General features: G+C 47.1%; 2 protein-coding genes across 2 annotated transcripts in view; both read right to left on the bottom strand.

Moving 5' to 3' along the window:
* The window catches only part of LOC132571784 (zinc finger protein 397-like), a 17,860-nt gene extending 6,835 nt beyond the window's left edge, over positions 1–11,025 (bottom strand). Inside the window, exons 1-2 of the mRNA XM_060238576.1 lie at positions 10,824–11,025; positions 1,117–2,126 (exon numbers count right to left, since the gene is read on the bottom strand). Coding sequence (XP_060094559.1) covers positions 1,117–1,923 — 807 coding nt within the window. The 5' untranslated portion in view covers positions 1,924–2,126; positions 10,824–11,025. The remainder of the gene's footprint in view (positions 1–1,116; positions 2,127–10,823) is intronic.
* A 31,256-nt stretch (positions 11,026–42,281) lies between these two features.
* On the bottom strand, positions 42,282–71,129 carry LOC132571065 (zinc finger protein ZFP2-like). The gene is made up of 9 exons (XM_060237720.1): positions 71,008–71,129; positions 67,883–68,361; positions 67,566–67,680; positions 64,735–64,857; positions 55,700–55,825; positions 51,975–52,097; positions 50,086–50,211; positions 46,543–46,632; positions 42,282–44,751 (listed from the first exon to the last, which is right to left on the bottom strand). Exons 2-9 carry the CDS (start codon positions 68,303–68,305, stop codon positions 43,421–43,423), a joined length of 2,457 nt encoding a protein of 818 aa, XP_060093703.1. The 5' UTR covers positions 68,306–68,361; positions 71,008–71,129; the 3' UTR covers positions 42,282–43,420.
* Between the last annotated feature and the right edge of the window lie 395 nt (positions 71,130–71,524).

Below are 71,524 nucleotides of genomic sequence, written 5' to 3'. Positions count from 1 at the left end.
TTGAGAAATTGATAGCTGAAAACACCAGCAGCATCTGTCAAATACAATAACTGTCCTTTTAGGTATGTTTCATAAGAGAGGTGGAGGGGAATGGATTCTCAATTGCCCTCAACAATCCGAGACTCCATTTATTTATTTAAAGCATTTGCATCCCATCTCAAAACCTCACTCTCCCCAGTTTAGGGCTGTCAAATCCTACCTTGGTCTCGGGGGAGGGAAACTCTGTTCATGTGTGCAAAGCATGCCTGGTGTTATGATGTCACCTGGAAGTGACATCATTGCACTGGGCACGTCACACCAGGGATGCTCTAGGATTTCGTACCCCAGTTTTTATCCGAATGCTAGAGCGTCCCCAGCACGTCATGCCCAGCACAATGATGTCATTTCTAGGTGACATCATTGCATTGGGCATGCTGCACGCCAACGGAACTCTTTGGAGGGCGGGCATTCCCCTGCTGGCTAGCTCTGTGCCAGTGGGATGGGGTAGGGCTGCCAAGTTCCTGGAACAGGCAGGGGTTCTCCCACTTGGGAGGTCCCCAACCCACCAGCCTGCATTGGGCCGGCAGGGGGATCCCCTCCCGACGTTGCCGGCACGATGACGTCACTCGTACATGACGTCATCACACTGGTGACGTCGTGCACCAGCCACTCTAGGAGGTTCTGGGAAAACTGGTTTTCCCAGACGCTCTAGCAATCTGGGACACTCCAGCAATGGTACCATAGAGTTTCCCTCCCAAATTGCTAGAGGGTCTGGGAAAACCAGAGTTTTCCCAGAAACTCCTAGAGCGGTCGGTGTGTGCAGTCGCTGGTGCGATGATGTCACTTGCAAGTGACATCATTGTGCTGTGCGTGATACGCGTGTGTCAAAAAGTCCTCTGCTGGAGGCTGCAAGGGACTTGGCAAACTTAAATGGGGCCCCCCAAACTGGAGGAAACTCTGCCCCCAGCAGGAGCTTGGCAGCTCCACGCCAGTTCCCACGGTGGGTAACTACATAGGAAGAACAATTACAATCACAATATTAAAACACTGGATGGGAAACAACATTCAAGATTTTCAAATACTGTACACGAAGCATTCAAGGTGGACCTTTTTTTTCAAGATGAAAAAGGGACGTGCCTGTTTCTCCTTTCTTTCTGCCTCTCGCCGCCTCATCAGGAAGTCTTCTGCCAGGGGCACCGCTTGAGCACAGGTCTCTGGATCATGCTCCCTGACCCAGCTCTGGATCTCTTTGGGCAGGACAGTCAGGAACTGCTCAAGGACCAGTAAGTCAAGGATCTGCTCTTTGGTGTGCTTCTCTGGCTTCAGCCATCCGTGGCAGAGTTTGTGGAGTTGGCTGCATGCATCCCGAGGCCCCTTCATCTCATGGTAGCGGAACTGTCTGAAGCGTAGACGCTGCGTCTCCATCTTGACGGCATCCACTCGCAAGATGGCTGCTTTGACCTTGGCGTATTCCCCTCGGTCTTGGAGGCTGAGGTTGCTGTAGGCCTCTCTGGCCTCCCGACTCAGGACGGGCAGCAAGCGAGCCAGCCATTCCCGACGGGGCAACTGGCAGGTGGCAGCCAGTCGCTCAAAGGAGGCGAAGAAGGCCTTGTTATCTCCCCACAATGCAGCATCCTCCATCAGTTGAGGGCTTCCCCATCCCAACTGGGGAGACTGCATGGCCCTGAGGAACTCCTGCCACTGGGCTTCCCATCGTTGTGATAACCCTTCATCTGGTTCTTCTTTCACCTCCCGTGGTGCGGCCCAGTTGAGAAGCTCCCGGATGGTTCCAACCTGAAGGACACGAGGTGATTTTCCAGATCTTTCCCCACCTTCTGTTAGTTCAGGACGTGTTGGGTCATACTCCACTTTTACTTCCAGACGTTTTTGTGCAGCCCGGTTTTGGAGGCAGACTGCTGTTCCAGACCTTTCCCCGTCAGCCATTTCAAATAGACACAGCTAGGCCTTGGTCCCGAACTGTCCTCCTTCAAACCAACCTTTCATAGAAGTGTCCAGGAGATTTTCTTGTCCGTGTTGTGGTCAATAAATAGGCTATTTTCCACAGGTTTTTCCCCCCTTAGGACGTAGGGTTTGCTAAACAACAAGGTGGTTACATGAGACACTTAAGCAACATGGAGGGCCTCTTCCTGAAGGAAAGGGAAAAAAACAGTGTGTGAGAAATGAAATATACATTTTCAGAGGCTTTTTCGCCATCTGAAGTGCAAGCACTGCATCTCCATCTTGAAGTGCAAGCACTGCATCTCCATCCACTTGCAAGATGGTCGCTTTGGCTTTTTGGGGAACTTTTTCAAAACACCTTCAGGCAAAGCCAAGACCACAGGAAAACATTCCAAAGTGCTAGTTATGGTCCTGGGAGGCAGCAATGGGGGCCGTTCACAAAATAGGCTCAGGGAATTAGGTGACTTCTGTGGGTCACAGGAGGTACTGTCAAAATGTGACAATAAAGCTTGGAAGCGGGAATGGAAGGGCAAATACTGAGGTAATGCTGGCCACTATTTTTTACAGAATATGAATTGCTGCCATTGGGACTGGACACAGAAGGGTATATAGTTATCAGCCAATCACATGGCTGCATTTAACCAGCCAATCACCACCTTATGAGGTAGAATTTGCTCCAACTTTCAGGACAACGGGCCTCATCCTCCAAACCCAATTATCCTGAGATTCTTGCACCCACAGACCCATATCTAGGTCCAGTTATCTCTTTTGTGATGGAACTTTGTCACTAACTAGCGGGGAATTTATTTGTCATGCATTTTTATTTTACCTTTCAGTGCAAAAACCATTACGGAAGTCTGACAATTCAGCATCGCAATTTGGCAATCAAACCATAAAATACAACTCCCCCAACCAAAACAGAGCCTTCCAGGAACCAGCTAACATGCAGTATCATCAAGACAGGATAAAAATCTGAATTACTTATTCTAATTCTTTGTTGATGAGATTTGGGCAATTTCTTACCAGATTGTTGAAGTTTTTTTGTGCATGTGCAGTTACCATGAGAAGTTACCCATGGCCTACTCCATAAAATTTCAGCAACCATATAGCATATGAGAAAGCAACATCCGGCTTCATTTATATATATTTGCTTCAAGATGTGTGCGTGTGTTTTTATCATAGTGTTACTGACCACTTAGTAAGGCCCTAGAGGCTGAAAGGAGTATGGCCCTCCTAACTGTGTATGTGAAATCATCAACACTGTCTGTAAAGTGACTAAAGCTTATTTCAAGTTCATGTCGATATCTTTTGAAGTCTGATCTTCAGGCTGCTTGTTTTTAATCTTTTATGCTGTGCTCACCATAAATAAAAATATATTTTGATAAGACCTATCTTTAAGTTAGCTTGACCCTGCAAACAGTGCTGACCTAGAAAGGAAGACACAATAGGAATGCTGTGACGTTTCAAGGCAAGTTTCCTACTCCCCATTTTGTTTTGTCCTTTGTTTGAATTCGGAATGCTACAACTAATGAAGGGGAAAATCAAATGGCTGGATAACACAAATTCATCTCTTCCCCATCACCCATATAAAGGTTCTATAGTAACACTGTTCAGTGAATACATCTGCAATCCATGTACCCTTGTTTTTCCTTTATGCGCTCATTGAATAATTCTCATGTTACATTCAATGCATGTACAGGAGAATGGGTGATTAAAACACCACATATATACAGGTTCTGGTCCCGCGTTTCATTTCTAAAGTGAACACATACCGGCTCTTTCTTACAATGGATGTGTACACACAGGAGTAGAATTCTAGCAGGAGCTCCTTTGCATATTAGGCCGCACCCCCCTGACGTAGCCAATCCTCCAAGAGCTTACAAGGCTCTTTTTTTGTAAGCTGCGGGTACATGCAGATTATACATGCATTCACTATACCATGTGAACGAGGCTAGGATCTGTATCTAGGCAACGTATCTAGGCACATGAAATGCAAGTCCAGTGGGGAGCACCTTGGTTTGCTCATTGACTACACATTTTAGGATCCTGCCCTGGATTGCCCAGACTAGCCTGATTTGATCAGATCTTGGAAGCTAAGCAGGGTCAGCCTTGAGCCATATGTAGATGGGAGACCTCCAAGGAATACCAGGGGCGTCACACAGAGGCAGGCAATGAACACACAAAGCTTCCATATATTGAATCAGACCACTGGTCCATCAAGGTCAGTATTATCTGCTCAGATGGCTCTCCAGGTCTCAAGCTGAGGTCTTTCACATCCCCGGTTGCTTCAGTCTTTTAACGAGAGATGCCGGGGATTGAACCTGGGACCTTCTGCATGCCAAGAAGGTGTTCTTCCACTGAGCCATGGATCCTTCCCATGGCAAACCACCTCTTGCCTTGAAATCCGCATGAAATCACACCATAAATCAGCTGCGACTTCACAGCACAGGGCCCTGCCCTGCGTGACTCAGGCTAGCCCAATCTTGTCAGTTCTCTGAAGCTACACAGGGTCTTTCTTGGTCAGTACTGCACAGGAGACCTGCCCATGGTCACTACGCAGAGGCAGGTAATGGTGAACCACTTCTGCTTGTCTCTTGCCTTGAAAACCCTACAAGGTCACCAAAAGTCAGCACTTTCGTTAAAAGTAGCCAAGCAGTATCTAAACTCAGAGCCAGTTTGGCATAGTGGTTAAGAGTGGTGGACTGTAATCTGGGAGAACCAGGTTGATTCCTCACTCCTCCATATGCAACTGCTGGGTGACCTTGGCCCAGCCCAGGGCTTTTTTTGAGCTGGAACACACAGGAATGCAGTTCCGGCTGGCTTGGTGCCAGGGGGTGTGGCCTAATATGCAAATGAGTTCCTGCTGGATTTTTTTCAACAAGAAAAGCCCTGGGTCAGTCACAAGTACTGTCAGAGCTGTTCTCTCAAGAGCATTTCTCTCAGAGCTCTCTCAGCCCCCACCTACCTCACGGGGTGTCTGTTGTGGGGAGGGGAAGGAGATTGTAAGCCGCCTTGAGACTCCAAGTGAAGGGCAGGGTATAAATCCGATCTTTTTCTTTTTCTTCTACTCCCCCCCCCCCATGAATTCTAGAATGTTCTGGGACATCACTTGAAGTCAATGTGTGCATAAACTCTGTTCACTAGCTTGTACTACCTTCTCCTGTCCCCTCCCCCCCATCCCTGCTCACGCTGAGAATCCCGGTTTAAAAAAAAACCTCCAGTTGCCAACCTCCAAGTGGGACTTGGACGTCTCTTGAACTACAGCTGATCTCTGGGCTACAAAGACCAGTTGCCCCAGAGAAAATGGCAAATTCAGAAAGCTAATTCTATGGTATGCTGTAAATTCTAGACAAAAAATCCTCACCAGATTCCCCCTTTCAGAGGCACCCCCCCCCCCAAGCTCCAGGCATTTCTCAGGGCAGCAAAAGAGCTTTCTCCACTGTCAAGGCATTGTGCTGGATACTCTGTAAAAAAAATTCTTTTTGAAGCCTTGGTGGACTGCCCACGCATCCCTCCTCAATGAAGATGTGGCCTCATTGAAACGTGAAGAATACACTGGCTATCCACGTTGAGGGTCTTCCAGAACTTCTACACTTGGGATATATTGGAGGACTTTTCAAGTATTACACTAGCACTTTGTCTATGTAAAACTTACCTTTAAGCGCTCATGTGTATTGTGAATACAAGAACTCGTGGGCATTCGATGAAATTGCTGAGCAGACAGGTTAAAACGGATAAAAGGAAGTACTTCTTCACCCAAAGGGTGATTAACATGTGGAATTCACTGCCACAGGAGGTGGTGGCGGCCACAAGCATAGCCACCTTCAAGAGGGGTTTAGATAAAAATATGGAGCAGAGGTCCATCAGTGGCTATTAGCCACAGTGTGTATATATATAAATTTTTTGCCACTGCATGACACAGAGCGTTGGACTGGATGGGCCATTGGCCTGATCTAACATGGCTTCTCTCATGTTCTTATGTACTGTTGTGGTCTATAAAACCTTTCATTAATTTCATGAATTACTGAAATTATATGAACTGTATATGATCTGTGGTTTTAACTTGTATTAGTAATTTTTCACAGATCATTTCTATTACCTGCCATTTCTCAGGGCAGAGCTGGCAACCCTCCTGAGTTATCCATGACGTGCAGAAACGAGAGTCAGTTTCCCTCCTACAAGCACTTTCACATACACTAAACAGAATACTTTCAATGTACTTTGCAACTGGATTTTGCTATGTGAAATGGCACAATCCACTGGCAAACAGTTGCTGAAGTGGATAGAAGCTGCATTATTTAGCATGATAGAAAAGGCATTATTTAGAATTCGGCAGATCATGAGAAGGAGGGCGGAAAGGGTTGCATCAGTGTTTAGTCCTTGTGGCCCTTTCTTACATGCCCAGGGAAATGCTGATTGACACTTTGGGGTCAGTCAGCAATTTTGCTCCAAGCCAGTTTGGCAAGGGATCCCGGAGGTTTTTGCCATCTTCTGAGCTTGGAGCAGGCATCACTGGGAATGTGTGTGCGGGGAGGGGAGGTATTTGTGAGGTTCCTGCATTGTGCAAGGGGTTGGATTAGAATACCCTGGAGGTTCCTTTCAACTAAATGATTCTATGTTCAAAAGTGCCCCAGAGATGCTAAATCCAAATTGAACCCAGGAAGGTCTTTCTAACTAGGGGAAATAAGATCCTTTTGACCAGCCCCATTTAAGCTAACTATTGTATTGGATCAAGTGAAGTTTTCATTCCTCAAAGGCAGCCTCATGTAAAGCGCTTTATAGAAATCAGGGTGGATTCAGATGGGTAGCCATGTTCGTGTGAAGCAGCGGAACAAAGTTTGAGTCTACCTTTAAGACCAACAAAGTTTTACTCAAGTATAATCTTTTATGTGCGTGCACACTTCTTCAGATACAATGAAATGGAAGTTACCAGTCCATACATATAAGGTAGAGGTTGAGAAGTAAATTGCCATGCAGCATAATGAAGATGTTTAACAGATTCAAGCACCAAAGAGGAACAACAAATACAGACTGAAATTTCCTTTCTTAGAAAATGCAAACACCTGGACATTACACCTAGGGGACTGAAAATTAAAAATCCTCTACAATCCACTTATCCTACAAACTTTGCAGAAAATCACATGGACTTTCATTGGATAAACGTATGGAGCAGAGGTCCATCAGTGGCTATTCGCCACTGTGTATTGTTGGAACTCTGTCTGGGGCAAGTGGTGCTCTAATTCCTGGTGCTTGGGAGGGGCAACAGTCGGAGGGCTTCTAGCATCCTGGCCCCACTGATGGACCTCTTGATGGCACCTAGGCTTTTGGCCACTGTGTGACACAGAGTGTTGGACTGGATGGGCCATTGGCCTGATCAAACATGGCTTCTCTTATGTTCTCATGTGTCTCACATTCTCCAAGAAACTACTCAAACATCTGGTCAGTGTTCTATACTACAATAAACAGAAGCTGATCAAGGAGTAACTCTCTGAACTGGCCATTTCTATAAGGAATCAACCTGCTTGGCAAAATTTCCACAAGAATAGACACAAAAAACAAAAACAAAAAACTCTCTAACCTGCAGGCTGCTAATCTTAATAACAAGAACTCCTCCAACAAGACTGTCAACCTGTCACAGCACAGACTCAGCCCCGCAGAGGAATCAGTTCTTTCACATGGACTTTCATTCTGCCCCACCAAATCCACACAAGATGATTCAGTTCTGTGGAGACTGGGAAGCCTTTTCCCACCATCTGTGCCTGAAGGAGTACTTTCAACATATACAAGAATAGAACAAGAAAAAACAGGAGCAGCTTCACAACAGACCATCACACCATCTACTGGAGAACAATTACCATCCTCCAACCCCCCAACCAACAGGATACTTACCACCACATACCATTAAAAAAAAAAGGTAAAGGTAGTCCCTTGTGCAAACACCAGTCGTTTCCAACTCTGGGGTGACATCGCATCACAACATTTTCACAGCAGATTTTTTATGGGGTGGTTTGCCATTGCCTTCTATACTTTACCCCCAGCAAGCTGGGTACTCATTTTACCAACCTCAGAAGGATACAGGGCTGAGTCAACCTTGAGCCAGCTACCTGAACCCAGCTTCTGCTGGGATCGAACTCAGGTCGTGAGCAGAGATTGGACTACTGTACTGCAGTACTCCGCACCATGGGGCTGCATAGTACCATCAAAACAACACTACAAAAAAAGAGCTCCACATGGACCCCTCCTGATGGATGCAATGCCACACTGGATCTCTACATAGAAAGCTTTTGCCATAGGGTCCAAACCGATGTGATCAACAAACATCACATATAGCAGAATCTCAACCATGCTGAAAGACAGGCCACAGATGATCTCAGGAATAATTCAGATTATAATTAAAGGGGCAGACAAAGGTGGAGCCATTGTCACCATGAATAAATCATATTATATCCAGAAAGCTCAAAGGCAATTCTCAAATACTGCTTTTTACAAACAACTGGACTCAGATCCCACAGAGGAATACAAGATTATAGAGGAATTACCCCTGCACTTCCAGGAACAAATTCTTTCAGGGACACCACAGAAATCTTGGCCGGGTATCTTTTCTCTCCTATCCAAGATACACACACCCAGCAACCCAGGATGTCCCACTGGCTCATGCAAAGGCACTATCACCATGGGGATATCTGGGTATATAGACTCTGTTCTAAGTCCCAGCGTTATCAATAGTCCTCGTTATGGTTGTGACACCAAAGACTTTCTGAGGAAAATACAATCTTTGAACAACCTTCCAGAGAATACCATTTTAGCCACCATGAGAGTGGAATACAACATTTAATTTGAACATGGACACTGGTACCAAAGCTTGCAACAAATGCCAACTTTGCTTCCACAAACACCCAGACAAGACAATCACTGGACCTAACAACATCAACTACATCATCTCAGGCGTATTCACATGCTCATCTTCTAACACTGTATATGCCATTAAATGCTAATAATGCCCGGTTCTCTACTTAGGGCAAACAGGTCAAATTCTGCTCCAAAGGATAAATGGACACAAATCTGACATCAAGAATCACAAGACTGAGAAATCTGTAGGAGAACACTTCAGCCTTTCAGGACATTCAATGGGTGACCTCAAAGTAGCTGTTTTATTGCAAACAAACTTCAGAAACAGACTAGAAAGGGAAATTGCTGAGATGCAAGTTATTACAACACTTAGAACAATGGAATCCCCAGGGCTTAATAGGGATATTGGTTTCTTGTCTCGCTATGTATGCTAACCTCATTCAGCCTTACATCAGTATTCTCTCCAATCCCCCAGAAGGGCCATACATCCTGCTTATTTTTTTATTTGGACTAGCAGAATGTAATGTAATTTGGAATGGTTGATTGTAATATATTTCTCTGGACTGGGGAATGGGGAGATAACTCTACACAGCCATTGGCTCCACTTCAAAGAGGACGCTGCTGCAAGGTCACTTCCATGCTTGAGAGGTGACAGATGAAGCTTAAGGGCAGGGCCTCAGTCAATTACTTTCAACATTCCACAATTAAGGATACAGATTTGCTCACAGATCTCCAATTATGACATATTTATCTCCTTCACTATGGTAACCATATAAACTAAGCTTGTTGTTCAAAGATCAAATTTTATTCAAAATTCCTGTTTGGTGCCTGAATCTGCGAAACATCTTTATTATGCTGTGTGTTAGTTTACTGCTCAGCCTCTACCTATCTGTAAGGACTGGTAACTTCCAATCCATTGTATCCAAAGAAGTGGGCATGCACACAAAATCTTATACCTTGAATAAAACTTTGTTGGTCTTAAAGGTATGTGTCATGAATCAGCCAGGGCTCTGCGATAGTGAGGACTTCTCAGGAGAAGGGGAGCCTCGTGTAGCCAGCTTTGAGTCAGCAGAAGCCAGCAAGCAGGAAAATGAACTGCAGGTGTGTCTGGAGTCACAGCCTACAGCTGGTACAGGGCCATGACACCCTCCAACCCTGATCCAGCAGGGGAAACTCAGTTGGTCACTCCAGCACTCCAGTATTAGCAACATCCTTAGAGTGCCGCAGACAAAGACTAAGAACAGAGCTACAAGCAGGGCTTTTTTGAGCAGGAACGCAGTTCCAGCTGGCTTGGTGTCAGGGGGTGTGGCCTAATATGCAAATAGATTCTTGCTGGGCCTTTTCTACAAAATGCCCCCTATGTTAAACAATGGTGACATCAGGGAGTGTGGCCTAATATGCAAATACGTTCCAGCTGGGCTTTTTCTACCAAAAAAGCTGGGTGGCTATAAAAATCAGCCAAGGGAGGCTGTTAGGTGTGAAAGCAACATGCATGATAGATGCTAAGCTACTGAGTCTGCCTTGCCTGATTCTTGGAGTGGATAACTATCTAGCCCGACTTCTGGGACCCTAACCTCTGGACTGAATGACTTTGCCTTTGGAAAGCCCTCTTGCCCGACACCTTTAAGGAAGAGATGCTGCAATCTGAGACCAGAAGCCTGTGGGTCAATACAGCGCCACTGGACTCAAACTTCATTCAGAAATCAGGGTGGTTACCAATAATTCCATGCTACAACCCTGCAGATCAAATCCACCATCAAGAAGCATAGCTACAAAAGGGCAGTTGAAACCAAGTGGGAAGTTCTGGAGTTAGGAAGTGTTTATCTCTGGGTGCCGTTTGCCAAGTACAGAGCTGCACTGAGGACCAGGCCAATAATAGCCACAAATAAACATCGATCAGATACACAGACAATATGCATTTACCCGCGGAAACTAAAAACTGAACCTGATTGGTGCTTCTCTTGACATGCACCATTCACTCCGCCACCCTTCCACACAACTTTTCTTTAAAATCTCCCTAATCGCAAAGAACTCACCTGAGCATTTCTTTTCCTAGGAAATCTATCGGTCCCTGCCTCGCAACAACACTACTCCTGAGAAATTCAAAAGCCCAGAATAGACAGAACAGGAAGGTGCATCTAGTATTTAAATCCGCCCGTAAAAATCCCTGGGCTTTTCTAGCAACCAGATATCTATGGCTTTAACCCCTTAGAGAGAAACAAGGAGGTTCTCGCTCTCGGCTTGAGAACAGGCGAGTCCCTCTTTATCCCTGGCGGAGCGACTTTACCAACTTCATGACTTGCAGAATTGTCCAGCGAAGAGGCTCAGTGATGCAGGGTGGAGAGTAACAATGATAAAGCTTCTTCTGTTGGATTCCTGCCTGTCACTCAAATACTAAACCTGCCGTTTACGGGAGGACAAGTGGTAATGCTGTTAGAACTTGAGAAAGCAGGATTTCTATGCAGACGTGAAATCTGGGAATCCTAACAGACATACATCTAGCCCAGTAGATCCCGCTTTGGGTTTGAAAGGAACAAAAAGAGTTAAAGCAGTTCGAGCTGCGCTCCTAGAGAAGTCCTGAAATGGTGGGAAAATAGATTTCTCTGTGTGTGTGTTTAGTCGCACCGTTTCCTTTTCCTGCTCCTTCATCTTCATCTTTGCATGGTCTTCTCAGCTTGGGCAACTGGGGTGCAAATTTCCAGGGGGGAGCTGCAAAGAGAAGACAGAAATTTGGAAAAAGTGAGTATCATGGAAAGGAATTAAATAGCAGGACAGGCAAGGAAGGAATTTGGTATTTGGAGTGATGCAGCAGAATTCTGTAGAGTAGAATTCCTAACCCTTTGGGAAGACTGATCGGAAAGAGGTCAGGTTAAGAAGCCTAAATCACTTGTTATTGATTTGTTTACTACATTTATAACTCCCCAGTGGAGACTTGTACTGGTTTACAAGCTTTCTCCTCATTTGTGTTTTGTCCTCACAACAACCCTGTAAAGTAGCTTGGAGCATGACTGGCTGAAGGTCACTGAGTGAACGTCCATGGCTGATGATATTTGAGTCTGGGTCTCCCAGATCGTAGGCTGAAACCATACTGCCTGTGTTGCTGCATCTCAGTGCAATATATAAAACACATGTAAAAATAAAGCCACCTCCAGAAAACTGAGGGATAAATAAGAAAGGGAGGACATCAAAGAAGAAGAAAGGAAAGGAAGGTGCAATATCAGGTCCACATTGAACAAGGCTAAAGATCCAGACTTATCACTGGGGCTATGAGATGAAGTGTCTTCTTTGTATGCAGGAGAGCTTTGGATTCAATCCTGGGCGTCTCTAGTTAAGGCATGTTGGGGAAGATTTTCCACCACCTCAGACTCCAAATAGCTGCTGCTGATAGATTGCTCTGAGGCAATTTCATATCAGGATGTGATCCCTGCTTCTCCAAGTGGCAAGAAGTTTCAAGGGTGGTTCTTCCCTGAGTTGGCTCCTTGGGAGGAGAGAACTCCCCAGAGTCTGGTGGCGGTCTTGTCATCATCGGCTTTATTTTCAAATGCAGCAAGAGAGCATGGACAGAGAGCAAAGTAATGTTCTAACAGGACAGCGGTGGCAGAGCATCTGCTTGGCATGCAGGAAGTCCCAGGTTCAATCCTTGGCATCTCCAGTTAAAAGGGCCAGGCAATAAGTTAGGGGAAAGACGTCCACCTGAGACCCTGGACGACTGCTGCCGCTGGTCTGAGTAGGCAATACTGACATTTTATTCTATTTTATTCAATTTCTATCTCACCTTTCCCATGAACGGGTTTTGATGGACCGAGGGTCTGATTCAGTATAGGGCAGCTTCATGCTTTCAAGGTGCTTTGGCCTACCAGCATCCCTCCATCCTTCCATCTCTTCCAGACTCTAAGGAATTCCTTCTTTGCACACATAGATACAATGACTGCCCCATCAAGATGGGAGGTCACTTAGCTGGGGGAGGGGTCAACAAGTTTTAATTTAATTTTAATTTAATTTTTCCATTTATATCCTGCCCTATCCCGCAGGCAGGCTCAGGGCAGCTTACAACAATAAAACAACATATTAAAAACATATTAAGATTAAAATCTACATATCAAGATTAAAGCATCATCATAAAAACCGGTGCTACCAAATCAAAGGCAACACAGTATACAATAGCTCAGACATTGGCAGAAAAAACAAAGTTCCAGTGGGTGCTTTAACAGAGTCTTCCCCACAATTAAGGCCCTATAAGAGAAGCCATGCTGGAACAGGCCAATGGCCCATCCAGTCCAATACTCTGTGTCACACAGAGACCAAAAAAACCCCAGGAGCCATCAGTGGGGCCAGGACACTAGAAGCCCTCCCACTGTGCTCCCCCCCACAGGCACTAAGAATACAGAGCATCACTGCCCCATATAGAAGTCCATCTGTACCTTTGGCTAATAACCACTGATGAACCTCTGCTCCATATGTTTATTCAATCCCCTCTTGAAACCGTCTATGCTTGTAGCCACCATCATCTCCTGTGGCAGTGAATTCCATGTGTTAATCACTCTTTGGGTGAAGAAGTACTTCCTTTTATCAAGGAACTAGGTATGAGAAACATGACAGGCCCTTCTGCCGTAAGTTCTAGCTCCGCTCTACGCATAGGTTCTAGCTCCATGTCACTTTGAGCCAAGCCCCACAGGGCAAAAACACTCAGAGTAACCAGAGTCTAAAATCACATAATGTTGTTCTTGGGATGCTGTTAAGGTGGGTAGCGGGTTGGGATAAAGGATTATAAAACTGCACTTGATGGAGAAAGTGAGGAATGAGAACTCCCCTCCCGGGAGGGGGCATAGAGGCCAAGACCTTCATAAGACTATAAGAAGAGTCCTGCTGGATCAGACCAGTGACTCATCTAATCCAGCATCCTGTCTCACTCAGTGGCCAACCAGTAGAATATGTAATGAAATGGCGGAACTCACAGCCACTGGTTGTAGCAAATGGCTGGGAGCACTGATGGATTTGACAGGGGATTAGGTTAGATGGAATCATGAACAATAGATCAATCAGTGGCTACTACTAGCCGTGATGACTCCACAAACGGAGTCAACCTGTGATGGAAATGCTGTCCTATATGAACACCTCTCTGCTCTCAGGCAGGTAGCTGTGTTGGTCTGAAGCAGCAGAACAAAGTTGGTGTCCAGGGGCGCCTTTAAGACCAACAAAGTTTTATTCCTAGTATATGTTTTTGCGTGCATGCACAAGAAAGCTTATACCAAGAACTGGATTCAAACTTTGTTGTACCCTTTTGCTCCCTTGGTGTATTTGTAAATAAAACTAATTGTTACAAAAATGCTACGAAGCAATATCAGTGGAAGGCCTTGGCCTCTATACCTGTTATCTTGGCCCTCTTCAGTAACTGGCTGGCCACTGTATGAAACAGGAGGCTGAAGAAGATGGACTGCTGGTCTAATCTGACATGGCACCTCTGATGTTTTTACCACAGTATTATTTAGAGAACATTTTTGTGGATCTTTTCTCTAACAAAAATGGGCTTTCATGAGAACCTAAGAGACACCATGTGAAATCAGGCCAATGGCCCATCTGGTCCAAAACTGTGTCACCCAGTGGCCAAAAAAACCAGGTGCCATCAGAAGGTCCACAGTGAGGCCAGAGCTCCAGAAGTCCTCCCACTGTTGCCTCCTAAACATACAGAGCATCACTTGCCTCAGACAGAGTGCTCCATCTATATCAGGGCTGTCAAACTCATTTGTTATGAGGGCCGGATCTGACATAAATGAGACCTTGTTGGGCCGGGCCATGTTGGTTGGGCCAAGCCATGTTGGGCCGGGCCATGTATGTACCTATTTAAGATTAGGTAGCAGAGATATAAATGTTATAAAGGACAAGGACAAAAACAATTAAATATATATATATATATTAAAAACTTAAAACATGCTTAAAATGTTAGCACTCGTTGGGCTTAAAAGTGCTTTCTTTGTATTTCTCCCATGGGATTCAGTGAACCAGCCAAAGGAAACTATGGTTCTTTTCTTCCTTCCTCAGGGGACTGGAGGAGGGGGGAGGAGCATAAGCTAATAGAAGGAAGAGAGGCTTGGCTCAGTAGCTCTGCTATGTGATTGAAAGAGCCTGGAAAAACTAGTGCTGCCTCCCCCCCTTCCTCCCCAAGGGAGGAACCTCAGCCAATGGAGAAAATAGAGGTTTTGCTCTGTAGCTCCTGTGTGATTGAGCAAACCTGGCAAAGCAAGCTGTGATACAGAAGGAAGCAAGAGAGAGGGAGAAGGAAGCAGATGACAGCCAGTTGCTCGGGGGCCTGATAGGAGTCCTCCAGGGGCCTGATTCGGCCCCCAAACTGCATGTTTGACACCCCTGATCTATACCTTGTGGCTAATAGCAAGGGATGGACCTCTGCTTCATGTGTTCATCCAGTCCCCTCTTGAAGCTGTCTATGCTTTTCTTCCCAGATCGGTGAGTGCAGGTGGAAACAAACATGGAAGATCAGGACCCACCAGGGCCTGATGCAAAAGGAAGATTGGAGGCCAAGGGAAGAGATCCTTGTGGGACAGCCCAGGGGTTCCTGACAACAACAGCACCACAGCCAATTAAAAAGGAGCCTGAGGATGGTCTACCTCAGTGCTGGGAAACCCAATGGCAGGAGTTCCTAAAGATGGTGCAGTCCCCTCAGTCAGGATGGGAGAATTCACAAGTGCCTCAAGGCCCCAGGTCAGAGGATGATAACAAGGAGTTTAAGGACTACTTGAAAGGAGTTACCGATGGTAGCAAGCAGCCCAGGGGGGACTGTATGACCCAAATCCTGCCAGGCCTCCATGGAGAAGGCCAGGAGACTTATGAAGGCCTGGATTCTTCTATGAAAGTGAAGGAAGAGATGGCGAACGAGGATGCCCTCTGCCTGGAGATGTGGCGCCAGCGCTTCAGGCAGTTCTGCTACCAGGAAGCCAAAGGGCCGTGGAAAGTGTTGACCCATCTCTGGGAGCTTTGTCGTCAGTGGCTGAGGCCAGAGAGATGCTCCAAGGAACAGATCCTGGAGCTGGTGATCCTGGAGCAGTTCTTGGCCATCCTTCCTCAGGAAATGCAAAAATGGGTCAGGAAACGCCTCCCGGTGACCAGCGCCAAAGCGGCGGCCCTGGCAGAGGATTTCTTGCTGGGGCTGCAAGAAGCTGAGAAAACAGAATGGAAGGTGAGAAAGCTTTGCCCCACTTAACAGCTGGCAGTGTAGAGGAGCAAAATAAGGTTGGTTAGAAGATTCCTGGATCGTTGAGGGGAGGAAACTTGAGGGTTTTGTGAAAAGGAGGGATGTCAAGTCCTAGAGTCCACCCTTCACAGTTGCTGTGTTCTCCAGAGGAAACTGATCTCTGTAGCCTGGCGATCAGTCATAATTCAAGGAGATCTCCAGGCCCGCCTGGAGTTTAGTAACACTTAGCAGGGAATATCCACAGTGGACTTTGCCTGGCCAATAAATGACTTGGTGTTTTGAAACATTCTTTGCCTCTTACCTGCTTTCTTGAAACTTCTGTTTGGTTTTTTTAATGTAATGGCTGCTGGAGATTTTAAGTTCATTTTTTTTAAAACTTTGTTTTTTGTAAGGTCACCTTGAGCTGCATAGAAGGGCAATGTGTAAATTTTGTAATCGATAAATCTTACTTAATAAGGTTCTTATCAGGGCTTTTTTTGAACAGGAATGCAGTTCCGGCTGGCTTGGTGTCACGGGGTGTGGCCTAATATGCAAATAAGTTTTAAACAATGGTGATGTCAGGAGGTGTGGCCTAATATGCAAATGAATACCTGCTGGGCTTTTTCTACAAAAAAAAAGGCCTGGTTCTTATGAAGATAAAAAGAGGAGGTGAGTGTCATATGTGCTGCCCTGGTCTCTTTGGAGGAAGAATGGGATAAAAATGTGATAGATACTTTATTAGTAACAACAATGGCTAGCACTTCGTAGAGCTAGGATTTCAAACTCTGGGTTTAGGGTTGCCAAGTCCCCCACAGCCTCCTGCAGCCTCCCTCGCAAGTGACATCATCGCATCGGCGACGTCGCACGCTGGCCATTCTTGGAGCTTCCGGGGAAACTCTATGGTTTTCCCAGACGCTCTAGCAATTTGGGAGTGAAAACTCTACCATAGAGAGTTTTCCCTCTCAAATTGCTGGAGCTTCCGGGAAACCATAGAGTTTTCCCAGAAGCTCCTAGAGTGGCTGGTGCACAACGTCACAGGCATGATGACTTCACTGCGAGTGATGTCATCACTCCAGCAATGTCAGGGGAGGATCCCCTCCGCTGGTCCAATGCAGGCCAACGGGTTGGGAACCTCTGGGGCGGGGGAACCCTCGCCTGGCCCGGGAACTTGGAAACCCTACCTAGGTTGGGAAATTCTTGGAGATTTGGGGGGTTGCAGAGGGGAGGTACCCCAGAACACTATAATGCCATAGAGTTTACCCTCTGCAGCTGCCATTTTCTCTAGGGGAACCAATTTCCCTAACCTGGAGGTCAGTTAACAATATAAGAACAGAAGGAGAGCCCTGCTGGATCAGAGCAGTGGTCCATCTAGTCCAGCATCCCATCTTGCACCGTGGACAACTATTTACTCTGGAGAGCCCACAAGAGGGCACAGAGACTGAGGCCTTCCCCTGGTGTTGCCTCCTGGCTCTAGGATTCAGAGGATTATTGCTTCTGAGTGTGGAGGTTCCCCTCAGTCTTACCAGGGCTAGTAGCCACTGATAGACTTTTCTTCCATGAATCTATCAAATTCCCTTTTATAAGGACAAAAGAACGTAAGATGGCCCTGTTGGATCAGACCAGTGGTCCATCTAGTCTCACACAGTGGCCAGCCAGTCCCTCTGATTGGCCAACAACAAGGCAACAAAAGCGGAGGCCTTCCCATGATGCTGCCTCCTGGCTCTGGGATTCAGAGGCTTAGTTGTAATTCCAGGATATCTCCAGGCTTGGCAAGCCTAAGTAGAGCTGTTGTGAGTGTTCAGAGTGCTTTGTAAGTTATTCCAACAGACCTTTAAGGAAGGACAGTATTATTATTCCCAACCATGGTGAACTGTCAGGTGAACTGACAGAAACCATTTTGCTTTAGGGCCAGATTCATTGTGGCAGAGGCAAAGAGCAGTGGTTCATCTAGTCAAACATCCCATCTTGCACAGTGGGCAACCATTTACTCTGGAGGGCCCACAACAGGCCACAGAGGCTGAGGCCTCTGAGGTTAACTGATAGAAACCATTTTGCGTAGGGCAGAGGCAAAGTGTGAGCTTCAGGTTTCCTGATTGGTAGCTTGGCTCCTTTGTCCAGGTCTCAAGATAAGAATGCAAATTCTGGGTTGTAATTCACACTTCTTAGATATGTTCATGTCCTGTCTTTCCCTGAAGGAGTTTGTATACACATATTTTCTTTCCCCGCCACTCAACCTCTGGCTAGTCCTGAGCTGTAAATTAGGATGGGTGATAGTGACTAGAACAGGGTCATCCAGTGACCAGGAATTGGAACCTGGGTTCCTACAGCCCTTGGAAGATTCCCAGCTCTGAGCTGGGAAGTGCCTGGAGATTCTGGGGGTGGCGCATGAGGAGGGCAGAGTTTGTGGAGGCGAAGGACTTCAGTGGAATACAATGCCACACAGGCCATCTCTCCAAGCGGACATTTTCTCCAGCTGAACTGATCTCTGTTGCCTAGGATTGCCAAGTCCAGTTCAAGAAATATCTGGGGACTTTGGGGGTGGAGCCAGGAAACATTGGGAGCGGAGCCAGGAGCAAGGGTGTGACAAGCATAATTGAACTATAAGGGAGTTCTGGCCATCACATTCAAAGGGACCACACACCTTTTAAAATGCCTTCCTTCCATAGGAAATAATGAAGGATAGGGGCACCTTCTTTTGGGGATCATAGAATTGGACCCCTTGGTCCAGTCGTTTTGAAACTTGGGGGGTATTTTGGGGAGAGGCACTAGATGCTATAAGGAAAATTTGGTGCCTCTACCTCAAAAAACAGCCCCCCCAGAGCCCCCAATACCTCCAGATCAATTTCCCATTATACCCTATGAGAATCGATCTCCACATAGGGAATAATGAAGTGCTCTGCAGACATTTCCTTCCCTCCCACCCCCCGGCCCATTTCTGGCGACTCTGAAGCGAGGGATTGGCATCTCTACTCACAAGTTGCAGCCAACTTCTTCAAAGTAACACAGACACACCAACCCAAGAGGAAGCCTTTCCAATCGGAGACTGAAGTCTCTGGAGGTGGAAAGTGTAAGCCGAAATGCCCTCCAAAGGAGGTTGGGGAATTAGTTAGGTGGGCACCTGGCTTATTAGGAATCTTTTTACCAAATGTATACCAGGCTCAACCATCCAGAGAGTGAATGCTCAATAAAATGGACTCTAATTTAATAAAACCCATTGTAATTTATTTAGAATAATAGTTCTCTCATACAAGATAAAAATACAAAACAATCGCACATTCACACAGGTCTAAGAAATACAGATAGATTGATAGGGGAACATATAAGGGTAGACAGACAGGGTAATATTTACCTCTCGCAGACTCCAAGGAAGGCTCCGATGGCGACAGTTGAGGGAATGGGGGAGGACCCGAAACTGATCAGGAATCGGGGATGGATCTATACAGCGGGGAGTGGGTTGCTGAATAGAAGCACACCTGTGGGTAGCTAGTCCACAGGTTATAAAGAGTCACCTGAGTCCCGAGGGGATGGGAGGTGACGGGGAGGAGAGATGGGAGGTTCTGTGATGACCACGAAGGCTGGACATCAGCAGAACCAATAGTGAGTTCTTTGGCGACACCCGATTGGGTGTTTGCTTTGACCAATGAACTTCACCTTCGTCCTGGGCATCCTGGAAACTTCCAGGTTGCGACAGGGCCTGAGGCGGCTCCAAAGGTATCAGTATGGAAATAGCTGGGTACTTGGGATGAGATGGGATTATCTGGGAAGGTGACAATAGGGAATCAAATATTGACCTAGGTATCCCCAGTGTATACAAAAAACTTGGATGTGACAGGAGATGTCCTTCCTCTTTTCTCATCATCTTCTGGGCAAGAGTTATTGTTCAGGGTATTGCTAAGCAATTAGGATTAACAGTTGAGCTGTTAATCCATTCATGGGACGAATGGGTTGCTTGCGGGCTAGGAGTGACTCAGGGTGTGTACGTGAGATTCCCACTATGAAGGAATGAAGTCCAGCCTGGCGGGAAGATGGCTACGAGTGGTGTTAGAGAAACACAGTGGATTCCATGCTTAGCGCTTCAACACCGGTCGCCTGGACAGCTCCGTGGCGGCGCAGCTTCTTCCCCACCATGGCGGGCCCGCGCAGTGACGGGGAAACGTCCGTGCATGTTGGCAAGCACTCTGTATCTGTTTAGAATGCCTGCACACTTAGGCGGTTTACACACATCCCTTTTAGTCCCTGGATGGCTTTGCTCGCACTCTCTGGCCAGATGGGTGCAAGCTCACTTCTCCAGGCGCCCTGGCAACCATGCTTGTGACTATAATATTGGGGAAAGAGGGGTCTTTTCCTCACAAAAGTCACATGGTGGCTTTGAGGGCAGGGCTTCCCCCCGCCGTCCAGCTGACTGGGGGTGGGAAGGATCCTGGGAAAGCGGAAGAACCCCCGCTGGGACCTGGGAATTGGCAAGCCTACTGTTGCCTCAAGATCATTTGTAATACCAGGAGATTTCCATCCACCACCTGGAGGCTGGCAACCCTAAGATGTAGTTTAGGGGTGCCAGCCTCCAGGTGAGACTGGGGGTCCCCTGGAATTACAGTTCATCTCCAGAATACAGAGATTAGTTCCCTTGAAGAAAATGGATGCTTTGGAGGGTGGACTCTATCTCCATCCCCAAATCTCCAGGAGTTTCCCAGCCTAGAGCTGGCAACCCTACCCCTGCATTGTCCACCGGTGGCCAGGAGGGACCTGGGCTGGCAAGCCTAAGCCCTAGTCCAACACCCTAACCACTGCACTAGAAGGAAATACTCCCACAGTTTTGATGTCCAAGTCTGTATGGATGAAGATTCAGTCATTTCGCATTTTAGTGTGACGGCATATTTCGCAGCTGTAAACATTAGAGGGAGGAGTTCCATGTGGAGTAGAGACTTTATATTCACCCCAGATATTTAAGAGAATTAATTGGGGAGAGAGTGGTACTACCTGTCCGGTGAGCCTTGTGATTCAAGACAGAACATATGAACACATGAAGCTGCCTTATACTGAATCAGACCCTTGGTCCATCAAAGTCAGTATTGTCTTCTCAGACTGGCAGCGGCTCTCCAGGGTCTTAAGCTGAGGTTTTTCACATCTATTTGCCTGGACCCTTTTTTGGAGATGCCAGGGATTGAACCTGGGACCTTCTGCTTCCCAAGCAGATGCTCTACCACTGAGCCACTGTCCCTCCCCTTCACCAGTTCACCAGAATGTGGTAGTAATTGAGCAGAGCCACCAACTGTGAAAGTAAGATCCCACCAAAGTAGCAGGTTCGCGTAGTCCTTCCCTACAACTCGGGAGAAGAAAATCGATACTAAGAAAATGAGAGCCCTTCCTGAATTGGAAATTTAGTCCCTCCTGTGCCTCATCCTCATTAACCCATGAAGAATACCTCTCATATTTAGCTTTATGCTAAGTTGTCTAAGGCTAAAATGTATAAAAAGAAACCTATTGCTTAAATGGTTTTATCCGTTTAGTTTGATTTATTATTTATTTTGTAATGCCCCCTATTTATGTATAGAGTAGGCAGGGGGGGTTTTGGCTGTGCTTTGGCTTTATTATGTATTTGATGTATTTAATTATTAACCAATAAACTGATTTATACCCTTAAAAAAAACCCCGCTGCACTAGACCAGCTTTCAACACTTTTGATTTTTAAAGAATTAATATACAGGCTCCCAGTAGAGAAATGCATTTTCACTGGTCCCTTACTTTATTTATATCCCATATTTCTCCTCAAGAGGGTCCTGAAGCAGCTTACATTGTTCAGGATGCCTAGCCTTTAGGTGGGACCTGGGGATCCCCAGGAATTATAGCTCATCTCCAGACTACAGAGATCAGTTCCTTTGGAGAAAATGGATGCTTTATGGCATTGTATTCCACTGAGTTCCCTGTCCTCTCCACCTCCATCCTCAAATCTCCAGTTTCCCAGTCAGGATCCGGTAACACCACCTCCCATCCCCCACCAGTGGCCAGGGGGACCTGGTAGCTCTATTTGTTCTCTCCTCTGTTCTGTCCTCAGGACAGCGCTGTGAAGTAGATCGACCTGGGCAGCTGTGTTAGTCAGTCTGTAGCAGGAGAAAAGAGCCAGAGTCCAGTAGCACCTTAAAGACTAACAAAATCTGTAGCAGGGTAGGAGATTTCTTGAGTCACTGTTCAGTTCTTCACACCGAAAAAGACTGAAGAAATGAGCAGTGACTCACAAAAGCTCATACCCTGCCACAAATGTTTTTAGTCTTGGACTCTTGCTCTTTTCAGTTGTAAAAGCAGGTAGGTGGTACAGCATCTTCTCTCTGTACGTGGGATACAACATGTGTCTTTTGGTTCCTGAGGTAATTGACAATTCATGCTGGGGTTTTTTTTTAAATCTTTTTCCTCCAGAAGCCAAAGACTTCAGAAGAGGTGCTCATTAATCCCCACAAGTCAGAGAAGGATCCTTCCGATGCTACAGAGCTGTTGCTCCCCATGGAGGTCAAGCTGGAGGGGGATGGGGAGGCCAGCTTGCTGGGTAAGGTTTAGCCTGGCACACTCATGTAACCGAACAAAATAAATGAAATGATTGAATGCTCCTTTAAGACAAAAATACTTTATCTTGGATGGGGGGGCTGCCTATTGCATCTTTGCATGATTTACTGTTCTAGCTTGGCTTCTTTTCTAGCTGGAGAGCCAGTTTGGTGTAGTGGTTAAGTGTGTGGACTCTTATCTGGGAGAACCGGGTTTGATTCCCCACTTCTTTACTTGCACCTGCTGGAATGGCCTTGGGTTAGCCATAGCTATTACAAGAGTTGTCCTTGAAAGGGCAGCTGCTGTGAGAGCACTCTCAGCCCCATCCACCTCACAGGGTGTCTGTTGTGGGGGGAGAAGACATAGGAGATTGTAAGCCACTCTGAGTCCCTGATTCAGGGAGAAGGGCGGGGTATAAATCTGCAATTCTTCTTCTTCTTCTTCTTCTTCTTCTTCTTCTTCTTCTTCTTCTTCTTCTTCTTCTTCTTCTTCGCTACAGGTGTCTCTTTGTTATTCCTGATCCAGAAGTATTGCAGGATTATCTACTTGCTGTAGAGGTTGCCTGTTGCATCTCTGCATGAGTTGCAGCTCCACGCTTGCCATCTTCAGATATGAAGGCATATTTAGGATGTATATGGCATACAGGAACCAGTCTGAGTTTTCATGCTTTCCCCTCCCCATCATTTAATATTTCTATATACTTCCCTTCCAGGTAAGCTTTAAAAAAATCAAGTTCCTGGAATGTAAATACAGTTAAATATTCATTCAAAGCCTTTAAAACAAACATAGCACCAGCCAATTGGCCGTCTTTGAAAGCTTAAACTGCTTGGAGACAAGAGGAAAGGCAGGGTGCCATTATTTTAATTGAATAATAGAGAGCAGAGTAGAAGATGATGATGATGATAATGGATTTATACCCCACCCTATACCCGGAATCTCAGAGTCTCAGACCAGCTTACAATCTCCTTTACCTTCTTCCCCATCCCTCTGCACAACAGACACCCTGTGAGGTACATGGAGTTGAGAGAGCTTTCCCAGAAGCTGCCGTTTCAAGGATAGATCTGCAAGAGCTATGGCTGACCCAAGGCCATTCCAGCAGCTGCAAGTGGAGGAGTGGGGAATCAAACCCAGTTCTCCCAGATAAGAGTCTGCACACTTAACCACTACACCAAACTGGCTGTGATTGCATAAGTGCCAGTCAGCCAGCATTCTGCACTGCCAGCTTGTGCTAAAATTGGAGGTGAGGAAGAGAGAGACGGTTGCTGTACATTTGCCCCAGAAGAGGGCAACTTTGGATCTGAGCTCTCTACCTAGCAGAAAGGATCTAGCCATGGGTTGTGTGCATTAACTTTCAGACTAAAAGTGTATTAATTCTGCAACTGTTTGGAAGCTACAGTTGGTGTATAGCAGGAGTCCCTAACATGGCACCAGCTGATACCTTTCTTGGCACCTACGTCATGTTTTTGGGAAGTGAGTGGGCCAGGTGGTGCTTTTGCCCAGCAAGGCTTCTGATTGGCCCCTGGAGGTTGGATTGGCTGTCGGCATGTTTAAAAACATTGCTGTGGCAGCAGCTGCCACCACAGCAAAGGATTGTCTTTTCCAGTGACTCTTGTCATCATGTGACCAAAGTACATTAGGCAACCATTTTGTGGCTGGCTTCACCTCTTGCAGCTGACATTTTGTGGCAGCCATATTGCAGCTGCATCCACCACACTGCATCAGAATTTCAAAGCTGCCCACAGGTTCAAAAGGGCTGAAGGTGCAAAGACCCATGCTCCTCTCACATTGAGATAGAGCGGGGGCGTTTTTAGGTGGCCCCAAAACTTACAAAATACTGGAGTGTGCAAAACTCACACACTAGCCAGACAAGGTAGGACTGCCACCAGACTTGTCTTACCTAACACTGGAAGTCCAAGTCAAACTTCCACCTTACCGGGTCTAAAACTGGGATATCTTAACCACACTACTTACAGCCCAAAGTTCCCAGAATATAACAGGGAAGGTAGTGTTTCCCTTCAGAGACAATTAAGTTCAGTGGTCTATTGGGGCAGGCAAGACAATAAAAAGAAACAATAATTGAATAATAATCACAATTTTATTTAATGAGGCAAGCAATTTAAAGATTAGCTAATAAGCCAGAAAATAAAAACGTAATATAATATAGCTAGGTAACATAATTACAGCAAATGGTTTCCAAAGAAGAAGACTGCAGATTTATACCCCGCCCTTCTCTCTGAATCAGAGACTCAGAGCAGCTTACAGTCTCCTATATCTTCTCCCCCCACAACAGACACCCTGTGAGGTAGGTGGGCCGAGAGGGCTCTCACAGCAGCTGCCCTTTCAAGGACAACCTCTGCAATAGCTATGGCTAACCCGAGGCCATTCCAGCAGTTGTAAGTGGAGGAGTGGGGAATCAAACCCAGTTCTCCCAGATAAGAGTCTGCACACTTAACCACTACACCAAACTGGCTCTCCCTACACCAAACTGGCTCTCAGTTTACCAGTCAACAACAGGTTCAGAGTCCAAGGAGACCGCACACCAGCATAGATCTCTTTCAGGAAGGCCTCAGAGCACAGAATAGAATGAAGATGAGTCTCATTTTAAAAGCCCAAACTGACACCTTCTGCCAGCCCAATAAGCCCTAAGGAAAAAATACCAAGGCTTTTTTTTAGCAGGAATGAACAGGAACACAGTTCCAGTCAACTTGGCACCAGGTGTGTGTGACCTAATATGCAAATGAGTTCCTGCTGGGCTTTTTCTACAAAAAAGCCCGGTGTAAAACAATGGTGATGTCAGGGGTGTGTGGCCTATTCAAATGAGTTCCTGCTGGGCTTGTTATACAAAAAAAGCCCTGGAAAACTTTTATGCTAGTAAGACCCTCATGGGTTATCCAAGAGAAAATCAATTAGAGTTTAGAAGAATAACATAAATTAATCTCAGCTGGCCAACGATAGCTAACAAAAAGGCATCCAGGAAGAACCAATCAGTGACTAGCCTGCAGTTACTAGCCAAGACTTATTCTTGTGGTGCAGCTGTAGTGAAGGTTTGTGTTAACTAGAAGGAGAGATAAAAAATTGAATTAACTCCCCTCAAGGTCAGAATGAGCTCCCACACACAAATGTCAACCTACCAGCTCTTCAAGGTTAGAGTATGTTTTACTCAGCACAGCTGGAGAAAACAGGTTTTCGCAAGCAGGCCCAAAAATCTGGCCATTGTCAAACACATTTTTTTTAAAAAGGGAAAAAAAGAAATCATTTTGAAAGCCCTATTCATTACAGAAAGCCTCTGGTTTAGTGTGTCTGCTATGCTGTTATTAGCCAGTATGTTGGAGCTCCAGAGTAGGAATGTTGAAGCATGCCTTCAAATCCTTCCTCAGTCCTGAAGCTCATTGGCTGACTCTGGACTAGCCATTTTTTCAACCTAGCCAGCCTCACAGCATTGTTGTGTGGTTAAAATGAAGGAGGAGAGAAATTTGTATGCTGCCCTGAGCACCTTGGAGGATGTGATGTAATAGATGATAGGGGAGGGGCTGTGGCTCAGTGGTAGAGTATCTGCTGGGCATGTAGAAGATCCCAGGTTCAATCCCCAGCATCTCCAGTTAAATGAACTGGCAATAGCTGATGTTTAAAGACAGAGGTGATCCTGCCAGGTAGAGTAGATGATTCTGACCTTGATGGACCTAGGGTCTGATTCTGTGTAAGGCAGCTTCATGTGTTCATGATGGGGGGATCAGTTTGACTGAGCTGTATAACCCCAATCCTGAAACAATAACATTGGTCATGGTGGTAATTGATGGGTTCCCAGGCCAAATTCAAAGTGCGTTTTTTGACCTTTTTCAAAGCCCTAATCCGGGGGTGTCAGACGCGTTTGTATGAGGTGATGGACTACTGGGACCACGGAAGAACTGCTGTTAACAAAACATCCAAGCTCTCTCTGTGCAAAAATATATAACAACTAGTAATAATTTAAAACAAATGTCTGTGTTCTGTAACAAATCCAATTCTCAATATTATTTGCGATACAAAATATTCAAAATATACAAACTACTAGAGACCATACAATAAGTTCTCCAACCACAGTACACTCTTATTCCTACTGTCTCTTCTATGACCAATCTCCACATCAATTAGTAATCATGAAAAAAGTACGACGATCATAAAAACCGGCCCAAAAATTGTTTCGAGCCTCAGAGCTCTTCTTCCAGGGGCTGTCTTCTCCAATGTAATATGTAGTAGGTAAGTGGTGCCAGAAAACAACATATATATCTCAGTATGTCTCATTCATTTTGCCTTGCTATCACTGCTTTGTTAATGTATCATCACGGAACGTTTCTGCAAATTTCATTCATGTCTGGTCTCTAAAACGCGTTGTTATATATATTTTTGCACAGAGAGAGGTTGGATGTTTTGTTAGCATTTGTATGAGGGCCAGATCTGAAATAAACTTGTCGGGCCAGGACACGTGTGTCATAAAATTGAATGGCAGGTAGCCAAGATATAAACTTTATAAAAGACACAAACACAATTAAAAATGTTTTTTAAAAACCCTAAAATAAAACTGCTTAAAGTATTTGCACTCTTGTGATATTGTGGTCAGTATCAAAGCAAGCTCTCCCTCCTCCCCCCTCCCCCGCCATTCCTCCTCAAGAGAAGAGACTCAGCCAATGAGGGAAACAGAGGCTTTGCTCTGTAGCTCTTGTGCGACTGAGAAATCCTGGCAAAACAAGCGGTGACACAGAAAGAAGCAAGAGAGGTGGAGAAGGAAGCAGACTTGCTTGCAGGCCTGATAGGAGCCTTCTGGGGGCCTCATCCGGCCCACGGGCTGCATGTTTGACGCCCCTGCTGTACAGCTTAGAGGGAGCATTGGAGGCGGGAGCAGCAGTCCTCAAGAAATAACAGAAGAGTTCCACTTTTCCATTTCTAAAATATTGTTCTCGAGTGTCTGTGATGCATCTTTTTGGGATGTGTGTCAAAAGTTTCTGCTTGCTTCATCTTTGTTCGGGTAGGATAAATGAAACATACTTAAATCTCTAGCGGGGAGTCACAGGAACGTTGAGGAAGGGTGACACAAGAGAACCTTTTGTTTGGACTTTGGAGAAGTTCACCATTTATGTCTTTGCAGGTGTGGGTGGGGGGTGGCATAGGGATGCCAGCTTCCACATGGGGCCTAGAGATCCCCTGGAATTATAGACCCTCTCCAGACTACAGAGATCAGTTCCCCTGGAGACAACAGAAGCTTTGGAGAGTGGACTCTGTAGCATTGTAGCTTCCCATCCCAGGTGCCATTCCTAAATCTGCAGAAGTTTCCTAACCTTTAGCAACCCTAGCCTCCTACCCCCCACTGGTGGCTAGAGGAGGCATAACAACCGTATGGGCAGGACATATGAGTAGCAGATATGGATCCCTTCTTTAGGGTACGCCATTCTGCTGGATCGATGTACCTGCTTCCCAAAGGAAGTGTGGAATTCTTTATGGCCACTAAAGCTAAGATGTCTAACCAGCAGCAAGAACAGGGCATGGATACAGGAGGGTTCACAGAATTCAAACTATGGTTAGTTGTAACATGTAGATTCCCATAGGCCCCGTTGATTTTCTGTCCCCATCATTTTTCTCCTCTGTTGTTTTTAGGGGAGGGGCGGCTGACTCCTGCCCCTTGGGTTTTGGTTGGCCTAGAAGGAAGGACGTGGGACCCAACAACAAGGTCTTCTGTGTCTTCCTGCACCTCACCTTTGGTAGGAAAAAGGCATCTCTTCTTTCCATTCCCACTTTGTGGGTTTTCTTGTTTCTCATATTTAGCAATGAGACGTTGCTACTGTTCTATGGTACATCTATGAAGAAATGAAGTTGCCCAATACTGAGTTAGACCACTAGTCCGTATAGCTCAGCGTTATCCTCTACTGTGACTTGTGGTAGCTTTAGAGGGTCTTAGTCAGAGAGGAGATATCACTGGCACTTTCTGCTGACGTTGGTACCTTCTGTATGCAAAGCAAGTGTTCTACCACTAAGTTATAGGATTGCCAAGTGCCTCCACTGCTACAATGGGGAACTTGTTCCTTGCACGCAGCGCGATGACATCACCCAGAAGTGAAATCATTATGCTGGGGATGCTCTAAGACTTGTGATAAAATTGTGTGGTACCGTAGAGCAGGGGTCCCCAACCCCCGGGCTGTGGACTAGCACCGGTCCGTGGCCTGTTAGCAACAGGGCTGTGGAGTGAGACAGAGACCATTGCCTACTCCTTATTTAAAGACCCCCATGGGGGGTCTGGGACTGGGTGTGGGAATGGGGGCAGCCTGGGGCAGCAAAATCTCCAGCACCCCCACTCCCACCAGTCCATGGAAAAACTGTCTTCCACAAAACCGGTCCCTGGTGCCAAAAAGGTTGGGGGCCACTGCTGTAGAGTTTTACTGAGATTCCTAGAGTGTCACACTGGAAACACTCTGATTTGTAGTTTTACCACAAATCATAGTGTTTCCAGTGTGACTCTATGAGTTTTACCACAAATCATAGAGTGCTTCCAGTGTGACACTCTTTGAGTTTTACCACAAATCATAGAGTGTTTCCAGTGTGACACTCTTGGAATCTCAGTAAAACTCTACGGCAGTGGCCCCCAACCTTTTTGGCACCAGGGACCGGTTTTGTGGAAGACAGTTTTTCCATGGACTGGTGGGAGTGGGGGTGCTGGGGTTTTTGCTGCCCCAGGCTGTCCCCATGCCCACACCCAGTCCCAGTCCCCCCCATGGGGGTCTTTAAATAAGGAGTAGGCAATGGTCTCTGGTACCATGGAGTTTTGGTGTGAGTCCTAGATGGTACCATAGAGTTTTAGCATGAGTCCTAGAGCATCCCTGATGTGACATCAGCGGCATGGTGATATCACTTCTGGGTGACATCATTGTGCCAAGGACAAGGCATGCTGACGAGGCTCTTTGGGGGCAGATGGCGACTAATGAGCTAATGTGTATGAGAGCAGTTGCCTTAGCACAGGTTCCTAGTTAATCACTGTGGCCAGTGGAAGTCGCAAATGAAACACGAGAATAGTCAGAATCGTGTCAATACACTGGTTGAATTAAGGACTGCTGCCTAAAGAAAAACAAGAAGTGCTTCTACGATACTACCTGCGTCTGGAAATTGTAGATACAGCAGGAATTGGTATCTTTTTGATTTCAAGCATCCAGGAGCGGATTTCACTTTAAATGGATTTATGAACTTTGTGTTGGCGTATTCACTGGTATGCTCTGCGTTCAAGAGGCTTAAGAATATACAGCACATTGGCTTGTGCTAATTATATACATTTATTTACAGAAATACAAGTTATAGTTGTCATGGTATACACTGGACCAAAGTGCTTCGCCAGACAATACATATGATAGCAGAGGATATACTGTACAAGCTCTCCTCAGTTATACACATATGGCTATATACAAGCACCAATCAGCACACAGTGCTGAGTCATTCTGCTTAAGCACAAGTCCTCTGGACAGAATCGGTTTGCACCTGCTAAGTAAAGAAGATATTGGATTTATATCCCGCCCTCCACTCCGAAGAGTCTCAGAGCGGCTCACAATCTCCTTTACCTTCCTCCCCACAACAGACACCCGGGGAGGTGGGTGGGGCTGGAGAGGGCTTTCACAGCAGCTGCCTTTTCAAGGACAGAGGCTCAGAGCAGCCTACAATCTCCTTTCCCTTCCTCCCCCACAACAGACACCCTGTGAGGTGAGTGGGGCTGGAGAGCGCTCTCACAGCAGCTGCCCTTTCAAGGACAGAGGCTCAGAGCGGCCTACAATCTCCTTTCCCTTCCTCCCCCACAACAGACAGACTGTGAGGTGGGTGGGGCTGGAGAGCGCTCTCACAGCAGCTGCCCTTTCAAGGACAACCTCTGCCAGAGCTATGGCTGACCCAAGGCCATTCCAGCAGGTGCAGGTGGAAGAGTGGGGAATCAAACCCAGTCCGCACAATTAACCACTACACCAAAATGGCTCTCCAGTGAAGCTGTCAGGAGCTGTCATAGATCAGGAACTGTTAGTTGCATTAGACTCCAGCCTGAAGTCTTACTAGCAAGCATATGCTGACACTTTGGACTATGATTTTGACTGAAATGTTATGTTACGGATATATAAATTATTCTGATTACAAGCTGAAAAAGAATAGCTTGAATGAATATAGCATGATTATTTGAAATGCATTTTGTACAGCATTTTGTTAGTTTCTAATCATCTGTACGTTGTGGTTTCCCATTGTGTTTTATCCCCAGGTGGGGGGAGGGGATCCCCCAGCTTAGAGGTCCTTCCCCCTCTTCAGGGTCATCAGAAACCGGGAGATGGGAGGGAAATGTCTGCTGGGCACTCCATTATTCCCTATGAGATCAATTCCCATAGGGTATAATGGAGAATTGATTTGAGAATATCTGGGGCTCTGGGGAGGCTGTTTTTTGAGGTGGAGGCACCAAATTTTCAGCATAGCATCCAGTGCCTCTCCTCAAAATACCCTCCAAGTTTCAAAATAATTGGACCAGGCAGTCCAATTCTATGAGCCCCCCAAAAAAGGTTCCCCTATCCATTATTTCCAGTGGGGAGAAGGCATTTAAAAGGTGTGCAATCCCTTTAAATGTGATGGCCAGAACTCCCTTTGGAGTTCAATTTTGTTTGTCACACCCTTGCTCCTGGCTCCATCCCCAATGTCTCCTGGCTCCACCCCCAAAGTCCCCAGATATTTCTTGAATTGGACTTGGCAACCCTATGTGTAAAGGACAAAGGTCCCACCCTACCGCAACTTCTTCCACATGCACTGGCCTCTCCAGTCTCCTTCTGACATCTTGGGTGCAGTCTCCCTTGTGGTAGATGATGGAGCCAAGGAATAGAAAATCTTGACCAATTTCAGTTTCTCCATCATCAACCTCAAAGTTGTATGATTCCCCAGTAGTGTCATTTTCAGTTACGAAATGGAAATGTATAAAATTGTGACATGATACTTGGCTGCCGCTTTTCGCAACTTCCTTACAATGCCCTTCTTTTTTCACTACAGCAACAAAAAATTCAGGATGCGTTCGTGGGCGAACCTCCCAGCAAAGAGCTTCGTGGTCAGCAATCAAACGGTCACACCACAGCCAAGGCACCCAGTGCCACTTCACCAGCGACTCCCAAGTCCTGGATATCCTGATGCAGTTTTCATCCCCTGACTTGGAACACCCTGCTTCCAGCACTGATTCGTCAGGGGAAGAAGCCCAAGAAGAACAGCTTGGCCAGTTGATGGAGACGGTGTTGGTGGGGGACGATGAGGAGGAAGAGGAGGAGGTGGTTGAGGTTGTTGTCCCGGGCACCCCACCTTGGACAGTATCCCAGCCCCAGCCATCAACTGTGGCACACGACACCCCCAGCACATCAGCCGGGCACTCCTTCCTACTGTCCTCAATAAGGAGCACCAGCGGTATTACAGACAGCACAACTACCTGCTTCCCCACCTCCACCGCAACACGCACTGCGCCTGCAATGGCAAAGCGCCTGTCCGGTGCAATGGCTGCTGGGGTTTCAAGTCCTGCAAAGCGTGGCCGGAAAGTATCATCCTATGTGTGGGGCCATTTCACCCACACCAAGGACAAATTTACTGTGATGTGCAACCACTGCAGGCAGCACGTCCGGCTGGGAAAAGAAGGAGGATGTGCCAGGGTGGGAACCACATCCATGCATCGGCATATGTCTGTTCACCACCCCCTCCTCCTTCCCAAAAAGATGCCATCAAAGTCCTCTGCAGACTTGCCGTCTGCCTTGACTCTGCCTACTGTGCCCCCGGAGAACTCACTCACTGTGCCCCCTCCTACCCCTCCCGGTACCGGAGTTTCCTTGTCATCTCAGCTGTCCCCGCCCGAGACTGTAGCAAAGGAGCAAACCTGGACCCCCAGTGACCCCTTGGCAATGGAACGTAACCAGTGGCTGGCTGAGTTCCTTGCCAAGAGCATGCAGCCCTTCTCCCTTGTCGACGAACCGGCATTCCGGGAGTTCCTGCACCGCTGTGTTCCACAATGGAGGGTGCCCAGGAGGAGCTATTTCTCTGCCTCTGCCATTCCTGCTCTGTCAGGAAGCATCAAGGAAACTCTCAAGAAGGAACTGAAAGAGTGCATTGGTGGGACAGTACATTTGACTGCTGACATCTGGACCAGCTGTCGGCTCCAAGATTACATGTCAGTGACTGGACACTGGATGGCCCATGACCAAGCCGGTGGTCTTGTCCGCCATAAAGCTGTGCTGGACATGTCTGGCTTTGGTTACATACACACAGCTGGGACCATTGGCCAGAAACTACAGTCGGTGCTGGAGGACTGGTTCACCCCCCTTGGCATCAAACTCAGCAACATCGCTTCGGACAACGCTGCTGATCTTGTACAGGCACTCAAAGACAGGGGTCTGAAACACATACCCTGCGCCGCCCACTGCCTGAATCTCATTGTCAAGACGGGACTCGCAAAATGCAACAAGGAACTGAGCACCACCTTGGAAACGGTGCGAGCGATTTGTAATCACATCCGACACTCTGCTACTGCACAGACTCACCTCCGGGACATCCAGCAGCGCAACAATCTACCGCAACGCAAGCTCGTCCGGGATGTGGCCACACGTTGGAATACCACGCTCCGGATGCTGGAGAGGCTGCACGAACAGAGACGGGCTATCACTGAGTATTTTAAGGGCCGCAGTGAGCGTCACTTAAACCCTGGCCAATGGGAACTGGTCAGGGATGTGATTTCTGTGCTGGGGCCCTTTGAGGAAGCGACGCAGATGCTCAGCCTGGACAGCGCCACTCTGGGCCAGGTGCTGCCAGTGCTGCGGCTTGTAGAAGTGTTGCTACAGGACATTAGCCATGCTGTGCGGTACGGAACGCCATCCTACGTGGTGTCCACAGACCTTCTGTTCCACTTCCAGACAAGCAGACACGTGAAAGCGGTCAGGGCAAACATCATCTACTTGACCGCCAGCTTCCTCGACCCCCGGTTCAGAGACACCTTCCACACTTACATGGTGGGGGGTGAGGGGCAGTTGCAAAGAAAGATGGAGGAGGTAGAAGATCATGTCCTGGGGGAGATAGCCGAGGTGTACGCCAAGGAATTCGGGGCCAGCGAGGGAGCTGCTGAGGAGGAACCATATTCCCTTTTGTCTGAAGCCCAGCCTGGACCCAACACATCCCTCCCGTCCACAGCCTCCACACACTCCGTTAAAGACTGGTGGCTCCGGCACGCGAATCGCATTGGCGTCACGCGACCAGCTGTGCAGCAGCAGCGAGCCCAATGCCAGCGTTCTAGGGCTGCCACCATCGCAAAGCAGGAGCTGGAGGCCTATCGGAGGGACAAAGTGGGTGAGTTTTGCGAGCCTGGCAGTGACCCCTGCAAGTACTGGGAGAGGAAGCAGCACGTCTGGCCCTCCCTCTACATTGTAGCCGTCAGGTATCTGGCCTGCCCTCCGACCAGTGTATTTTCAGAAAGGCTCTTCCGCGCGGCAGGTGATGTTGGCAGCGAGGGACGCAGCCGACTCACCATTCAGAACGCGAACGTTCTTTGTTTTATCCGAATGAACGGAGACTGGTTGCCTAAGGACCCCATTTCCGGGCCTGCTGACATTTTTGAGAAACTTTGCAAGGACTTGGAGGGACACTGTGGACAAGAGTTGGGAGAGGCTGAGTTTTCAGATGATGAGGCAGACGAAGTGCCGCTGCTCCAGAAAGCAGTCTTTGATGAGGAATACTGCACCTGACTGTGGGATCAGTCGCCGCTGTTGCTGTGTTGAATGGAAAGACAACATAGTGGGATTGCCAACCTCCAGGCGGTTGAGAACCAGGAAAAATGGCATTTTTTCCTGGTTGTCAACCTCCAGGTGGTGGCTGGAGATCTCTCACTATTACTACTGATCTCCAGGTGACAGATATCACTTCACCTGGAGAAAGTGTCTGCCTTGGAAGGTGGACCCTATGGCATTGTACCCCACTGAGGTCCCTCCCCTCCCTGAACCTTGCCCTCCTCAGACTCCCCCCCCCAAAAAAAAACCCCTCCAGGTATTCCCAAACCCAGAGCTGGCAACCCTACAACATAGCTATTCTTACTCTGTGTGTTTAAAGTGCCATCAAGTTGCGGCTGACTTATGGTGACCTCCCCTCCCCCGTCCCTGGGGTTCTGAAGGCAAGAGACTGCAGAGGTCAGTTGGCATTGCCTGCCTCTACGTCATGACCCTGGGCTTCCTTAGTGGTCTCCCATCCAAGTACCAGGGGCATCCCTGCTTAGCTTCCAAGATGAGACTAGCCCAGGCCAGGATACTCTCACTACTCCCTGACGAAGCTGCCCATGAAGATCCACCATAGACTAGACCAGGGGTGGCCAAATTGTGGCTCAGGAGCCACATGTGGCTTTTTCACAAATATTGTGTGGCTCTCGAAGCCCTCAGTGCCCCATCGGCTGGCTTGGAGAAGGCATTTGAAGTTAAAGTTGTTTTCTTTCTAGCTCTCTCTCCCCTATCTATCCATCTATCCATCCATCCATCCATCCATCCATCCATCATCTATCTCCTTCCTTCCATCTTTCCTCTGATGTTCATGTCTTGCAGCTCTCAAATATCTGATTTTTATTCTATGTGGCTCTTATGTTAAGCCAGTTTGGCCACCCCTGGACTAGGAACATAATCTGAACAGTCAACCATATTTTAAAATGTGATTGATCCCTATCATAGAGTTTTTGTTCAGCAACGTAATGAATGAAATCCTAGGTGCCTCTGTGCTGCATCTGTCTGTGCCTGTGGCTACAACAGATTTCTAATTTTGGTTATCCTGTGGTTACTTAACTCAGATGTGGCTCTGTGTGATAAGGTATACCTATATATGTGAATGTCACAAATATATAGTTCATTATAAATATGTACAACAGTCCAGGGGAGAAATAGGAGGTGTTTTACTCAGTGGAGTACAACTTGCATTGACATCTTTTTCCTCCCTTTTGTATTGCTAAAGTGCAATAACTTCTGTTTTGTTTGTTTTTTAAATTAATACAGCATATTTATTGTGCAATATTTGAAGTAAGAAAAAGTTGTGTTTCTTTTTTTACTTTCCAGTACTGCTCATTGATACAAATTAATAGAGGATCCTGGGACCCGTTTTGTTTAATATCTTTATATATTATTTGGATGAAGGAATAGGAAAAGGAAAGGTCCCCTGTGCAAGCACCAGTCGTTTCCGACTCTGGGGTGATGTTGCTTTCACAACGTTTTCACGGCAGACTTTTTACAAGGTGGTTTGCCATTGCCTTCCCCAGTCACCTACACTTTCCCCGCAGCAAACTGGGTGCTCATTTTACCAACCTCGGAAGGATGGAAGGCTGAGTCAACCTCGAGCCAGCTACCTGAAAATCCAGCTACCGCCGGGGATGGAACTCAGGTCGTGAGCAGAATTTAGGACTGCAGTACTGCAGCTTTAACACTACGCCACGGGGCTTGTTTTATGAAGGAATAGAGGGAAGGGTTATTAAATCTGCAGATGATACTGAACTGGGAGGGGTCACAAATATAGTAGAAGACAGAGTCAGGATGATCTTGACAGGCTGGAAAATGGGCTAAAGCAAATAAAATGAATTTTAACTGGGATAAATATAAAGTTATGCATTTAGGAAGGAAAAATCCAATGCATCATTATAGGATGTGGGAGACTTGTCTTGGCAGCAGTTTATGCAAAAAGGATCTAGGGGTCTTAGCAGACCATACACTGAACATGAGGCAGCAGTGTGATGCAGTAGCTAAAAAGGCAAATGTGATTTTGGGCTGTATCAACAGAAGTATAGTATCTAGATCAAACAAAGTGATGGTATTGCTGTATTCTGCTCTGGTAAGACCTCACCTGGAGTATTGTGTTCAGTTTTCAGCAGCACAGTTTAAAAAGCATATAGACAAACTGGAATGTGTCCAGAAGAGGGCAACAAACACGATGAGGGGTCTGGAGACCAAGTCCTATGAAGAAAGGTTAAAGGAGCTGGGTATGTTTAACTCGGAAAGGAGATGGCTGAGAGGTGATATGATCACCATCTTTAAGTACTCGAAGGGCTGTTGTATAGAGGGTTGTGCAGAATTGTTTTTGTTGCCCTAGAAGGTCAGATCAGATCCAACAGGTTGAAATTAAACCAGAAGAGTTTTGGATTAAACATTAGGAAGAACTTCCCGACAGAACGGTTCCTCAGTGGAACAGGCTTCCTTGGGAGGTGGTGGTCTCTCCTTTGGAGGCTTTTAAACAGAGGCTAGAGGGCCATCTGACAGCAATGCTGATTCTGTGAACTTAGGCAGTTCATGAGGAGGGGAGTACATCAGTGCTTAGTTCTTGTGTCCCCTTACACCCCCAGGGAAATGTTCACCACTTTGGGGTCAGGTAGCGATTTCTCTCCAGGCAAGTTTTGCCAGGGATTCTGGATTGCCAGGGATTTCCCACTCCCCCCCCCCCCCGCCATCTTCTGGGCTTAGAGCAGGGGTCACTGCATATGTGTGTGTGTAGGGGGAGGTATTTACGAGTTTCCTGCATTGTGCAGGGGATTGGACTAGATGAAGAAGAAAATGAAGATATTGGATTTATATCCGCCCTCCACTCCGAAGAGTCTCACAATCTCCTTTACCTTCCTCCCCCGCAACAGACACCCTGTGAGGTGGGTGGGGCTGAGAGGGCTCTCACAGCAGCTGCCCTTTCAAGGACAGAGGCTCAGAGCGGCCTACAATCTCCTTTCCCTTCCTCCCCCACAACAGACAGCTGTGAGGTGGGTGGGGCCAGAGAGGGCTCTCACAGCAGCTGCCCTTTCAAGGACAACCTCTGCCAGAGCTATGGCTGACCCAAGGCCATTCCAGCAGGTGCAAGTGGAGGAGTGGGGAATCAAACCCGGTTCTCCCAGATAAGAGTCTGCACACTTAACCACTACACCAAACTGGCTCTCCCTGGAGATCCCTTCCAACTCTTATGATTCTATGAATTTAAGCCCTGCCCGCCTCTTCAATGGCACTTTTCGACCATGAAACTTAAAAAGTATATACAATTACAATACAAATACAATACAATTTTACAAGGACATCTAGAACATATAAAGACCAGGTCATCAGGGTGGGGGATCAGGGGACAAAATTGCTGGGGCACTGTTCATCATGGATTTGGGTAAGTCCTGCAATGTTCTCTTCCCCTCCCCTCCATTTTATCCTCACAAGAACCTTGTAAGGTAGGTCTGGCTGAGAGTGTATGACTGGACCAAAGTCCGCCAGCCACATTCTATGGCAGAGTGGGGACTGGATTTTAGATCTCCTTGATTTTACGCCACCATTCTAACCGCTATACCCAAATGATTCTGATGAGTCAAGGAAGGGGTTAAGCCCCATCTGCTATGCTGCCAGCATTTTCATGGTTTCTCATGAGTAAACCTTTGCTTCTGTTGCAAAAAAGAAAGGAACATTGTGGAGCTAATCTGGGCCAGGGTAAGAGTCCAGGAGCACATTAAAGACGAACAAAATTTGTGGCAGGGACCAGGATATGAGCTTTCGTGAGTCACTGCTCCCTTCAAGTGCCAGGGTGTTCTTCACCTTGAGCACATCAACCTTTCCTTCTGAAGCAGATGGCTGATTTTGGGACTCCTAGCTTTAAGTTCTGATATGCCTGCCACAGACAACCAGAGCTTCCAATGCGAAAAGGAGGGGTAGGAAATTCTGGGGATTACATGGGTCGATTCCCTTTGTTACGGGCCCAGCAACTCCTATGCTGATGCTGGTGGCCAACTTTTGTGACTCCTGACTTAATGTTCCAATGGGTGGAACATGCATGCCCCAGACAACCATAGCTTCCAAAAAAAGAAAAAAGGGAGAGGGGCTGTGGGGAATTGGATGGCAACAGCCAGCCAGCTCCTATTCCTGTCATATTTGGCACTGTAACTCCCATGATTATCCTGAAGCCCATGTTCAATTTGGAAGCATCCACCTTCGTTTTCAGATGAATGAACCTTTTATTAGTCTAGTTTTATTTACAAAATTCATACCCCACCTTCCTGCCCTCACCAGGCTTAAAAACATACACAATGGAAACATGTCTTTAAACCCATTAAAACCAAGTTAAGTTACACATACCATACAATAAGTACACATACATAAAAATAACAATACAAAAACAGGGCAGGAAGGAGGGATCACTGAGGGAACACCAGATGAAACAAAAAGGCTTGACCCGTTTACAGAAGACAGCAACAGAAGGAGACAGGCAAGACAGAAGTCCAGCATTTTAATACCGCAACCAGATAGGCCCTCTCCCGGGCTGCCACCTGCCTAGTCTTAGAATTTGTTTTATCATGGAATTTGTTTAAAATAGAAGAGCAGGCAAGCAGCTACCATCAGTTTCCTGGTGCTAGATCTGATATCTCTGCTTGGTTCCGATGTAATGGTGAACTGTAGTTTGTGCCAATCACGGTTTGAATTCAAACATTATTCATACCAGTTTGCGTTCAAGGAAGACAGGCAAGCCAGGGTTGGTGTTTCTCCCCTTGTCACTAATCCATCCAAAATCTCTGGATGCTGTCTGAAATGCCTCAGTCCTGCCTGCTAAATGGCAAAGCATCACATTAGGTTTCCAGTTATATTGGTCAAGCTACAACAGTTGCAAAACCAACCTAATGTTACGGAGTCACGCTAGATATGTTCCATCTGCATCCGAAGAAGCCTTTCCTCTCAGTTGCGTCTTTTCCCATAATCTTTGCTCTGGGGGATATTTTTCAACTTGATGGATGAAACATGATTTTGGCAGTCACAGATCGGATTGCCAGATGGTCATTTATAACTCATAACCGGGCACAGCGATCCTGAAGGGGAGGGCGAAAGTGCTCTAGGAGCAAATTTAATGTTATGTCGACATAAGTCCCAGTTTTGTCAGCATCTCAGTTATGTCAGTGTAACTGGCACTTACATCAGTGTAGGCCCACTGAAGTGCCCCATTGCTCATGGGCACTGGGCCGTCAGCGCAACTGAGGCTTGTGCCCCTGCACTGACATAGCTGTGGGCAGTGTAGGAGGTACAGCCAGAGTTAGCTCCCTGAGTCCTTTCAGCCTGGGAATACCCCACCAGAGGCAGAAAGTTACGGCAACAAACAAACCATGGCATAGCCCGTAGGCGCCCATGGATTGTGAAAATAAAATCTTCCTTCGCTGCTATATCCCCGCCCATTAGGGATCATGCCATGCCGGGGATCCTCAGAGTGGAAATGGATGGTCATCAACCATTGCCATGGATTCCAGAGCAATAAAGTCTGTTTTGCCCCAATGTTGTCTCTGCTGCTTGGTTTCTGCTACATGCCAGGAGCTCCACACCCTTCCCTGCCCCATCCGCCACTCCCCCTGTGGGTTTACCAAGGGAATGTCTAAGAGGGAGGGTTCAATCACCTTGGAGGCTTTTGTGTGAAGGGGAAGGGGCTAGAGGGTAAGCTGGGTGAATAAACCAGCTTATTGCACCAGTTACCGAGCATGAGGCTGGACCTGTAACACGGAAGCTAGGTGGATGGCCTTGGGCCAGGTGCAGAATGCACTCTCTCAGCCTGACCAACTTCACGGGGTTGTTGTGAGCTTGGAACAGAGAAGAGGGGAAACCTACTGGGGGGGGGGGGATTGCTAATGCAAGGAGAGCATGGATGAGGCTCCTAATTGTGTGTCCGCTCCAGGAAGGGGTTCCTCTGGCACCCATGGGGGAAGGCATCTGTGCAAGTAGCACTGGAGGAGCCACCAGGTCACAGGGGTTCTCTGAGTCAGTGGGGGGTCTTGCTAGGGTTGCCAATCCCCAGGTGAGGGCAGGGGATCCCCCAGTTTGGAGGCCCTCCCCCTGCTTCAGGGTCATCAGAAAGGGGGGGAGGGGAGGGGAGGGAAATGTTTGCTGGGCACTCCATTATTCCCTTATTCCATAAGGCATAACGGAAAATTGATCCATGGGTATCTGGAGCTCTGGGGGGGATATTTTTTTAGGTAGGGGCACCACATTTTCAGCATAGCATCTGGTGCCTCTCAACAAATCCCACAAGATTCAAAAAGATTGGATCAGGGGTTCCAATTCTATGACCCCCAGAATAAGGTGCCCCTGTCCTTCATTATTCCAAATGGAGGGAAGGCGTTTAAAAGGAGCGTGGTCCCTTTAAATGTGATGGCTGGAACCCCCTTTGGAGTTCAATTATGCTTGTCATAACCTTGTTCCTGGCTCCACCCCCAAAGTCCAGATATTTCTTGAAATGGACTTGGAAACCGTAGGGCTTGCCCATGGAACATGCTGTCATGTAGGGAAAACAAATGATGGTGACCACACGCCTGTCATCAGCACAGGTCTCTGTCAGAGGGTGGGGTGGGAGAGGAGAATGCGACCCTTCCAAGCTACTTTTCCCCTGCCCCCAACTGTCACATGTGATGGCATCTGCCCCCAGGACTGGTTGCTCCTGTCAACTCAAAGTTCCCCTCCCCTCCTGAGGTCCCCGTCTGGACGAGGCCATGCTGCAGCTGAATCGCCATGGGGATGGCCTCACAAGCAGCCAGCTACACTTTTCCCTCTATCCACAGCAGCGTAACTTGGCCCTTAGGGAGCCAACTAGAGGCACCAACGTTGCAATGGCTGGCTGCCAGGCCTCATTTTGGGCAGGAGCACACAGGAGCGGAGCTCCAGAACCTCTAAATGTTACTGTGCTCTTTCTTTCTTAACTCCCCCCCCCCCCAATACTCACTTTTGGGCTCCATTGTTCAAACCCCCTGTGAGAATTTTGCTGAATTCTAGGATTAGACAAACCTTCTAATATTTTTCCCCTCAAAAATGGGAAAATAACCAAAACATATCAAGCAGACAGATGGAAATCTTCCTCATGCCACTGTGGCCACATAGGAGAAAGTAATTTTAAAAGTATGATGGGAGTAAGGTTTTATTCTGACAATTAGAATTCAAGAAGCATGTCAAGGTACATGCTGAGCTGATATAATTTAGTACCTCTTCCAGTGATGTCAGAAGTGTGTGACATACGCAAATGAGTTGTGCTAATGAACTCTGGCACCTCTTCTTCTACAAAATGACCCCTGCCGGCAGCTACTGTGCTGCCAGAGTAGGGATGCAGACATGACTGCTGAAGACAAGCAGAGGCAGGACCAACATATCCACGAGGCACAGTACCGAGAGCGCACAATACTTTTAGGGGCCCACGAAAATGTTTTAATTTCTTTTAAAATCAGAAGGGGGGAAATGAACATTTAGTGTTGAATAAAAGAAAAAAAAACGCAGATTTATACCCCGCCCTTCTCTCTGAATCAGAGTCTCAGAGCGGCTTACAACCTCCTTTACCTCCTTCCCCCGCAACAGACACCCTGTGAGGTGGGTGGGGCTGAGAGAGCTCTCACAGCAGCTGCCCTTTCAAGGACAACTCCTACGAGAGCAATGGCTGTCCCAAGGCCATTCCAGCAGCTGCAAGCAGAGGAGTGGGGAATCAAACCTGGTTCTCCCAGATAAGAATCCATGCACTTAACCACTACACTAAACTGGCTCTTTTAATTTTTTAATTTAATGTTTTAATTTTTTTCCCCCTCCGATCAGAAAAAAAATGTTCAGAGCTCACAAAAATCTATTAATTTTTTTCCTAAAACAGATTTTTTTGACGTATTTAAAGTTATATCAAAACAATTTTTATTATTATTATTATGGTGGGAACAGCCCACAAAGGCTTAAGTACTTTGTGCCCACAAAACTTTTAGGGTCCACACAAATGTTGTAAAAAAGAAAAAAATAACATGTAGTAGTAATAATTTATTTAACAACTTTGTTATATGCAGTATTTTTTTGTATTATAGCGAGCAGCTTAGTGACTGTAAAACTGTATGGCCGATATGGCCTCACTCATAGGTGCCAACTGAATGATATGCAGCCAAAAGAGAAATACAAATGAAGTAGCAAAGATAGAACCAAAGGTTTCCATGATAAACCAGCCTCTGAACAACTCTAAATGATAACACTTCTTATTAGAGACAGTAAAAATATTTCCAACCTACACCCAAGATAATTACAACAATATACAAACAGGAACAGCTTAGTGGCTATAAACTGTATGACCAATATGGCCTCCGCCATAGGTGCCAACTGAAGGATGGCACATTGGAGGCTTATTTAGCTTCAGCGCAGTTTACTTCTCTGGTATTTGAGCAAAAACCCTATGGTAGACACATTGGTCCAGGGTCAGCTGGGCGTGGGTCATTTTCTGGCCAGCTGATTGGTGGCGGGTCTACCTCTACCAGGGTCTGGCAGCCCTAAAAAATATTTTAACTGTATTTGTAGAAAGATGAATAATAGATTAATATAATCCAACCTGGATTATATTTGACTTTATACCAATGCAGTGGTAAAATATAATGTTTAATATTTTTATGGAGGAAGGCAGCAGGCTCGTGAAGGTAAAAGTACCTAGGGCCCATGAAAGTCATAATGCTGCCCTGGACAGAAGAACTTTGGGAAACTGACAGTGAGATCTTTCCATCTTGATTTGGTTTTCTATTTCCAGGTGAGCCAGGCTGCATAGTGGTTACAGTTTAGAGACAGACAGGAACCTAAAAATTCTGGTTCAGCTCAGGGTTTGGGGTGGTCCTGAGCCAGCCATGCTTGAGCTGGCCAGTTCAGATGCCTCCTTCTCCTGGCCATGGCAAAAAAAGGGAGGGATTGCCAAGAAAAGGTTAAATGTCTGGCAGCCATCTTTAATGATCCATTTTGGTTCCCACCACTGGAAGCAGAGGAAAGTGAAACCCACTGGTGAAATGGCTGAAAGCCACTTCAGGAATCTGTTTTATTTTGACGGCTTGGTTTCTTCCCTGTGTGGGCTACTGTCACTACCCATACTATGAGCATTCAAAGAGCTTTCCCCTTGTGCGGGCTCTTTGATGCTCTAGAAATCTACTGTAACTGAATCTCTTTCCACCTCTAAGCAATCAGAAGGCTTCTCGCCTGTGTGGGTTCGTTGATGCTGCTGAAGTGTGCTACTGTGGCGGAATCTCTTCCCACATTCTGAGCATTCAAATGGTTTCTCGCCTGTGTGGGTTCGTTGATGCTGTTGAAGAGTGCTACTGTGACGGAATTTCTTCCCACACTCTGAGCACTCAAAAGGCTTCTCCCCTGTGTGGGTTCGTTGATGCTGTTGAAGAGTGCTATTGTGCCTGAATCTCTTCCCACACTCTGAGCATTCAAAGGGCTTCTCCCCTGAGTGGATTTGTTGATGCTCTTGAAGATCACAACTGCGATTGAATATCTTTTTACACTCTGAGCATTCAAAAGTTTCTTCTTTTATGTGGGTTCGTTGATGCCGCTGAAGATGGCCATTCCGACTGAATTTCTTCCCACACTCTGAGCATTCAAAAGGCTTCTCCCCTGTGTGGGTTCTTTGATGCTGCTGAAGATGGCCACTCCGACTGAATCTCTTCCCACACTCTGAGCATTCAAAAGGCTTCTCCTCTGTGTGGGTTCGTTGATGCTGTTGAAGAGTGCCACTCCGACTGAATCTCTTCCCACACTCTGAGCATTCAAAAGGCTTCTCCCCTGTGTGAGTTCTTTCATGCAGCTGCAAATGGATACTCTGCTGGAATCTCTTCCCACACTCTAAGCATTCAAAGGGCTTCTCCCCTCTGTGGACCTTTTGGTGCACAGTGAGATCTGATCTGTATCTGAAGTACTTTCCAAACTGAAAGCGTTTATGTATCTTCATTATACCAGGTTTTGGGAAGCGTACTATGCGCATTCTTTCATCAGAGAACACCATTCCAGTCTCTGAGCAGATAAATTGTGTCTCTCCTGAGTGAACAAGGTCTGAATGCTGAACAAGGTCTGAATTCTCTGAAAAGCTCTTGCCACAGTCTGAGCAGCTATGAGGTTTCTCTCCTGTATGTGTTCTTTGATGTCTACAAAACTCTGAACTGCCAATCATGGTCTCTCCACTCTCCAGGAATTGTTGGGTCTTCTTTCCACTGTGCATTTCTAAATGGATGTTATATTGGCTTGGATCTGAGATGTTCCTTACACACTCCAAGCCCTTGTCTGTTTCCTCCACCATGGGAATGACTTCTTGGAAATCCCCCCCTTGGCAAGGAATGCGTTTATCCACTTGACTACCTTTCTGTCTCCTAGGTGTTCCTTGATCCCTGAAGTTTTCCCTCAAGCCTTCATTCTGAATTTCATCTGGTGATAGAGGATGCAGTTCCTCATCCTCATTCCACTGATCATCCTCTGTTGGAATAAAGAGAGAGATTCTGTTAGAATCCACACAAGGAGGTCTCATCCGCACCTGAAGTTCCATCCACACTCCAAATATTTCAGTGACTTCTTCCTGCTGTACACTGAAGTGTGCACTAGTTATACACTTCCAAAGTACAGTAAGCCCCTCACATCACAGATGTTTGTTTGAGACTCTCACCATTTATATGGCTCCCCACGTGTGTCTTCTTGTATGTGAAGTGTGAAGAAATGCATCTTGGGATGGAGGTTTGAAGTGTTTTATTTTTATTTTTGCTGATTTCTATTCCGCCCTATCCCGTGAACAGACTCAGAGCAGGTTACAACACGTTAACGATCACAATAAGACCAAAGCAATTAAACCGTTCAAACTATTAAAATAATAAAACAATAAGCAGTTAAAATTGCTCGATTTCAGGTGGAAGAAAAGTCATAATATAAACAGAAGCTGAATCAATGCTGCATCAATAGGCCCAATGAAAGACGGAATACTGTGGCAAGGAAGGCAGGACTAGATATACTATGGACACCCGCTGCCTCATCTAAAGGCCTGGAAGAACAAACCACTGTGCTAGAAAATGAAAGAATCTCCTTATTCATTCAATTGTAAGGCATAAGTCCATTCATCAGTGGAGTAAAAGGAGTCCATATGATCAAGGTCAGCTATGAAGGGTATAGTATTCTTATTTTCTATATCAGAAATTCACTTCAATTCGCCAGTATCTGAAAAGTTCTCTTTCCAAGGTTATGGTCGGAGATTCTTGGAGCCATATATCTTATTTTTCTTTGGTGCTGTGCTGATTATTGTCATTTTTTTATATATGAACTGTTATTGTTTATACTTATTTTTGAGTAAGAGTTTCATTTTCTAGCACAGAGGTTTGTCCTTCCTGTCTTTGGTTTCTTGTCACCCAAAGGCCTGGTGGAACTGTGTATTCTTCCCCAGCTGCTGCAGAGGTTTGGGCTGGGTTGCCATCAGGACACTGATACAAAATGGTTGAATTTGTATAAACACATTAATAGACGCCTTGTTGTCTGTTGTAAGTACACGTTATTGAATGACTACTTTTGTACTTTGTTGAATGACTACTTTTGCACATTGTATGTTTATGGTTTCAGTACTATACAGTCTGCTCCCAGTTTTTGTATCAGTACGTTGATGGCATCTAGCTATATCTGTTAACGCACAGCCTATCAAACACTGTCCCATCTAATTTGGCCAAAGGTTTAGGGGCCATGGTTGGATGGCTAAAACAGAGCAGATTGAAACTGAATCCTCAAAAGACTGAGGTTCTCTGGCTGGGGAGGGGTGATTCAGGGCTGGGGTGACATCACCTGGCTCTTGATGAGGCACCTTTAAAACTTGTGCCAACCACCAAGAGCCCAGGTGTGGTCTCGGATACGTTCTTACCAATGGAGGCCCAAGACACGGATGTTGCCATGCTGGAGTTTTTACAGTTGCACCAGATCGGGCAACTGGCCCCCTTCCTGTCTCCCTCCAACCTTGCCACAGAAATCCATGCAACAGTCACCTCCAGGTTGGGTTACTGTAATGCCCTCTATGTTGGCTTACCCTTGAGACTGATCGAGAAGCTGCCACTGGTCCAGAACACAGATACCTCTCCCTCTGCTTTGAAAAAATCTGGGACCACGTAATCATGGAAAAATGCAGATCACCTCTCCTCAACTGAAATCCATCCCAGAGCTACCTCTTTTGAGGAGAAATGACTTCCATTTTTTGAATGCACTGCAATCAATGATATAATGCCAATCAACACGACTTACCAGGAATTTCTTTCTCTATAATTCTTTCTTCATTTGCTTTTTCTAGCTTTCCTGGGTTTCGGATGATGCCAGATGCTGCTATTGATACATCTGTAAGTTAGGGAAATGGATGAGTACTTTCAATGTGCCATTATACTGATTCTAATGTATCACCTTTTTAATGAAAAAATAACACTTGCATAATCCTGGAGTTTGTTTAGATCATTAGACTGCTGATAATTTCACTGCATTCTGTCTCAATCTCATGTATAATTTATGTTCCTCATATTTACTTTGTATATGCTTTGCTACATAAAAACATAAGAGAAGCCATGTTGGATCAGACCAATGCCCCCCCAAGTCCAACACTGTGTCACACAGTGCCATCAGGAGGTCCATCAGTGGGGCCAGAACACTAGAAGCCCTCCCACTGTTGCCCTCCCTGCCAGCACCAAGAATACAGAGCATCACTGCCTCAGACAGAGAGTTCCAACAATATGCTGATGGACCTCTGCTCCATATGTACCTCTGCTCCATATTTCTTTTGAAATTTGAGGGGCGGGGTGGGTGGGACCACAGCTACCTGGGTGCTTACAGCCACCCCTTTTGAAAGCACACGCCCAACCAGTGCTCTGCCAGCTGCACTGGCTCCAGGTTGAGTACCAGGTCAGATTCAAGGCTTTGTTATTAAGCTTTAAGGCCTTAAATGGTCTGGGACCAGCATACCTTCAGGACCAGTGCTTGTAGAGAAAAAGTTAGGAAAGCTAAAGCTCAGTATGAGCTTAGGCTGGCCAAAGATGCTAAAAACAACAAAAAAGGGTCCTTTTCTTATGTTCAGAGTAAGAAAAAGAGCAAGGACAATGTAGGCCCATTGCGAGGGCAAGAAAGTGAAATTGTAACAGGTAATGAAGAGAGGGTGGAACTACTCAATTCCTACTTTTCCTCAGTCTTCTCTTCTAAGGCAAATGGTGCTCAAAGTGGCAAAAACAGAACATATAAGGAGGGTATGAAGTTCCAACCTAGGATCCGCATAGGGGTAGTACATAAACACCTAGTTTCTTTAAATTAAACTAAGTCCTCAGGGCCAGATGAATTGCATCCAAGGGTTCTAAAAGAGCTTGCGGATGTAATTTCTGAGTCTCTGGCTATTATTTTTGAGAATTCTTGGAGAACAGGAGACGTGCCGGAAGACTGGAGGTGAGCGAATGTCGTCCCCATCTTCAAGAAGGGGAAAAAAGACGATCCGGGTAACTACCAACCTATCAGCTTGACATCTATACCTGGAAAAGTTTTAGAACAAATCATCAAACAGTCGGTCCTGGAACATTTAGAAAGAATGGATGTGATTACTAAGAGCCAGCATGGTTTTCTCAAGAACAAGTCATGTCAGACTAACCTGATCTCTTTTTTTGAGAAAGTGACTACCTTGCTGGATCGGGGGAATGCTGTAGACATCGTTTATCTTGATTTCAGTAAGGCTTTTGATAAAGTTCCACATACTATCCTTGTTGACAAGTTGGTAAAATGTGGTTTGGATCCTGTTACCGTTAGGTGGATCTGTAACTGGTTGACAGATCGCACCCAAAGAGTGCTTGTGAATGGTTCCTCATCCTCTTGGAGAGGAGTGACAAGTGGAGTGCCTCAAGGATCTGTCCTGGGACCTGTTTCGTTCAACATCTTTATCAATGATTTGGATGAAGGAATAGAGGGAACGCTTATTAAATTTGCAGATGGTACTAAATTGGGAGGAGTTGCAAACACAGAAAACGACAGAAACAGGATACAGGATGACCTTGACAGGCTGGAAAACTTGGCTAAAATCAATAAAATGAATTTTAACAGGAATGAATGTAAAGTTCTGCATTTAGGTAGCAAAAATCCAATGCATGGTTATAGGATGGGGGAGACTTGTCTTAGCAGTAGTATGTGCAAAAAGGATCTAGGGGTCTTAGTGGATCATTTGCTGAACATGAGTCAACAGTGTGATGTGGTGGCTAAAAAGGCAAATGCAATTTTGGGCTGTATCAACAGAAGTATTCACAGGATCGTCATTGCTGTCAGATGGCCATCTAGCCTCTGTTTAAAAACTTTCAAGGACGGAGAGCCCACCACCTCCCGAGGAAGCCTGTACCACTGAGGAATCGCTCTAACAGTCAGGAAGTTCTTCCTAATGTTCAGCTGGAAACTCTTTTGATTTAATTTCAACCCACTGGTTCTGGTTCTACCTTCTGGGGCCACAGAAAACAATTCCACACCATCCTCTATATGACAGCCCTTCAAGTACTTGAAGATGGTGATCATATCACCTCTCAGCCGCCTCCTCTCCAGACTAAACATCCCCAGCTCCTTCAACCTTTCTTCATAGGACTTGGTCCCCAGACCCCTCACCATCTTCATCGCCCTCCTCTGGACCCCTTCCAGCTTGTTTATATCCTTCTTAAAATGTGGTGCCCAAAACTGAACACAATACTCCAGGTGAGGTCTTACCAGAAAGATTAAAGCGATACCATCACTTCACGCGATCTGGACACTATGCTTCTGTTGATACAGCCCAAAATTGCATTTGCCTTTTTAGCCACCACATCACACTGCTGACTCATGTTCAGCATATGTCCTATATTGTTTTAAGTGTTCTATTGAAATTGTTTAAACCGTTTTATTTATTGATATGTTGGTATATGCCGTACACCACCCTGAGCCTTCCAGGGGAGGGAGGTTTATAAACTGAATTAATCAAATTAAGATCTGGAGGAGGCTGCCTTTGTCAGGTGCTGGCCTAGATTTAGGGAAGAGGCTTGAAGTTAATGGAACTCCTGTGAAAATCTCCTATGATAAGGAGCCTCTGTTATATTTAACAACTGATAGCACAAGACAGAGGGACAGGTAGAGGAATGCGTTTTACCCATTTCTTTTGAATCCCTTGCTCAATCTGGTGCTATGCTAAGATTATGCTTATAAACATTATCTTATTAGTAAATGCTTTATAACTTTTGATCCTGGAAGTGGTTCTCTGTACCACATAGACCTCCACCATCTTGGACATGCAATTTGAAAAGGAGCCCCAAGGGTGCACAAGGCTGCAAGCTGTCCCCATGGTAACCAGGTGCTGGTTAGCGGGGGATGCAGAGGAAAGGCCTCAGAACTTGGAAGGGAAGCTGGGAGTCCTGACCTTCTCAGTGGGTGGCAGAGGTTGACCTGAAAGAAAAAAAGGCCCTCCAGATGTTTGGAAAACCTCAGAGGGCAGGGTGGAAGAGGGCCTGCAGGTCAGACAGGACCATTCCGCTACATGAAGTGAGAACTGTTTTCCCACTGAAGCTCTTTCCGCACTCCAAGCAATTACATGGTTTCTCTCCTAAAGGAACTGGCGTCTGTGAAATGACATTCATTCTCTGGCTGAAGGTCTTTGCAAAGGCCACACTTTCATTTCCATTTTTCCCAGGAGTGGGTTTTCTGGTTTGTGCGTAGGCTTTTTCCCCCTTCTCTTTTTGATTGACCTTTCTCCTTTGACTGGGATTTCACAGAAAACCCCTCCTTGGCAAGGAATGGGCTTACCTCTCCTCTTACCTGCATGGCTTTCCTCCTGCCTCTGTGGTCCATCTCCTTCTCCCAAGCTTCCTTCAGCAGCATCATTCTTGGCATTTTCCAAAGAGAATTCCTGGAATCCCCCGGTTGTCTCCTCTACATCAGCCGCTGGAATAAAGGAAGAGTTTCCATCAGCACCCAAGCAAGAAGCCAAGCCACCAGTCAGGCCCTGCAAGTCCTCCATCAGATCTTCTTTCCTCTGAAACCCAGCTGTTGGTCACACATTAACCCAGCCAGGTCCTCTAGTACAGCTGAGTTCATATTCTTCCTATTCCTCCCCTCCCCACCCCTCTCTGAATGTACTTCAACAGGGAAAGTGGCAAAGATTCCTTCCCCTGCTAGTTCCACTTGATGTGTCATGCAGCTCTTCCGATTCTCTGCTCTTGATGATTAAATACAAGAAGTCACCAACCAAGAAGTTACCCAGTCCTGCAGAGAGTGTCCTAGATGTGGTGAGAGCCAAGATGGAGTTGGTTTTCAGCTTTCCAAAAATACATGTTTGTTACGGTCCACTGAGAACCCAGTAGCTCCCAAAGCGAACCCCCATGGTTTCTGAAGAGGTCCCATTTGTTATGGGGGCAGGTAATGACCAACAAGAAAAGCAACCCAGCAGTGGCTGGCCACCTACACTCAGAGCCATTTTCTTGCTATCTCCAAACCATTCTTGGGGCCTTGGCTGTCTATTGTCTAATGTGCAGCCTTGTCTGAATCATCCAGGCATTTCGGCCTTTTCTAGAAGCACAGAGTCAGCCTGTCTCTCTGGAATAAAAAGCATGTGATTCCGCTGCCTTTGGGTGAACCTGGATTCCACCACCACCACAACAGAGGGTGCTGTGTCATTTGGCTGAAACTGGTTACAACCAGTTTGGTGTAGTGATTAAGTGTGCGGACTCTTATCTAGGAGAACCAGGTTTGATTCCACTCCTCCATTTGCACCTGCTGGAATGGCCTTGGGTCAGCCATAGCTATCGCAGGAGTTGTCCTTGAAAGGGCAGCTGCTGTGAGAGCCTTCTCAGCCCCACCCACTTCACAGGGTTTCTGTTGTGGGGGGAGAAGATATAGGAGATTGTAAGCCGCTCTGAGTCTCTGATTCAGAGAGAAGGGCGGGGTATAAATCTGCAGTTGTCATTGTCGTTCCCCTTGGGTTGCAGTGTTAACTGGTGGGATTATCCCAGGAGTGGCCAAACCTGCTTAACATAAGAGCCACATAGAAGAAATGTCAGATGTCTGAGAGCCACAAAAGATGAATGTCAGATGTTTGAGAGCCACAAGGAAGGAAGGAAAATAGATGGGGGAGGGAGGGAGAGGTGGAAAGAAAGCAATTTTACCTTTAAATGCATTCTCCAAGCTGCTGGTTGGCTTGGAGAAGGGCTTTAAAGAGAGAAATGCCTTCCCCAATTCGCCCAACAGGGTGCGGGTGGGGGCCCCAAGAGCCACACAATATGTGTGAAAGAGCCACATGTGGCTCCCAAGCTTCAGTTTGTTCACCCCTGGATTATCCACTGGAGGCCACCCCTGAAAGGTAGAACAGCTCCAAAGAAAACACTCAAACCCATCTCCACCTAAGAATGAAGATCTCCAGGAGACCACAGTAGGAAACGGCTAATGTGCCTTTGGCTTCATCCGGCGGGGCTACTCTTAGGTAAAACCCCCACCCCTGCCCTGGAATATCCATGCAGCTCCTCAACAGCTACACCTGAGCTCAGCCCCAGAAGGAGCTCCCAAATCTCTACATCCCAGGCCCAGAAGGCCCCCCTCCCTCCTTACCAAGTGGGCTTGATCACTCTACCGAACGTTGCCTAGAGGCGAAGAGGAAAGGTCCCCTGCTATTCCTTGCCCATTCCCTTGACATAACCATGAAGGATACTCACTGGCAGGCAGCTCATGTGGGAAAGGAAGAGTCTCCTGAGATCTTCCAGAGAAACCCTCCTGCCATTCTTCGGGCACAAAGCCTTCGTTGCTCTCCACTGTAGACTCTCTTACATTTCTGGCTTCTGCAGCATAGAAAGAGACAGAAAGTTACATAAAGCTGGGAGTCCAGACCTGCTCAATGGGCAATTCCTACAAAAGTCAGGGGTGGCAGAGGCTGACCTGAAAGAAAAAAAGTTCCTCCAGATGTTGAGAAAACCTCAGAAGACCGCAGATTTATACCCCGCCCTTCTCTCTGAATCAGAGTCTCAGAGCGGCTTACAATCTCCTTTATCTCCTTCCCCCACAACAGACACCCTGTGAGGTGGGTGGGGCTGAGAGAGTTCTCCCAGAAGCTGCCCTTTCAAGGACAACTCCTACGAGAGCTAAGGCTGACCCAAAGCCATTCCAGCAGGTGCAAGTGGAGGAGTGGGGAATCAAACCCGGTTCTCCCAGATAAGAGTCCGCACACTTAACCACTATGTCAAACTGGCTCTCAGAGGGCGGAGTGGAAGAAGGCCTGCAGGTCAGACAGGACCATTACACTACGTGAAGTAAAGACTGTTCTCCCACAGAAGTTCTTTCTGCACTCCAAGCAATTATACCGTTTCTCTCCTAAGGGAACTGGCATCTGTGAAATGACATTCATTCTCTGACTGAAGACCTCTGCAAAGGCCACACACATGCACGGAGCAAAAGCTCCGCACACATCTTCTAGTCATAGTCATGTTTTGGATCCGTTCACTCCCCTCAGCATGGAGGAAGTTGACAGAATTGTCTCCACTGTACACTTGACCATCTGCAGCTTGGACCTGTGCCCATCCTGGCTAATTAAAACTAGCTGGGTGGAGCTACGGGATCCTTTGAGGGAAATTGTCAACAGGTCGCTATCTGAAGGGATCTTCCCTCAGCCTCTTAAGGAGGCAATGGTCCACCCTCTCTTTAAAAACCCAAAATTGGACCCGGCCATAGTGGCAAATTATCGGTCAGTGTCAAACTTGCCTTTTCTGGGCAAGATTGCTGAGAGGGCAGTAACACTGCAGCTGCAGAGTTTTCTGGAGGATGCTTCCATGCTAGACCCTTTTCAATCTGGCTTCCACCTGGGACATGGGACAGAGACAGTTCTGGTTGTCCTCAGGGATGACCTCCAGAGGCATCTGGGTCAAGGTGGTTCGGCAGTACTGTTGTTGTTGGACCTGTCAGCTGCGTTCAACATGGTCGACCATCAGTTACTGGCCCACTGGAATCCAGAGGTTGGCCTTACACTGGCTCTCCTCTTTTTCCCAGGATCAGGACAAAGGGTGGTGATAGGGGGGCAGTTGTCCCGACAACACCTGCTTATACGCGGAGTGCCACAAGGGGCGGTTCTCTCCCCGATGTTATTCAGCATCTACATGTGCCCCCTTGCCCAGATTGCCTGGAGATATGGGCTGGGAGGCCATCAGTATGCAGATGACACCCAGTTCTATCTGTTGGTGGGTGACCGGTCTTACTGCGCCCCAAAAAATCTGGCCCAGGCTTTACAAGCCATGGCAGGGTGGCTCAGGCTGAGTTAACTGAACCTGAATCCAATGGAGGTCCTGTATCTAACTCCGTTGGACCTGCCATCTGCATTCAACATGGTCGACCATCAGTTACTGACCCACTGCCTCGCAGACACTGGGATCCAGAGGTTAGCTTTACACTGGCCAGCTGACCTCCAATGAAGACGGAGATCCTGTTATCTAACTCACGGCGGCCCGGGAGTGGAGATTACACTACCAGCTTTCAATGGGGTGCCACTTACATTGGCGCCAAAGAGTTTAGGGGGTGCTCCTGGATCGCTCTTTAACAATGGAGGCCCAGGTGGCAGCCACTGCCAATTTGGCCTTTTACTCAGCCGCCCTGAGCCTGCCTTGGCGGGGAGGGCAGGGTATAAATAAAAATTTACTTACTTAATACCTTTGGCTGATAAGGCAGCAGGTTCCTTTCTTTGGCAACAGTGATCCATGCTACGGTCATCTTGAGACTGGATTACTGCAATGCCCTCTACATGGGTCTGCCCTTGTCTCAAACCCAGAAGCTTCAGCTGGTGCAGAATGCTGCAGCCAGGCTGTTACTGGGGCTTCCTTTACAGGTTTACCCATTGCATACCGGATTCTTTTCAAGGTGCTGGTTCTTACCTTTAAAGCTCTATATGAAGAAGGATTTATATCCCACCCTATACTCTGAATCTCAAGAGTCTCAGACTGGTCACAATCTCCTTTTACCCCCCACCCCCCACCCACAACAGACACTCTGTGAGGTAGGTGGGGCTGAGAGAGCTCTTACAGCAGCTTCCCTTTCAAGTACAACTTCTACGAAAACTATGGCTGACCTAAGTCCATTCCAAGCAGGTGCAAGTGGAGGAGTGGGGAATCAAACCCAGTTCTCCCAGATAAGAGTCCGCACACTTAACCACTACACCACACTGGCTCTCACACCACACTTGCTCTCACATTAAACCGGCCAGGGACCTGCATACCTTCGAGACTGCCTTTCCCCACATGTTCCCCAGAAAGTGCTACAGTCAGGGTTTCAAAACCTTCTTTTGATCCCCGGCCTTAAGGAGGTGAGGCTAAAGTCAACCAGAGCCAGGGCCTTCTCTGTTGCAGCTCCATGCTGGTGGAATGAGCTTCCTGGGGAGGTGAGGGCCCTGCGGGGTCTTTCTCAATTCCACACGGCCTGCAAGATTGTGCTCTTCTGCCAAGCCTTTGATAGCTAAGATTGGAGAACACTGAAGTGATCTAAACCACTCTGAAGCACAGGCCTGATCCTATGATTTTTACGGAATATCTGGATGTAATAGTTGAAGATGAACTTAGATACAGAATGGATATGCAGCTACCTACCACCATCATTTAAGATTGTTTGTTATAGCACCTGTATTATCTTAACGTTTTTAATGTATTATTGTCTATATCTGTTTTAATTGGTTTTATGTAATGTTTTAATGGTTTGTAAGCCGCCTTGAGCCTGCTTCGGCGGGGAGGGTGGGATATAAGTCAAATAAATAAATAACTTTCCCTTCTTCCCAAGAGGGTTTTTTTTTGGAGAAACGCCGACTGAGGGGTGACATGATCGAGGTTTACAAGATTGTGCATGGAATAGAGAAGGTAGAGAAAGAAGTACTTTTCTCCCTTTCTCACAATACGAGAACTCATAGGCATCCAATGGAATTGCTGAGCAGTTGGGTTACAACTGATAAAAAAGTAAGCACTTCTTCACCCGAAAGGTGATTAACACATGGAATTCACTGCCATAGGAGGTTGTGGCAGCTACAAGCATAGACAGCTTCAAGAGGGAATTGGATAAACATGGACCAGAGGTCCATCGGTGGCTATTAGTCACAACATATTGTTGGAACTGTCTGTCTGGGGCAAGTGATGCTCTGTATTCTTGATGCTTGGGTGGGAGCACACTGAGAGGGTTTCTACTGTCCTGGCCCCACTGATGGACCTCCTGATGGCACCTGTTTTTTTTAGCCACTGTGTGACACAGAGTGTTGGATTGGATGGGCCATTGGCCTGATCCAACATGGCTTCTCTTATGTTCTTATGTTCACATGCAGGCCTTTTTTCCCTTCTCTTTTTGATTGACCTTTCTCCTTTGACAGGGAATTCATAGAAACCCCCTCCTTGTCAAGGAACAGGCTTACCCCTCCTCTTACCTGCATGGCTTTCCTCCTGCCTCTGTGGTCCATCTCCTTCTCCCAAGTTTCCTTCAGCATTATTGTTCTTGGCATTTTCCAAAGAGAATCTCTGGTATTCCCCAGTTGTCTCCTCTACATCTGCTGCTGGAATAAAGGAAGAGATCCCATCAGCACCCAAGCAAGAAGCCAAGCCACCAGTCAGGCCCTGCAAATCCTCCATCAGACCTTTCCTCCAAAATGCAGCCGCTGATCACACCTTAACCCTGCCAGGCCCTCCAGTACAGCTGAGTTCATATTCTTCCTATTCCTCCCCTCCCTCCCCCACTCTGAGGGAAAGTAGCAAAGATTCCCTCCCCTGCTAGTTCCACTTGATGTGCCATGCAGCTCTTTTGATTCTCTGCTCTTGATTATTAAATACAAGAAGAGTTATCGACATATCCAGTCCTGCAGCTACACAGAGAGTGTCCTTCTAGATATAGGCCCTTTTCACACTTACCAGTGGAAGCCGGAAGGGAGTCGGTATTGTGCCGCCTTGCAGTAATCCGAGACAGGGATGGGAGTTTTCAGACACATGTTTTTTTTTTCCGATAGGGTTCCGTGATTGAAGTGAGCCATTTCACACTGTTCCGCTCTTATCTCGCTTCCACCAGCGCCAGCCTTTTTTGCCTGCCAGCTCACGATCTCCAGCTTTTTTTTTTTTTTGGAACGTCGGGCAAAGATCGCTATAGCACTATAGCAACGTATCACAACAGCAACACCATAGAGATGGCTAGGCTCTATTGAGATAAATTACCAGGTTTCAGTGACGGTGATATCTGGCATCTTAATGGAGCCCAGGCATCCCTATGCTGATGCTGTTGTGATACGTCGCTATAGCGCTATAGCACTATAGCGATCTTAGCCGGACGTTCCCCCCCCAAAAAAAGCTGGAGATTGCGCGCGCCGGCGGGCGAAAAAGGGCGCGAAAACTGCTCCCGGGTTAGATACTGGACATTTCACACAGCACCCCATAGCGATTTCAACCCGGAAGAAGGGGTTGAAAAGTGGAAGAAGCTGCTCTTTGTTAGTAATGACTCAGACATGCCTCACTACCGGGACAGCCGCGGGACTGTGTGAAAAGGTGAGAGTATTCCGGTAGCAGCCAGTTACTGAATCGGGTCTGTCTGAAATGCCAGCAGAAACCCGTTACTGTTCAGTAACTGACCAGCTGGCATACCGGAATACTTAGGCTGTGTGAAAAAGATCATGATGAGAGCCAAGAAGGAGCTGGTTTCCAGCCACCCCCAAATACAAATTCGCTATGGTACAGTGAGAACCTGGGAGCTCTCAAAGTGAACCCCCATGGTTTTGGAAGAAGTCCCATTTGTTAGGTGGGCAGGGGTAGAATTCTAGCAGGAGCTTGTTTGCATATTAGGCCACACACCTCTGATGTAGCCAATCCTCCTGGAGCTTACAAAAAAGAGCCTTGTAAGCTCTTGGAGGACTGGCTACATCAGGGGTGTGTGGCCTAATATGCAAAGGATCTCCTGCTAGAATTCCACCCCTGTATGTGGGCATGTAATAATCAGCAAGAAAAGCAACCCTGCAGTGGCTGGCCACCTACACTCAGAGCCATTTTCTTGCTATCTCCAAACCGTTCCCGAGGTCTTGGCTGGGCCTGTCTATTGTCTAATGCACAGCCTTGCCTGAATCATCCAGGCATTTCTGCCTTTCCTAGAAGGACAGAGTCAGCCTGTCTCTCTGGAAAGAAGTCTATCTTATGGTCAGCAAGAAATACCGCAGTAGAGATACCACAGGAGAGGAGGCCCCTATTAAAGTGCTCCCTAGAGGAACATGCAGTGCTAAAAAGTCCAGTTATGAACCCAGAAGAGTCTGTCCTGTTCCATCCTCCCCAAACCCTTGCAACATGCAGCAAACATCTTCATCGGCCTCCTTTGCCCCTGCCACATCCTTTTTGAACTGTGGCCTGAAGAACTGATTTTTGTGTGCGTTTGTTTCTGTTTTTCTGTAGCAGATGCCTCCAGGGGATGGAAAGGACTTAGCCTTTGGGAAGGAGTCGGTCACTTGCCTCTTGGGGAGATGGGAAATCGCTACAGGACTTTTCCTATCCTGTTGTGGCTCAACCAACTGTGCGTCAACTGAGAACTTGGCTCTGAGTTTACTTGGTTGACAGTGGGACTCTCTATCTATGGGACTGACTTCTCCGCTATGTCCCTGGAACACCATTATGCTCTACTTGTCATATCTTAAGAACATAACAGAAGAGAAGCCATGTTGGATCAGGCCAATGGCCCAATATTCTGTGTCACACAGTGGCCAATATATGTGTGTGTGTATGTGTGTGTGTGTGTGTGTGTATATATATATATATATGCACACACACACACACACACATTTACATACATACATATATGCACACTAGGGTTGCCAAGTCCAATTCAAGAAATATCTGGGGACTTTGGGGGTGGAGCCAGGGGACTTTGGGGGTGGAGCCAGGAGACACTGGGGGCGGAGCCAGGAACAAGGGTGTGACAAGCATAATTGAACTCCAAGAGAGTTCTGGCCATCACATTTAAAGGGACAGCACACCTTTTTAAATGTCTTCCTTCCATAGGAAATAATGAAGGATAGGGGCACCTTCTTTTGGGGCTCATAGAATTGGACACCCTGGTCCAATCATTTTGAAACTTGGGGGGTACTTTGGGGACAGGCACTAGATACTATATTGAAAATTTGGTGCCTCTACCTCAAAAAACAGCTCCCCCAGAGCCCCCGAAACCTCCAGAACAATTCCCCATTATACCCTATCGATCACATAATGAAGACGTTTCCCTCCCCCCCCCCCCTTTCTGGCCAGTCTGAAGCAGCGGAACAGCCTCTCTACTCACCATTTGCTGCCAGCTTCTTCACAGACACACCATCCTAAATTGAAGTCAAGCCTCTGGAGGTGCAAAGGCACATGGTCCTTTGCGGGCATGGCTCCCTCTCCCCCCCCCCCCCAGCCAGCTGATTGGGGCGGGAAGCAGTCTGGGAAAACTGAAGAAAGGCTGCTGCGATGGGGGCTGGGTGGGAAGGGCAGGGCAAGGAGAAGCTGCTGAGATCGGGGCTAGGTGGGAAGGGCCGCCATTCCCCCCCGCTTTCCAGATTTTTGGCTAGAGGGGAGAGAAGGCTCCAAATCGGGGGTCCCCAGGCAAGGCGGGGGATTTGGGAAGCCTAATACACACACACATATATACTGTGGCTAATAGCCACTGATGGACCTCTACTCCATATTTTTATTTAACCCTCCTATGGTTATGGCTATGCTTGTGGCCGCCACCACCCCTGTGGCAGTGAATTCCACATGTTAATCACCCTTTGGGAGAAGAAGTACTTCCTTTTATCAGTTCTAACCCGACTTGCATTGTGAGAAAGGGAGAAAAGTACTTCTTTTCCATAGGGTATAAAGAAGACACACATGCCATGTCTGTGAGCCGCCCCGAGCCTGCCTCGGTGGGGAGGGCGAGATATAAATAAAAGTTATTATTATTATAAATGGAATACCGCGTCTGGAGCAGTGATGCTTTGTATTCTTGGTGCTTGGGGGGCGGGGGGGCAACAGTGGGAGGGCTTCTAGTGTCCTGGCCCCACTAGTGGACCTCTTAATGGCACCTGGATTTTGGGCCGCTCTGTGACACAGAATCTTGTGGTGATCCCTGGTCCTAAAGAGGTCCAGCTGTCCTCAACACAGACCAGGACTGAAAAAGTCCTGGCCCTGACCTGGTGGAACTCTCTGCCAGAGGACATCAGGGCTCTGCGAGATCTTCTACAGTTCTGCAGGGTCTGTAAGACCGAGATGTTCTCCCGGGCTTTCAATTAAGGACTCCAAAGTTGCCGAGCTGGCAGCTCTCTCCTCCGCCCCATGGGATCCCCCCGCCCCCGATGCAGTGTCTGGAAATCTGGATTAGAACAATTTCATTAGGACACCATCGGATTTACAGTTATTTTTGTTTAACTGGTTTTATGGGTTTTAACTGTTTGCATTTTTATCTAGTCATAGGAGGAAATAACTTCCGTGGGGTTCATAGAAGACATAAGGGAGAGGCGTAAATTCTCAAGTGCTTGCTCGTTGATTATTAGCTGGGTTCTCACAGCAAGGTTGCGTGACCAAATAAGACTGGGGAGAGACCAAGCGGATGTGTCTGCCCTTACACAGGCTGGGTTATCATCAAGAGGTGATGGATTGTCAAATATAAAAACCAGGGGAAAATGGTCACTCTCAGAGCGATTATCAATATAAAAATGCACTAAATAATCTTTAAAAGATGGAGGGATTAAAATATAATCTAAGACGCTGCAGCCTCTGATTGATGCAAAGGTGACTTCCCCCGGAAAATCCCTGTCAGAGGAGCCATTTAAGACTAGTTTGTCAAATTGGATGCAATACTTAGCAAATAGAATGCCCGCCTGGTTGATGCGGGCATCTTTAGAAATCCTGCCAGACCTAAAAAAGCAAGGGAGGGAAACATTGGGGTCTAAGTTCAAGAGAGCCAAGCGGTCCCAGTCGTCTTTACCAATTCTAGCATTAAAATCTCCAAGCAAAATAATATCTGTCATAGGAAAGAGGTGCTCAAGTTGTTCGAGATATGTGGTCATACGATCCCAAAGGAAGCATAGCGAAGCTTTGTCAGGAGAGGGGGGAAGGTAGACATTAACAACAATAAATACAAAGCTATGACAGCTAAAACAAAAAGCATGGGCAAGGGGGTTGCAAGCAGGTAGTTCCAGCACTTTAAATTTAGATTGCTGAGAGACTAGTAAAGACAAGCCTGCTTGGAAACGACCACGTGAATTACTTTTAAACCCAGGTAAGGAGTATGCTAGAAAACCCTCGAGGCAAATCAAAGAGTTTGTCCAGGTTTCCTGGAGAAAGATGATCTCAAATTGTTTGAGGTAGGAACAAAAATCAGAGTCCCCTTTCTTGCTTCCCCAGCCAGCTATATTCCAGGATAACAGTTTCACTGGTGAGGGCTGGGGCATTGTTAGACATCAGTCAGTTTCAATCAGCTGATCAAGCGAGTTATTCAAGTCAAAATTGATACAGCCATTGTTGAAACTGGAACCAGGAGGTGCTTCAGGAGGAGGGTGCATAAGATTGACCACACTGGGCTGCATGGGGCTGCCCATCCCAGAGTCCAGGAGAGGGTGAATCTCTGCTTCCACCTCGATCAGGCGCTTAGGGGGTCTGACTGAACTTTGGATAGACATGGGACATGAAGGCATAGTAGTAGAGTCTTGCAGGAGGGGAGGAGTCAGACACATCTCATTTTTATCTATTGTTGTACATCACTCAGAGCCCAGCATTAGCTGGGATGGGGCTATTCATTAGAACATAAGAACATAAGAGAAGCCATGTTGGATCAGGCCAATGGCCCATCCAGTCCAACACTCTGTGTCACACAGTGGCAAAAAAATTTATATATACACACACACTGTGGCTAATAGCCACTGATGGACCTCTGCTCCATATTTTTATCTAAACCCCTCTTGAAGGTGGCTATGCTTGTGGCCGCCACCACCTCCTGTGGCAGTGAATTCCACATGTTAATCACCCTTTGGGTGAAGAACTACTTCCTTTTATCTGTTTTAACCTGTCTGCTCAGCTTTTCATCGAATGCCCACGAGTTCTTGTATTGTGAGAAAGGGAGAAAAGTACTTCTTTCTCTACTTTCTCCATCCCATGCATTATCTTGTAAACCTCTATCATGTCACCCCGCAGTCGACGTTTCTCCAAACTAAAGAGTCCCAAGCGTTTCAACCTTTCTTCATAGGGAAAGTGTTCCAGCCCTTTAATCATTCTAGTTGCCCTTTTCTGGACTTTCTCCAATGCTATAATATCCTTTTTGAGGTGCGGCGACCAGAACTGCACACAGTACTCCAAATGAGACCGCACCATCGATTTATACAGGGGCATTATGATACTGGCTGATTTGTTTTCAATTCCCTTCCTAATAATTCCCAGCATGGCGTTGGCCTTTTTTATTGCAAACGCACACTGTCTTGACATTTTCAGTGAGTTATCTACCACGACCCCAAGATCTCTCTCTTGGTCAGTCTATGCCAGTTCACACCCCATCAACTTGTATTTGTAGCTGGGATTCTTGGCCCCAATGTGCATTACTTTGCACTTGGCCACATTGAACCGCATCTGCCACGTTGACGCCCACTCACCCAGCCTCAACAGATCCCTTTGGAGTTCCTCACAATCCTCTCTGGTTCTCACCACCCTGAACAATTTAGTGTCATCCGCAAACTTGGCCACTTCACTGCTCACTCCCAACTCTAAATCATTTATGAACAAGTTAAAGAGCATGGGACCCAGTACCGAGCCCTGCGGCACCCCACTGCTTACCATCCTCCACTGCGAAGACTGCCCATTTATACTCACTCTCTGCTTCCTATTACTCAGCCACTTTTTGATCCACAAGAGGACCTGTCCTTTTACTCCATGACTCTCAAGCTTTCTAAGGAGCCTTTGATGAGGAACTTTATCAAAAGCTTTCTGGAAGTCAAGGTAAACAACATCTATCGGGTCTCCTTTGTCCACATGTTTGTTCACCCCCTCAAAGAAATGTAACAGGTTAGTGAGGCAAGATCTTCCCTTACAGAACCCATGCTGAGTCTTCCTCAATAACCCGTGTTCATCAATGTGCCTACTCATTCTGTCCTTGATAATGGTTTCTACCAACTTTCCCGGTATTGAAGTCAGACTGACTGGCCTGTAATTTCCCGGATCTCCTCTGGAACCCTTTTTAAAGATGGGGATGACATTTGCTACCTTCCAGTCCTCAGGAACGGAGGCAGATTCCAATGAAAGATTACAGATTTTTGTTAGAAGATCCACAAGTTCAACTTTGAGTTCTTTCAGAACTCTCGGATGTATGCCATCTGGACCCGGTGACTTATTAGTTTTTAAGTTGTCTATCAGTTGTAGGACCTCCTCTTTTGTCACCTCAATCTGATTCAGGTCTTTCAACACCCCTTCCAAAATTAGTGGTTCTGGGGCGGGCAAAAAGTTCTCATCTTCCACAGTGAAGACGGAGGCAAAAAATTCATTCAGCTTCTCAGCCATTTCCCTATCCTCCTTCGGTAATCCTTTTACCCCATGGTCATCCAAGGGCCCCACTGCCTCCCTGGCTGGTTTCCTACTTCTAATATATTTGAAGAAATTTTTATTGTTGGTCTTTATGTTTTTTGCAATATGCTCCTCATAGTCCCTTTTTGCCTGCCTGATCACAGTCTTGCATTTGATTTGCCACAGCCTGTGTTCCCTTTTACTAATCTCATTTGGACTGGTTTTCCACCGCTTAAAGGAGTCCTTCTTACCTTTTACAGCTTCCATTACTTTGTTTGTTAACCATGCAGGCCTTTTCTTATGCCTGTTTGTGCCTTTCCTAACTTGTGGTATGTATTTTATTTTACATAATGTAAGAGAAGCTATGTTGGATCAGGCAAATAGCCCATCCAGTCCAACACTCTGTGTCACAGAGCGGCCCAAAGTCCAGGTGCCATTAAGAGGTTCACTAGTGGGGCCAGGACACTAGAAGCCCTCCCACTGTTGCCCCCCCACCCCCCAAGCACCAAGAACACAAAGCATCACTGCTCCAGACGCAGTATTCCATTTATACCCTGTGGCTAATGACACTGATGGACATCTAAGTCCAATCAATCAATCTTCAATATTCTTTGGGTGAACCCTGATTCCCACCACCACAACAGAGGGTGCTGTGTCATTGGGCTGAAGCCGGTTCTCTTTGGGCTGCAGTGTTAACTGGTTGAACTATCTGCTGGAGGCCACCCCTGAAAGGCAGAACAGCTCAAAGAAAGCACTCAAACCTATCTCCACCTAAAGAATGAAGATGTCCAGGCAGCACCGGCCCGAGGGCACGACGCCCTAGGCAGACTTACAACTCACTGCCCCCCTCCACAGTGCACCCCACACCTCCCCCCCCACAGCACTGTGCCTCCCACACCTCCGCCTCCCTCCCTTCCCCACCCCAGGTCTATTTCAATGCCCAGAACAGCGGTCAAGCACCACTCCGGAGCTATTTAAAGGTGTCCTGCCCCTCACGGATCAGCTGATTGGTGGGTAAAACCATGCAGCTCTCACTGTCTGTCAGTACCAGGTCAGGTCAGGCCAGCAGCAGCACAAAGGAACCACGTCCTGAAAGGCGACACTGCTGCTCCCTCCTCCCCACTTCCTTCCTATCCAGGAAGTGGGGAGGAGGGAGCAGTGGCAGCACCTTTCAGGATGCAGTTCCTTTGTGTTGCTGCTGGCCTGCCCCGGTGCTGACAGACAGTGAGCACTGCAGGGGGGCGCCTTTAGATAGCCTGGGAGCAGTACTTGTCCACCGTTCAGGGCATTGAAACAGACCTGGGATGAGGAAGCGAGGGAGGAGGAGGCTGAGGAGCAGGCAAACAGTGACCCCTTTCAGAGCACACGTCCAACCAGTGCACAGCTTGGCTCTTAAGGTCATCTTTATCTGTTTGTGGAGACAGCGTAACGGTATACTGTCTGTAACTAATTACTGTGAGAACTAATTGTAACTACTTTGCACGCTTTTTGCCTTGAATTCTGGCTGGATGAATAACGGTCCCAGATAAGGTATATAACACAGGGCTCTGCCCAGGTAGAGTAGGTCTGACATCTCCATGTCCAGAGTCTGTACTATCTATCAAATAAAGCTATCTTTTCCAGACACCCTGGAAAGTGATCTTGATTGAGGATAGGCATAGAGCTGAGATGGTCACTCTATCAAACCAAGAGTTGCCTAGAAGGGAAGAGGAAAGGTCCCCTGCTATTCCTTGCCCATTCCCTTGACCAGGGGTGGAATTCTAGCAGGAGCTCCTTTGCATATTAGGCCACACACCCCTGATGTAACCAATCCTCCAAGAGCTTTCAAGGCTCTTTTTTGTAAGCTCTTAGAGGATTGGCTGTATCAGGGGTGTGTGGTCTAATATGCTCCTGCTGGAATTCTACCCCTGCCCTTGACAGAACCATGATGGATACTCACTGGCAGGCAGCTCATGTGGGAAAGAAAGAGTCTCCTGAGATCTTCCTGAGAAACTCTCCAGCCATTCTTCTGACACAAAACCTTCGTTGCTCTCCACTATAGTCTCTCTTACAATCCTGTGTTCTTTTGGCAGAGAGAGAAAAAGACAAAAAGTGATACGTAAAGAACAAGATAAATCCAAGGAAGAAGAAAAATTCTTCTTATAGCACTTGAAATGGTTTGATTTTTTATGTTTTTATGTTGCCATATCTTAATGTAATTTTATTTCCACGTATCTTCATGAACATGTAAGCCACCCTGAGCCTGCTTTTGTGGGAAGGGCAGGATATAAATAAAATAAAATAAAATGTTTTTTAAAAAATTAAATCTGAAAGGATAGAACCACAGTCAAAATCAAAGCCCAAATCCCAACCAGCAGAGAGATCTTTTTCCTGATCACAACCAAAGCAGAGGGCTGTAATCCTATCTGGGGCAGGGGCATGTGGTAGAGGATGGCCACTGAGAAATCAAGATCTGGCCCCTTGCAGAGTCTTCCTGAGGGCCTCTCAGCTCCATCTTGGCCACAGTCCAGGGCACCCTCTCTGGCTTGGGTGATGGCCACAGCACTGGCCTCAGCTGCCCCTGGATCAGCTGCGGGGGGGCGCTGGGGTCGCTCTCTCCAGCCATGCTGAACATCACTTTCCCTGCCCAGCCAAGTCCTGGAGTCCCCCATTGGGGGGCAAGTAGCTTCCAGTGAGGGGTGGGGCCAAGTAGCAGGTTTATAGCTCTACACTACTCTTCAATGTCTGAATTCATGCATCATCCCAATGGAAGCAACTGGCAGCTCTAGAAGGTCCTTACCCAGAGAGGCCACATGCCCATAGTTCTCCACTTACAGCTGCTGGAATGGCCTTGGGTCAGCCATAGCTATCGCAGTTGTCCTTGAAAAGGGCAGCAGCTTTGAAAGCCCTCTCAGCCCCACCCACCTCACAGGGTGTCTGTTGTGAGGGGAGAAGATATAGGAGATTGTAAGCCGCTCTCTGATTCAAAGAAAAGTGTGGGGTATAAATTTGCAGTCTTCTTCTTCTCCAGCATGACTTCCCTGCAGAGTTTTTTGGCCTGGATCCAGCAGGGTCCATTCAGCCTCAGTGAAATACACGGCCACCTCCTCAAAGGACAAGGGAGACTGAAAGAAAAAGCCGATTCCCTTGCCACAGACCATGCCAGGCAGAGATGAGGGCATTCTGGGAGGGTGCAGCGTTTGCTTGGTGTAAAGGGAGTTGGGTTCAGAGCTGCTCTTGCAGTTTTGAAGTATTGAGATTTTGGCAACAAGAGCAAATGTGTCCCTGAGAAGGGAGCAGGGCCCAACTGTCCCCCATTCATCTCCCCCTACCTGGACCAGAAGGGGAGCAGACATTTGCACTCCGCTGCAAATATGATGGTTTGACAACCTACTCCCTCTAAGCTGCGGAGTCTTGTGAGCAAAATTTCTACTTGGTGAGCTACTGGCCTTAAAGTTGTGAGCAAGAGATCTGACTACTGCATAAATTAGTTTTCTCTGGTGCCATTTCTCATGAGCTAAGGTGAAAATGTGTCAGCTAGAGGCTAAAAAACTGTGGGCTAGCTCACACTAACTCAGCTTAGAAGGAACACTGGCAACATCTCTTCACGATCTGTGAGGGAGATACAATTGGAAGGGTGAATTCTATCCTCGACTTTGAATTTTGTTAAATTAGTTATGATTTTTAATAAACTAACGGAGAGGTGGAAGAAAAGCACCAGGTTCCCATGGGACTTGGGGGGAGGGTGTGGTAAAAATGAGACTTGATAAGTTCCCTGTGAACTCTGGAGCTGAAAAGGTTAAAGCGTCCCTGCTGGATCAGACCAAAACCCCAGATATGCTGGTCTCCTGCCACCTGGGCCCTCCCACATGCCATTGAGTCTGGACTGGAAGGAGGAAAAGACTGGCCAGAAATCACATTGAATGACACGTTGTTGGAACATCCAGCCCCAGATCTGGACACGATTTTAGTGCAACAGCTGACATTCTGTACAACCAATGGAGTTCCAGGGCATCTGCTGATGCTATGACTTCACATTCAGGTATTCGGCCAGACAAGACATCAACAGGGCATCACATCCACGACATGTTCCAAACCTCGGGGGGGGGGGGGGGGGGCGGGGGCAGGCCATGGCCTGGCATCCGTAGTCCAGTATCCTCTTTCTGACTGTGGCCAGCCAAAAGCCCCGGGAAAGCCCTTAAAGCAGGGGTCGAGAAGCCCATTTATTGGCCCCTAGCAACAGGTGTTTTGAGGCATACTGCCCCAGGACATGTGTGTGTTCTGCTGACTTATGTGTGTTCTGCTGACAAAGCTGACTTATGGGAACCCCATAGTTAGTCAAGGCAAGAGACGATCAGGGGTGGTATATGCCATTGCCCTCCTCTGCACAGCAATCCTGGACATCTTTGGTGGTCTCAACCAGGGCTGACCCTGCTTCGCTTCTGAGACCTGATGAGATCGGGCTAGCCAGGGACATCCAACTCAGGGCAATAAGGAGGTTCCATTTATTCACCATGACTAATAGCTGCACCCACATTTGCCTTCTTATCCTTTTTTGAGCCACCCTGAGTCCATCTAATGGAAGGAAAGTGAGATACAAATATTTTAATCCATCCATGAATCTGTATACTCCCCCTTCAAGAGGGTGGCCATCACATCCTGGGGCACGAAGTCCCAGAAGTGGAGTCTGTGTCGTGAGCAGAAGTATTTCCTTTTTCTCCTGCCCCAAACCTTCCACCCAAGGACTTGACTAGATACCCCCAATCCCATCCGGACAGGAGCGATCTTTACCACTTAGCACAGCATCTCGGGCATGCTTCTGGGCCTGCGCCCTCTGAAGTTCCTCGGAAGGAGCTCCTTCTGTCTCAGAGAACGTCGCTTCCATCTTTACAGCTGGTCCCCACATCTGAAACAACAATAAGGGAAACAAGTAAGAGAAGAAATGGAAGAGACTGAGGAGACAGATCCTGCCCCACTCCCAGACTCCTCTGAGTCCGCAGGGTTGGATTTTCTTCCCAGCCCAGTGAATTCTTTAAAGGTAGAAATACCTGGCAGGGAAGCCTTAGGATAAGGTCCTTGCTGGAACTGACCAAAGGAAAGCCCCTCACCTGCTCTGCCTGCCTCTTCTCCTCAGCCTGACTTAGGAGGAAACCTTCGGCCAGGGCCACCGCCTGCAAACTGGTCTCTGGCTCATATCCTCTCACCCAGCACTGCATTCCCTGGGGCAGGATGGCCAGGAACTGCTCCAGGACCACCAGGTCCAGGATTTGCTTCTTGGTGTGCTTCTCGGGCTCCAGCCAATGGCTGCAAAGTGCTTGCAGTTGGCTGCAAACCTCTCGGGGTCCATCGGCCTCATGGTAGCGGAACTGCCGGAAGCATTGGTTGCGTCTTTCTGTGGCTACTGTGTTCTCAGACCGGATCGCTGGCACAGTTCTTTCCCAGGATTCAACAGCACTCCCAGCCTGGGTGAGATGGGGACTCTTCCTTGATCTCTTGTCTATCCCAGGTCCTTCTGAGTCCTCCTCTTCCATCTCCTTCCCCTTATCTTGGGTCACCTCCAAATGTGGAAAGATACCCTTACACGTGGCTGTGAAAAGGAACAGGAAAGGAAATCAAAAAGGCAGGAAGAAACCAAAAGGGAACGGAGCCTACATCATCACACCCTAGCCAAGAGACACTGAAGGACTGGCCCAGTGGTTCAGAAGGAGCATTATTGTTACAATTTGCAGATCAGGATTAGTGTCATGGTGCTATATTACCAATCAAGCTTTGTGAGATATGCCTCTTCGGTCCTTCAGGAAAATGTCTGGATGTGGCTCTTTAAAAGGCTGTTGCAGATGATATGATCAAGGTGGATGAGATGATCAGGACCAGGAAATTGGCCTGTTCTGGGGTCTCAGAGTAAACTGGATAAAATGGCTGTAGGAGCTTCAGTGTTGCCAGTATCTCTTCAACAGAGTGGAAACATTAGGCAATAGCTCCGTCCAAGCACCCAAGAAGAAGACTGCAGATGTATACCCTGCCCTTCTCTCTGAAAGAGTCTCAGAGCGGCTTACAAACTCCTATATCTTTTCCCCCCACAACAGACACCCTGTGAGGTGGGTGGGGCTGAGAGGGCTCTCACAGCAGCTGCCCTTTCAAGGACAACCTCTGCCAGAGCATGGCTGATCCAAGGCCATTCCAGCCACTGCAAGTGGAGGAGTGGGGAATCAAACCTGGTTCTCCCAGATAAGAGTCCATGCACTTAACCACGACACCAAACTGGGTCTACAACAGAAGGGATGGGCCAGGGGTTGGCTAGGCTGTCCAGGTCAGGGCAGAAGATGAACAGGAGCAGGAGGCGGCAGTGAACCCCCAGGGAAAGGTCAGATGTGGGGGAAACACTGGCTCAAATGGATGACATTTAAAGGAGCTGACTGGCATGAATGATTCCTCCCCTCCTGATCAAGCCTGGGGTTCCCTAAGACCTCCTTGGCCAAGAATTGATTTTTATTTACAAAGTTCAGGTCCTGTCTCTCTCCCCCCCCCTCCCACAGGGGTCACTAAGGCAGATAACAAATCAAAACATACCTCAAAAAATCATACTTTGGAGCTGTGCTTTTTTTTTTTTTTAGAAAAACCCCAGCAGGAGCTCATTTGCATATTAGGCCACACCTCCTGGCCTGGGAGCACGTGGCCAGAGCCCTGGGCAGCCAAGGTGGAACTCCGCTCTTGTGGGCTCCAGAGGGGTAAAAGCCCAGCTTTGAAGGCATTTATAGCCCCTGAGAGTAATTACCTGGGACCCTGCTTTATGCTTGAGAGGGGAGGGATGGAGTGTAATAACAGAGTCCCAATTACTCTCAGCATCCCACATTTAAGAAGCGTACATCTGCCACCAGTCTCCAGTTTTGATATTTCTTATCTTCACTATTCCCCCTTCCCCTGAATTAAACCCAATCAAATGGTAACCGTAAAAACGAAGCTTGTTTAGTTTAAACAACCTTTATCATTGTGTATGCTAAACAACTTTTATTATATTGTATGCTAATTTGCCACTCCGCCTCTACCTTCTATTTATAAACTTCCATTTTAATATATCTGAAGCAGTGTGGATGTGTTACCTTGAATCCACTAAAGGGAGATAAAGAGAACTCTGTCCTTTCTATGAAACTATGTTTTAATATTTCAGGAATACTAGCAACTCCTGTAAAGAACTGAAGAGATCAGAACACAAAGCTGCAAGTCAGCTAGAAAGAAGTCAGAAAGACTGAGACCCTGGTCGGCTCAAAGACAACAGGCCCAAATTACATGTTGATTGCTGTTGTATATGCTTGGTTATGAGTGGTAAAGCTGCAGTACAGCAGTCCTAATCTCTGCTCACAACCTGAGTTCGATCCCGGCAGAAGCTGGGTTCAGGTAGCCGGCTCCAGGTTGACTCAGCCTTCCAACCACCTGAGGTTGGTAAAAGGAGTATCCAACTTGCTGGGGGGGAAGTGTAAATGACTGGGGAAGGCAATGGCAAACCACCCTGTAAAAAAGTCTACCATGAATGCGATGTCACCTCAGAGTTGGAAACGACTGGTGCTTGCACAGGGGAATTACCTTTTTAATGTTCCAAACATGATGCCTTTTCAAAGTGCTTTATTGTTCCTTTCATAAATGCAAGTGTCACAAGGTGGGATCACACTATCATAGGTGTGAACTTTCCCAGTTCAAGGATTGTTTTAAAAATTATTTTATATTGATCCATAAATTAAATAGGTTCTACAGTTTGGTGCAGTGGTTAAGTGCCGGGACTCTTATCTGGGAGAACTGGGTTGGATTCCCTACTCCTCCGCTTGCAGCTGCCGGCATGGCCTTGGTTCTACCACAGCTATCTCAGAGCTGTCCTTGAAAGGGCAGCTTCCGGGAGATCTCTCTCAGCCCCACCCACCTCACAGGGCGTCTGTGCGGGGGAGGAAGGTAAAGGAGATTGTAAGCCGCTCTGAGATTCGGAGTGAAGAGCAGGGTGTAAATCCAATATCTTCTTCTACATGCACGCCAAAGCTTCTACCCAGAATTAGACTTTGTTAGTCTGAAAGGTGACACTGGATATCCAACTTTGTTCTGTTGCTTCAAACCAACGCAGCTACCCTCCTGAATCTACAGATGAGCGGCAACATTCCTCTTCTCCAAAATTTCAGAGCTTCTCCCTCCCCCCTATGACTTACTTGTGAGTAAACCTTCCCAGGATCCGGCCCTATGGCTTACTTACATGCCTGAAGCCCCTCCTGTCCTCTGGCGATTCAGAAGCCAACCCGACCACCCCCTCCTCCAGGCACGCACACTCAGACAGGAAAAGAGCCTCTCCACGTTCTCCGCCCTACCCCCTAGCCTGGCCTCTCTAGCACGCAGCTCTGTGGGCTTAACTCTTTCAGTGCTGCAGATGGAGGAAAAGCGCTTCTGACGTCCTTTCCGCAATGAGCCGCGCCCAGACCTCGACGGAGCGGACTTCAGCCAGGCTGCCCTCCCTGACCCCCTGAGCAGCTCAGTGGAGCTGCTCGGGAGTCACTTACTCCTACCGCGTAGAGCCAGTTTGGTGTAGTGGTTAAGTGCATGGATTCTTATCTGGGAGAACCGGGTTTGGTTCCCCACTCCTCCACTTGCACCTGCTGGAATGGCCTTGGGTCAGCCATAGCTCTGGCAGAGATTGTCCTTGAAAGGGCAGCTGCTGTGAGAGCCTTCTCAGCCCCATTCGCCTCAAAGGGTGTCTGTTCTGGGGAAAGAAGATA

This window comes from Heteronotia binoei, chromosome 5 (genome assembly GCF_032191835.1).
Source record: "Heteronotia binoei isolate CCM8104 ecotype False Entrance Well chromosome 5, APGP_CSIRO_Hbin_v1, whole genome shotgun sequence".
In the NCBI taxonomy this organism is placed as follows: Eukaryota; Metazoa; Chordata; class Lepidosauria; order Squamata; family Gekkonidae; genus Heteronotia; species Heteronotia binoei.
The sequence above is the reverse complement of the archived record's forward strand: the minus strand, read 5'-3'. Positions and strand labels throughout refer to the sequence as shown.

Excerpts from the sequence above, each read along its gene's own strand:
- LOC132571065 (XM_060237720.1), bottom strand. The coding sequence starts at position 68,305 with ATGGAAGAGGAGGACTCAGAAGGACCTGGGATAGACAAGAGATCAAGG. Across the intron at positions 50,212-51,974 it reads CCCACATGAGCTGCCTGCCA|CGGCTGATGTAGAGGAGACA; the intron begins GTGAGTATCCTT and ends CCTTTATTCCAG. Across the intron at positions 46,633-50,085 it reads GCAGGAGGAAAGCCATGCAG|ATGTATCAATAGCAGCATCT; the intron begins GTAAGAGGAGAG and ends CCTAACTTACAG.